The following is a 72089-nucleotide window of genomic DNA, read 5'->3' as shown; positions in this document are numbered from 1 at the left end:
TATTTTTATTGTACTAAATGATTTATCATTTAGAGGTTCCCTCAGTGTCACTTGAAAAATAGTCATTACCATGCTCACCTAAAGGAAATTCTTCACTACCAACATCTGCGCTTTTGAAATCCGCTTAGTTCACCCTTTTCATCTATAGCCTCACTGATCACATTTATGATGTGACCAACAGTCACCCTGCCAACATCTGTAAAGCATTTGAAAAAAATGTATGTGGTCCTAGAGGCATGGGAAAGACATATCTTGCATCTTGTGTCGCCTTCAACTACAAATTCAAGAGGCATTTCATTAGAGTGTGTTGGATCACCGATGGCTGCAAAACAGATGTTGTATTCACATTCGTGGAGAAAGGCATCATTGAACTCAAGAGGAAATACTCAGAGTCTTCTGTCTTCCCTCATTATTGTTGATGACATGTGGGAAGCTTCTCAAGTGGAAGGGATCCTCTGTTTTGATTGTAAGGAGCGTGGAAGAATTCTTGTGGTCACAAACCACCCACAAATTCTTTCATCCATAGAGGCATGTATTTATACACTCAATTGTCTAAAATAAGAAGATGCTAAACACTTATTCCAAAGGTTGTAGGATGGAATGGCCCTTTGACCATAAAACAACATGGTTTGGTCACTAAGTTAGCAAGGAAGTGCAATGGATCACCCTTATTCATTCAGTCCATTCAAGTGCATATGATGGAACCAGGGCCTTTAAAAAGTTGATTATGGAAATATTACTGAATGAAGGTGATGAAATTCCACATGAACACAGTTGATCAAAGCACTATAAATCAAGTGACAGGATAGAAATGCAACTAGGAAGAGATTATGGTCATTCTTAGTATTTTAGTCTTCATATTGATGGTAGACGCGGGACTAGATGTATTGGGTACTTGGGACTTTGATAATCAACTATATATATATATATATATATATATATATATATTTATCTATATATATATATATATATATATATATATATATATATATATATATATATATATATATATATATATTTGAGTTGGTCAATTTGTTAATATGTTTTTTCCCCATTTCTCTTTACTGTGAACTAAAATTGAACTTGTCTTATATTCGCTTGATGTGAGCCATTATGTGGTTTGTGTGTATCTCACATGTAGTTGAAAGGGTTGTAAATATATTAAGGTGTAGATAATAGAACACAAGTCTTTGGCCTGCTTCTGGTGAACCTTTTCTGTAACAGTAAACACATCCTTATTACTTACCAAAGAAGGCAAAAGGCATGTGGAGCTAAACTTCACATACCTATGGAGTGTATTCCATAATGGATATTAGAAAATGAAGCACTCCTAAGAAATGGTGTGGTCTTGAGATTGTGTATTCTACTCGATAATATTTTCTGTTCATATCATCATTTCTAGGATTTTTATCTCTAAAATAGATTTTTTCCTTTTGTCAATGTAGTGTACTAGAAATGATATCATTTGAAGTTAGGTTCTATTCCTACTTCTGTTAATCCGTCGTCTGAATAGGGAAAGACTAATCAATGTTATTTCATTAGCACACACCCATAATTGAATAATTGAGGGGAAGAATTGGCAAGATGCTTCTTGCATCCACCACATATTAAGATGTGGGAAATTCTCTCCTTAAAATTCCAACTACTTCCGAGTACAATATGAATGTTAACATGTGTGATTTCATTAGCATACACCCATAATTGATAGAGAAAATATAGGTTATATTGGTAGCAAAAATTAAATTGATCCACTAGTTTAATGATTTAATCTAAATTTGAGATTGTGGTTTTGTCCTTGATCCATGGGATCAATTAGATTGTTTTGTTAGGTGTCTGGATTCTAATTTAGTCAAAAGAAACTTTTAGGTTGTAGAATTATAGTTTTGCATGGGGCACCCATAATTGATAGAGAAAATATAGGTTGTATTGGTAGCACAAATTAAATTGATCCACTAGTTTATTGATTTAATATAAATTTGAGATTGTGGTTTTGTCCTTGATCCATGGGATCAATTATACTATTTTGTTATGTGTCTGGATTCTAATTTAGTCAAACACAACTTTTAGGTTGTAGAATTATAGTTTTGCATGGGGTAGATTGAAGTGATGCACAAGATGAGTCCGATTTTCACCAGTTGTTGGCAGAATGGGTATAATGTTTATATGAAATCCTATTGACATTGTTGGTCTACTTTGTAATAGTTTTGTAGGTTTGGTCACATAAGTCATTTATCACTTTAATTTTATTGATGTGTTTCAGGAACTTCAACACGTTTTGATGTAGTGCATATACCATCTCTGAGCCATCGATGCAGGCTTCACCAAATGACAATGGTTCCTCCTATTGTGCCAATAAATATCTCTGATGATGGTGACGAAGAAGTTCAAAGACCTGTTAAGGTAATTTAATGCCATATATTATTCTTTTTCTTATGAAATCATGGATTTGGGAATGTGATGCTCATCAATTCCAACTTTTTGATATCTTTGAGTTTCATTGCTGCAGTACACAGTTGATTCCTCCCTTCCATGCAGTGTTGCAGGGGAGTGCCCCCCCCCAATCTCGCTCCCAATCCACGCTCCAGGCGGGAGTGACTCAAGAGCGAGCTCCTGTAAAAAAATTTGTGCTCCCTGCCTATTTCCGGAGCAAAGTAGGGAGTGTCGCTCCCGTCGCTTTTGGAGTAGTCAGGGAACGATCGCTCCCGATAGCTCCCAGGTTATAAAAATCGCTCCTGGAGTGACGTGAGCGACCGACGAGAGCGAAACACGCGGAAAACAAAATGGTTTGGTGGTAAAAAAAAATTGTGGAAAATATGTGAGGGAGGGAGGGAGGGAGGGTTAAATAGACCCTCCCTCATTTCATTTCATCATTTGGAGAGTGAGAATGAGATTGATATTGAGAGAAGGAGATTGAGAGAGGGTGAGAGTGAGGAGCAAGGAGAGAGTGAGAGAGAGCAAAGAGAGAGTGAGGAGCAAGGAGAGAGCAAGGAGCAAGGAGAAAGAGAGTGAGAGAGCAAGAGAAAGCAAGGAGCAAGGGGAGATTGGATACCAAAGGGGTAGGCTTTACAATATTGAATAGAGTGTCTAGCAATTTTTTTTTAATGTTTATTCCTAAATAAATAAATAAAATTTTCTCTATTTCCCATTCCCATTCCCATTCCACTTTTTAAAAATTTTCAGATTCAAAACTTCAATTTTCAAACGTCATGGCTATTTTTCTTGGCATTTTCTTCTTCTTGGTTCCTTTTTTGGTTATTATGGTGCTGGAGTAGAAAAAGGAGGGTTGAAATTGAAAATGAAGAAGGGGATGAAGAAGGAGGACATAATGGATTTGATGAAAACCCCGATGAGGAGGAGCTGGAGGAGAGTGAACATGAGTTAGCTCAAAAAAAATAAACAAGACCAAACCCCATTGTGGAAATATGTTAATAGGCCTAAAGCCGGGAAAGGCGGTGGAACCACTAAATTTCATTGCCCCCATTGCAACAATAATTACACAGGTTCATACAACCGTGCCAAAAAACACCTCTGTAGGAAAATGCCATGGGATGGAGATAAACAAATAGGAATGAAAACTTGTATAGGAGTGTCAGCAGTAGATAGAGCAAAATACATAAGGGAAGAGGAGGAAGCCCAATAAAAATCTAAAAAATCAAAGGGTTTCTTTGAACCAAGCTCACAATCACATGCACAAAGAAATATTTCAACATACTCCCAAGGCAGTGGATATGGAGGCATAGGGTCACCAGGTTTAAGGCGTAGAACCATATCAGATTTCCTTGATGAAGGGTGTAGGAATGATGTGGATTCAAAAGTTTATAGGTTTCTCTATGCATGTGGGATACCATTCAATGTTCTTCGCTCACCTTATGGCACGAAATGATTTCTGCCATAAATGATGCCCCTAGAGGGTACAAGAGCCCTGGGTATGACAAGGCAAGAACCATTGGACTTGATCATGAAAAAGAAAAAATATCACATTCTTTGAATAGAATGACAAGTTCTTGGACTGACCATGGGGTGTCCATTGTATCTGATGGATGGACAAATGTAAAAGGCAAGCCATTGATAAATGTTCTTGCTATGTCTATTAGTGGTGCCATCTTTCTTTCAGCATATGATTACTCAGACAAGTTCAAGACCACCATCAACATTGTAGAACCATTACTTGAAGCAATTGACCATATTGGGCCATACAATGTCATCCAAGTCATCACTCGTAATGCTCCTAATTGTAAGGCTGCAATGGGAGCAATTATTGAGGATAAATACCCCAACATATTTTGGTCTAGGTGTTTGGTTCACATAATGAACCTTTTGATGCATGATATTGTTAAGAACAAAAACGAACAATACAAATGGATTGGCGAATTGTACAAGAAAGGCAAACAAATGATAAAATTTATTACAAATCATAGCAATACCCATGGCCTTTTCCGTAGTCACTAAAAATTGGTGTTGTTGAAGATTGCAAGGACTAGATTTGGTAGCTATTAACTCACCTTCAGGTGCCTTTTGAAGGTAAGAGAGTCATTGGCTAGCATCATATCAAGTCCATGCTAGAAGGTATTAAAGGAAATGGCTACAAATGTAGCTGACAGGCAAGGTTTTGAACAGGTGGAGGAGGCCGCTCTTGATGGTATGTTTTGGGCACGTGTGAGGCAAGTATTGGATTTCACCAAGCCCATTTATCACATGATTCGGTTTGCAGATAAATATAAACCAATGATTGGCGAGGTGTATGAGCAGATGGATACCATGCTGGGGCAAATAAAATATATTGTTCATAACAATGATCCCAACTTGTACAAACTGATTCAAAATTGTGTGTGTATACGGTGGGATAAAGTTAATGTTCCACTACATTTCTTGGTGTATATCCTTACGCCAAAATACTATTCTACATCTTGGTTGGGCCAACCTGCACCAGGGGGTGGGTTTAGGGCCAAACCCCATATAGAAGAAGAGGTATCTACAGGATATTTGCAAGCATTAGAAAAGTTGATACATGATAGAGAGGAATGTGCTAGTGTGCGTCTTGAAATAGGTAGATACTTCAGTTGCATTGGTTTGTTTGGCACCTTTCATATAATGGAAGATAGAGACAGATTTGATGCTCTCACATGGTGGGAATCATATGACAGCCAAGGAAATTTCCCAAAATTGGAAAAAAAAGTTCTCTCGCATGTTGTAAATACTTCTTCTGCAGAGAGGTGTTGGAGCACCTACAACTTCATACATAATGTGAAAAGAAACAGACTCAATGAAAACCAAGCAGAAAGTTTGGTTTATGTGCACTACAACTTAAGGTTTTTGAGTCATTACTGTGATCGGGCTTATGAGGATCCAACATATAAAATTTGGGACAACCACCAAGAGGATGATAATTTGGAGGATGACACTATGCATCTTGAAGAACTGGAAGCAGAACTTAGAAGAGAGGAAGATGAAGCAACAATCATGCCACCTCCACCATCCAGTAGCAGTGCTCAAGTTCTGAGTCTTGTTCCTTTGCTGTCGCTGCCTCCATCTACACCCTCACATGGAGGGCATGTGCCTTCTGGTTCTGGTCGTTGGTTTGTGCGGGAGACTCCTAGAAGACCACCACAACTTCCTCATACATTATACACTTCTCGTGGCAAGGGCCACATGTAGTAGCAGATAATAGATTTACAATTTACTTGTCTTTTCTAGTTCCTATTAGTTTTCATAACTGTTGAGTCTTGAATCTTTCATATCATAATGATTTTTTTTGTAAACAATATATGACTATGAAAATTTAAGTTTGAAGTTGGCAATTATAACTCATTGGTAATGATTCTGAATTATGAATATGATGCTTCGTGAAAGTCGTTTCATTTCATTTCATAATTCATGTTATAACATTTCATTTCATGTTAGATATTATTTCTTGTAATGGTTAAAGTTTAAAGTTTAAACTTGGCTTACAAGTACGACTTTGGTGATCAATGATGATAAATGCTATATATAGAATTTTCAATTTTGAAAGCTTGAAGTTGAAACTTTAAGATTGATGAATCATGATTCACGAGACTCAATATGTTGTATGTTACTAACTTGTGGATGTGGTGGACGTGGTTGATGAAGATTATAACTTCTATATGATTGATGTTATATGGTTGATGGTTCAATGATCAATCTATGTCTTTTTATGTTTCTATATCTAATTCATCAAATTACATGTTTTTGTTGACATATATGTATCAAAATATAAAAAATATATATATTATATAAAAATCGCTCCGGGATTCGCTCCCAAACAGGGAGCTTTTGAAAATTTCGCTCCCGCTCCTGTTTTCACTCCCGCTCCCCGCTTTCGCTCCCGCTCCCAAGTAACACTGCTTCCATGGATTTCCTTGAAACTTTCTGTAGGAATTGGAATTCTACCTTTCCTTATCAAGGCAAATATTGTAACTTCATATTTAAAAGGAGAAAAAAGTTACATTTTGCAAGTACAACAAGGTACACAAAGAAACCATTTGTCCTAAAATTCAAAAACAACTCCTATCCACTGTAAAATCTCATTGCCTACTGTATAAGGTCATGGAAGAGGGTCCACTTGCACCAGGGTTTCTTCAGCAGCTTCTAAACCTTTTTTTTGATAGACTGTATGCCTTTGTCTGATCAAGAATTGATTGAAGGGAGTCTGTCAGGGTAGTATACTGAGCTGTTTGTTCATTAAATCTGCAAAGAACACAAAATCTTGGCCTTTGCTAACCAAAAGAATAATCTAGATTTTAGGGGTGCATTCCATTCCACAGTTGCTTTGATTCCACCACCAACATGCTTCATTTTTCTCATTTCCCAAGAAATTGGCTGTTAACCCAGACTTGCCTTACGATTTTCACTCCTAGTGTTGTTTTATCACATCATAACTCTTCTTCCATACTCAGCCTTATTGAATAGGTTTGCAATTTTTGAATAAAGGAGGTCCACTATTCTGCTTATGACTATTTAATCCAAAAAATTGCACATCTTTCTGACCATGTTGTCACATTGAGTTTTGTTCTGGTGCATTTGCATTAGCTAATGTCAAGATCTCCTGTTGTCTTGTGTCCCCAAGTCAAGTCATCTGATAAGCTGTGTGGGCCGCTGGACATCAGAGTCCACTCATTTACCAATACCTAGTATTGTGCTCCGTCATTTTTCACTTTTCAAAATAGCCAGGTTTAAATGATAAGAAAGGCTGAGACTGGAGTCCTCCAAATAATTGAAGCATTTGCTGTGGGTTTGATGGACATTTTGTCTTCCAAAGAAATAAAGAAAATATATTTGGTCCTCATTACTTGCTGCCAGGGACCTTGAGTTAATCATTCTTAGAACTCTTATTTGCATAAGTGAGGGATGTTTTTTTGATATCTTTGAGTTTCATTGTTGTGGTACATAGTTGATTCCTCCCATACATGGATTTCCTTGAAACTTTATGTAGGAATTGGAATGCTACCTTTCCTTATCAAGGCAAATATTGTAACTTCATATTTAAAAGGAAAAAATGGTTACATTTTTCAAGTACAACAATGTACACAAAGAAACCATTTGTCCTAAAATTCAAAAACAACTCCTATCCACTGTAAAATATCATTGCCTACTATATATGGTCATGTAAGAGGGTCCACTGGCACTAGGGTTTCTTCAGCAACTTCTAAACCTTTTTTTTGACAAACTGTATGCCTTTGTCTGGGTTAACAGTTGCTTTGATTCCACCACCAGCATGCTTCATTTTTCTGATTTCCCAAGAAATTGGTTGTTAACCCAGACTTGCCTTACGATTTGCACTCCTAGTGTTCTTTTAGCACATCAGAACTCTTCTTCCATACTTAGCCTTATTGAACAGGTTTGCAATTTTTGAATAAAGGAGGTCCACTTTCTCCTTATGACTATTTAATCCAAAAAATTGCACATCTTTCTGACCATGTTGTCACATTGAGTTTTGTTCTGGTGCATTTGCATCAGCTAATGTCAAGATCTCATCAATACCTAGTTTTGTGCTTCGTCTTTCACTTTTCAAAACATCCAGGTTTAAATGATAAGAAAGGCTAGGATTGGAGTCTTCCAAATAATTGAAGCATTTGCTGTGAGTTTGATGGACATTTTCTCTTCCAAAACAAATAGGGAAAATATATTTGGTCCTCATTACTTGTTGCCAGAGACCTTGAGTTAATCATTCTTATAAACTCTTAGCTGCATACGTGAGGGATGTTTTTAGTCCCCTGGCCTCCAAGGGCATTATATTTTGCTTATCTTTTCCATTTGACTAGAGGATATTCCTCCCTTCGCCCAACCCCCAAATAAAACTAGAGCATTTTCCTCTGATTTTCTCCTATATCCATACTGGCACATAAGGTATCCTCCTAATCTCGTCTTGATATCCATGGTCATTAGATTTAACCATGAAATCTCTTTCTGTTGCCAAACCATATAGATCCAATGCAACTCTAAGCTCTTCATCATCTCTTTCTGAGCCATCCCTATCAACCATACATCATTAGCCTTGGTCCCAAAGAGTTTGTTGTCGCCTTCAGCCACAAAACGAAAAAATTGGGGGATGATGGCGGGCTCCACAGCCTTGGTCCCCTGGTGAGCCTGAAGAATTGACAGGCAGACCTATTCATCAAGACCAAGAAAGAGGAATAAAAGAAATGTCTCTCAACAAACAACAATCTAACTTGATTACTATGGCAGCTAGATTTTTCACTTTTATAGGATGCAGACTTTTATGGGAGCTATACCATTAGCATCAGTGGTATTCTTGTCTACAAGAAACCAAAACTGCTCAGGAGAGGGGAATTCAGCTGTAGTAGGCTTTAATCTTCTGACATTTGGAGATGATCTTATATGATTGCATAACAAAATGGCTCTGAAATCATCAAAGTAATCTGGTGTCAGATTTAGGGATTCAAGCCAAAATATTAATAGTTGTGTTTTCACTTCCAAGATTCTTTTTAAAGACCTTGATTCTTCAACCACAACTAAAATATTATTTTCCAAGGTATCACAAGTTTCTGTAAGATTTCCTAGGCTTGTGCTAGATGCTTATGGGGCCTGCCCTTTTTTATATTAAAGTGATATACATAATATTTTTATTAATAGTCAAAGGAAGAGATGTTAACTTCTGTGATACATTTTCCAATATGTTTGCAATGCATATTTCAAATGATTTTGTTTTGACCGTTTGGGGTTTCTTTCTAAATTTTACACAATTCGATTCTATGTCATTCTGATTGTAATAATGGTATATTAAACTTTATATTAAATGTGGTGCAGTTGTCTACTTTTTTACCAGCTTATGTCTTGACATTATATAGACCGTCAAGCTCATTTTCTGCCCCCAAATTTTTATCAACTGTACAACCTTTTTTTGCTGCTTTCCTGCCTGGTACTTTTACCTTTTAATAAATCGTCAAGGTCATGTTTTCAATGCATCAGACATTTAAAAAGGTAAGATCCAATCTAGTAGCACATTGCTTTTCCTTTAACCAGGAAATGATGTATCGGTTGCAACATGGACAGGTATAGCAGTTTTAATTGTTGCATAAACCACAAATTACAACGGTTTTGTTTTATGCATGTGAAGCATATTGTGTTTCCTAAGTACTTTTTGCTCATGATGGGACTTCTGCAAGTAGCTTTTTTATTTATGATTAGGAAAATTCCTAATGCAGAGTGTATTGATAATGTATCGACAATCTTTGAAATATGTATCATTTGATCCCATAGAATAACAAAATTCTTTGCTTGCTAAATATGACATCTTCTATGTCCCTTGTGACATTCTTCTTGCACCCAAATCTGGGGTAGCAATGCTCCCACCATTGCAGAACATGGCCTTCAAGCTTCAATCAGGCAAAATCAATCTCTTGCTTCCCGGTTAGAGTAGGTTAAAAATTGCTTAATATTGCTTTGAACATCCACATAGGGTAGGGACTAGCTGCCCCGCAACCCCTCTTGTTTTAAATATGAGTCAGATATGATGGACTTTGTTTCATTTTAAATATGAAGATTGATTTCTAAATAGACAGATATGACATTTTACCTTTTAATGTTGTTATAAATGTTGAATAGTGAGGTATAATAATAGACTTTGTTCTATTTTAAATATAGATATTAAATAGTTAGATATAATGATAGATTATGTTCTATTTTAAATATAAAAATCATTGAGATAGATTGAGTATTAACATATGATAAATTAATATGTAATTAAAGTATTTTATACTTTAATGTTGTTATAGATGTTGAATAGTTAAGCTTAATATATTTTTCCCTATGATAAATTAGAGAGATTTGTATCAGTATGATAAATTAATATGTAGTTAAAGTGTTTTATTAAAATATATTTTAATGTTGTTTTTTAATGATTCATTTTAATTTGATAAAAGGAAAGTTTTAATTTTATAATTGGTATAATGTAACAAATTAAAACAATTCAAAAATTAAATTCATTTATATATTTAAAAAAATTACAATCTTAAATTATAAAAATGGAAAAGTAAAGAGAAATGTTATATTAAAGTATGTGAATTTTTGAAGGAGTTATTTAACTGTTATATAATTGGGAGTTTTTCGTTTAAATCCAATAAAATGATTATTGGTTAAATTCTATTTTTGTATTATTTAAAATGTTTTTGTTTTTGTTTTTACATATGAATTTATCTCTTTAATAAATCCTTAAAGAACTTATAGTGAAGACTCTTTAATAAATCCTTAAAGAACTTATAGTGAAGAGTTCACACTTAAAAGTTATGATTTTAACAAATCTCAACCAAATTTCATTAAAAATATATATATCCAAAAGAAACTCCAAAACTTATAGCAGGTAAACTATCACATTTCTCACTTTCTAGTCCTGCTACAAATGATGGTTTAATAGGCAAGGAAAATACAAGGTTCTCTCTCTATATGTATATTGGGAAATATGGCGTGCAAGGAATTTTCTAAAATTTGAAAACAGACTTTTCAATCTCTATAGGATTTGTACTTGCATACACGGGTGATTGGTGACTGGGAAGGGTTCCAATAATTCTGAAAACATGCCCAGATTGATAAAACTTCTGTTGTAATTTAGTTTCCTCGCAGACTTTTGGGATGGTGCAACCCAGGCTGGTAGTTGTTGTTTTGGAGCTTGGTTGAGAATCAATTCTTGTTAACTAATCCTTCGAGATATAATGTAACATTAGTAGGTTAGAATTGATAGTTTAAGTAGTTTTCTGATTGCAGTTAGGAAAACCACCAACAATTAAGATTTGGTAACTCTATTTGCTTGTATAAATAATTTATGATTACACTCAATAAAATATATGTTTCATTGTGGATTTCATAGGGCCTGTAACAGTGGTATAAGAGTGGCAAGGTTTAGAAGTAGTGAGAGCCTGGTTTGAACTTCATTGACGATTTACAGTGGTGGAAGAGTGGTGCAGCAGAAGCATGGTGGATGTGTTTCCTATTGTGATCAAGGTGAAAAACTTTGTGTAGTTAGTAGAACCCGCAACAAGAGTGCATGGTGAACAATGACTAGTCGAGAGTGTGCGGGACTAGTAGTTTTCAAAACCACCCTGAGACCACATGATGTGGTATAAGAAACCGGTTTGGGTGCCCCTGTAATGATACCATTCCTCGGGATCACTCTTCTCGTTAAACATCGGCAATTTTTGTGCCTCTGTATGTCATTGGATCTGTGAGAGCGATCCAAACCATCATTTCAATTGGCACATGTGGTCCTCTCATACATTGTCAACACCAATTGTGAGTTGTCCCCAGCAATTGTGACATTCATTATATGTTGAAAAACTTTTAACGATTGTTTCATTGTCAATTGACGTTTGGTAATTTGTTAACCTCAATTGGATTTTGTTAAAAAAAAATGTTGTGAGGGCCTTGCCACAGGACCAATGATCACATACCAAGGTACTTTCATTTTTTTACAAACAGTGACATATTTTTCTACAATTCATCCAAATTATTAAAAAAAAATATTTCATTTAAAGATGAAATCCATAATTTCGTCAGTTGGCATTGTCCTTTCTGGGAAAGAAAATTACCCAGAATGGATAAGAAAACTCAAAAGTACATTGATTTTTGATGACTTGTGGCAAGATGTTTTCCACGGGAAAAAGGACAAAGACTATAAAGAAATTGCACCAGAAGCTACAAAAGATGAAAATCAACGTGCTATCTCGGAAGTCAAGAACAATAAATCCTATGCTATGATTACAATATCAGTCTCAGAAGAGGTAAGAAGATACATTCATTCCTATAAGACAACATATCCATCATTAGAAAATTTAAAGGAACTCTATGATTAACATTCAGAATTAGAGATTATTCAGTTGTTATTGAAGTTATTTAATTTGGAGATGAAGGACCTTGATTCAATGAGATTGGCTTTTGAAATAAAGGCTATTTTCCATTATATAAAATTCACAGGTGTTAAAGTATACCTACAATTAACTGCCTTCATCAAGGCCCTACACCCTACATACTCACACTACTTGGAATCTCTCCAAGCTAGTGGACAATTAACGAACATTACTTTTGATAAATTAGTGAATAAAATTGCATAAACAGAAAAGGTTTTTGGGAAGAAAGAGTCTGTTTCTCTTTCTAATATACAAACCTTGTGCCATGCACAAAAGGAACATAAATCACAAAATGAGTCTGCCAAAGGTGGCAAGAATCCCAGAGGCTGAGGTAGAAGGAACTTTAGAGGAAGGGGGGGAACAATAACAATAATCAGGGTGATAGACAAAAAAATGACCAAATGAAAATAATTTTGCTTCTAAAGCACATATAAGATGTTATAGGTGTGGGAACATTGGTCATAGTTCAGTTAATTGCAGGGTTCCTTGGGAGAAGACTACTAATGAAAATAAAGGTCCATTTAATGACAAGATAGAGCAACCACCTTCTGACAAAAGTAAAACAAATGAATCTACTCATTATATAGTTGCTCACAATAATTTTCAATATTTATAATGTTTTTAATACTGCATTTTCTTCATGGGAGGACAGTTGGATCTTAGATTCAGGAGCTACTTGTCATATGACATTCTCAAAATATCTTTTCGAAAATTATAGTGGTAATGTTGATGGTGTTGTTTATTTTGGTGATAAGTTTGAAGTTAAACCATCAGGAATTGGATCAATTAGATAAAAAAATACACATTTAGCATATTACATATTGAAGGATGTTCTTTATATTCCCCAATTTCAAAGGAACCTAACGTCCCTCATTCATATCAGAAAACAAGAAAATTCAATCCATATTTTTGATGACATAAGTGAAATTCATAGAGCAAGTGATAATTCAATAATTATGACTAGTGTTGAAGAAGGTACACTGTTGAAATTGAATAGTAATTCATCTATTACACAGTCTATTACAAATTCATCTCTATTAGTGCAGCAAGATAATGTTGTCTTCCAATTTATTATGGCATGCTAGATTTAGTCACATCAACTATAACAACATTGGAATTATGAAACAACAGGGCATTAAAGGTTTCCCCAATATTCCAAGAAAGATCGAACCATGTGATGCTTGCATCTCGAGGAAACACAGTAAACAACCATTTCATAGTTTTGTTTCTCGATCTTCTAGAAAATTAAGTCTCATACATTCTGATTTATGTGGACCCATGTTTGTACTAACTGAAAATGGAAATAAATATATAATCACCTTTATTAATGATTATTCAAGGATGTGTTGGGTTTATCTTTTGAAGGAAAATTCACAAGTTTTGATATGTTCAAAACATTTCATGCTATGGTTAAAAATGAAATTCAATAGAATATTGGTATCTTAAGGACTAATAATGGAGGTGAATATACTTCAAAATATTTTGAAAAATATTTAACAAATAATGGCATCAAACACCAAACTACTATTCCATATAATCCACAAAAAAACAGTGTTGTAGAAAGGATGAATAGGACTTTTCTTAACATGGTTAGATCAATGATGTTTTTCAAAAATGTCAAATTAATGTTTTGGGGAGAAGCAATACTCTATGCAACATATATTAAAAATAGATGTCCTTCTTCTGTCCTCAACAACAAATCACCATATGAAGTTTGGTACAACAGGTTACCAACAGTTCAACATTTTAAGGTTTTTGGATCTACTTGTTATGCACTTATTCCTAAGCATCAAAGAAACAAATTAAATACGAGAAGTCAAAAAATGTATTTTTATGGGATATGGAAGTACTTCAGAAGCATATAGATTATATGATAAAGAAAACTTAAAATTTATTCTTTCTAGAGATGTCATTTTTTTAGAATCTGCAAAAATATTCTCTCCTATTGACAGACAACTTGCTCATTTAGAGAAATTTGCATCCAATAAATGTTATTTTGAATTTGAAAATATTGTTCCACATACTGAGGGGGGATTCCCATTCTATATCATTCTGCGGGTTTCCATCTTTAATTCATAAAGATGTTTATGTTGAGGAAAATTTGGAAGATAATATTGTTTTTGCAGAATTAGAAAGTGTTCCTGAAGAACCTGCACTTCAGGATGAGTAGCCTTCACAACCACCTCAACAATATTTGAGAAGATCCATTTGTATTCACAAACTTCCAATAAAATATGATGATTATGAGACAACTACTTCTTCTACAAGTAATGTTTCTCATGAATGTAATTATACCACAATTAGTGAACCTAGTTTTTTTGAAGAAGCTACTAATTGTGATGAATGGAAGGATACAATGTATAAAGAATATGATTCCTTTATTAAAAATAGCACATGGAGGTTGGTGGATCCTCCTACTGGCATCAAACCTATTGGTTGTAAATGGGTCTATAAAGTCAATTATAAAGTAGATGGTTCACTTGACAAATACAGGGCTAAACTTGTAGTAAAGGTTATGTTCAGAAGGAATGTGTTGATTATACATAGACTTTTGCTCCTGCAATGAAATGGGGCACAATCAGAACTATGTTTTCTCTTGCAACACAAAAAGGATGGAAGATACATCATATGGATGTGAAAACAACCTTTTTGATTGGAGATTTGAAAGAGGATGTCTACATGTTTTAGCCTTTGGTTTTTGTTGTCAAAGGTAAAGATGTATGTTGATGTATAAGCCATTGATGATTTTTTGCATCTTTATTTATTATTGTTACATAAATGACATCGCGTAATTTTTCCGCTTAAGTTGTAGGAGATATTTGCTTCTTTTGGTAATATTAATTTATTAACAATATATATGTGTGTGTGTGGGTGTGTGTGTGACATCTTTTTCACCTTAAATTTTAGAAACGTTAATCTTATCAATATCAATTAAAAAAAAGATTAGATTTATCAAATGAAACTTATATCCCTATTTCACTCCTTATTAACATATTAGTAAATTGGATGTGAAATTAATATTTTTTATACTTAACCTCACTAATAATCCAACTTTCGTGCATAATGTATTCCAAATTGATACATGAGTTTGATTTTCCATTATTTAAAAGTTCCTATATCCCATAAAATTTATGCTCTTTTTACGTTGATAAAATATTCTTGTCTTTTTCTTTTTCTCTATATAAATATTTGGAAATAATGCTTACATTAGTAAATTGATAGATTAGGTTGGTTGGTTTTTGGCAATTGTTGATATATTTTTTCAACAAGCAATTCCTTGTTTGGAATCTGTTGGACCTCATGGGCATTATTTATTTAGCTTGTAATTTGGCTTTGATGGTAATATACAAATTACTTTTGTGTGTAATTTGTCCAACATGTCTACTCTACCAATTTCTTTTTTGGTATCAGAGCCTATAGGGGCTGACTCCCTCTGAGAGAGCCCAGAAAGATGAAAGAGATCTAAGGTTTTTTTCTCTGTATATAGATTATCGAGTATGTAAAAACTGTTTTATTTTTTCGTGTTTGGAGGTGCTCTCTAAGTGATTAAGTGATGTCTGATTGAGTGCTCACTGCTATTTTTTTTCTGAGTGTGATTGAGCGCTTTGTAAAAGAATTGTTATATCGTGTAGCTTGTTACAAGATCAGTGCATTGTCATTGTGCTGGAAGGAGAATGTTTTGCATTATTTTGGCAATCAGAGGTTTGAACTGAAGCGTACTAGCACTATTTTAATCCCATTGGAGTCTGCAGTTGCTATGATGATAGTAAGAGAACAACATTTGGTTTGCAATATCACCAGTTGCAGACACGGAGTGTGCTAATCAGCAAACTGTTGAATTTGGCCTCCATCTAGCCCTCTAATAGATCATGTTTATTTTTGCCTTTAATGACTTCTCACTGAAGAAAGATCAAGTTCATTGGGTACGCTATTCAATTTTCTCAATGTGTTGGTTAGGATTCTTCTGTCGATGAGCCATATAATGCTTGTCGTGGGTTTTGTGGTTTATGGAGGACCAACCATTATGCTTAATTTTGAAAACATGTGAGAATTTTCTATATCAAGTTGCAAAAAAATTTGAAGGACTGACGGTTCGTGCAGATGCAACAGATTCATTGATAGATTTAGAGTGTCTAGCTCCTAATGCATGTGACATTTTAGTAAGAATATTACTTCAGTGTCTGGGAAGTACCAAAGATTCTTCTTTTAAAGGAATTCAAGAATTAGCAGAGTGTGCTCTTCATTCGCTGCCAAAATACCACTTGGACTCTACAGCTTGGCATAAATATACAATTTTATTGACAGGAATCGACTTGGCATAACACGAGACATCTGTTGTTCCTCCAAATCTAGTTGCAGAACATGTGCTTCATTCCTGCTTCGTGTTGATTCTTAAGGGCATAAATCCACTAGAAATCCACATCGTCGCTTGGAATTTCATCCATATCTCAAACACGGTGTCTAGAATGAATTGCAAAGGCGGTATCTTATGTGCATCGTTTAGAATGAGCAACTTAGTTGAATTTCTGTTATGGAGAGTAGTTATTGGTCTCGTTGTCATGGGTTATGTTGTTTTCTTTGTTAAATAGTTTGTTGCTGAATTTTGTAAGTTTGTTTGTAATTATAAAGGTGTAGAATCAATTGATGAATATAAAAATATAATTAAATTAGTGGTTCTCAACGTTCTTAGGTGGTGAGAGAACATATCACTAATTTGATTGTATGAGTATGTTATATATTGATCGATTTTGTTTTTCTTCGAGCTTTAAGAGAACCAGTGACAGGTTATGATATGAGATCCATGTGTGTAGAAAGGTTAGTTGCATAATTAGCTGTTGAATATGCATAGTACTTAATACTCAGACAACTCACCTATATAACTATCAAAAAGTGTAGTACGTTGGACTTAGATAAATGGGAGTTTGTCCATAGGGTGGCCCAATATCGAGATTTTCCTTCGGAATATAGAGAAGTGTCAATTATACAAAATTCATCAAAGATGGTTAGAGGCGATTATGTCTTAAATGAGTTGAATGGGAAGCTCAATGATTGTGGTAGTGAAAAGAGCATTGTTTGGGAGACTTCAGAGTGGATATAAGTGCCAAGGAAGACCAGTGAGACATATGTAACTATATGTGAACTATAATTTTTATAACAATCTTTGTAATGGTGTAATGTAAGCATTTAAGGGGGCACTTGGAAACAATGATTACAATAGTAAATTGATAGATTAGTTTGATTAGTTATTGGAATTTGTTGAGAGATTCTCTCAAAAAGCAATTCCTTGTTTGGAATCTGTTGGATCTCATGAGCATTATTTATGTGGCTTACAATTTTTTTTTTGTAAGCTACGGCGTGACCTTTTCTATTATATACAACAATAGTAAAACTATACAAACGTACAAGACCTCAACCCGCCCCGTAGGGAAACCGGGTCTGTTGGTCTCTCATAAAACATTGTTTGAGAATGTTCACTTGTCCACTTTGAGAAACAACATATCAAAAAGCATAATAGTTACCTATCTACATTTTGTCTCTTAAAGACTAGTCTCAGATACATAACAAAACTACCATAGAGACTGGTTCACTACAACTTATCACAAAATTCAAAAAAAGCTAGGTAAGACATTCAGTCTACCATGATTTCTCGGTTGATTTCCACCTCATGCTTCACTTTGGTAAGCTCCTTCAGCATGCTGCGAATTTCCTCTATTTTGTTGTCCTGCTTCTGTATCATGAGCTGCAGACTGGTCATCTCTTTCCTCATGTCCGGCAAACCTTGGGCTATCTCTGTTATCTCAACAGCGACCTGCTCCATTGCTCTGGCTAACAAATGTTTCATCACCCAATACATGTGTAATGCCTGTTTATATAGTGTTAGTCGCCCTCTCGTATTCCCGGGATCTGGAAGCAAGGTGTTCCATTCCTCCATTTCTGGATCGGAGGGTTCGTACAGAACTCTGTTTTCCAGCATGTATATAATACTCCTGATGTCTTCATTGGTCTCTTTGTTGTAAGCTCTCTCCACCTCCCGCGCAGCCTGCCCAATGCAGCGACGACCCCTCTTCTGCTGGTTCGAGGCCGGAGTCTTCAGCTCATAGTGGTCTACATACCAAGATATTCCATGCCCCCTACGCCTCCTTCCTTTTCCTCTTTTTGCCAGTCTGCCCATGTTATTGCTTCTGCTGCTTTGGCCTACTTCAAAGGTCACCCTTGCCCTGCATTCCTCCTCCCCTATCTCCATTTCCCTTTCTCTGGAATTATCAGTTTCCTCCGCTGTTTGCTCCTTCTCTCTCCTGGTATTCCTCCTTTCTCCCTCCTTCACCTGCCTGTCCCTTCTTCCTCCCTCTACCATATTTTTTTAACGTCGTTTAAGTCTATGATCCGAGTCTCTCTGCCAAACTCCTCTATCCTTCGCCACCTTCCTAGGTTTCCAATTATCTATCGTTCTACCTGCTTCGGTTCTTAAATGAATACCGCCACCTAGCCCCTGTTGCAGCAGATGATCGCCGCCGATCCTTTCACCTGCCATTTCCATGATTTGATTTGCTCCTCATCTTGGTATGCGTACTCCTCTGCAAGCCGCCGCCGTTAACCTGATAATGATATCCTTGATGTGTGGCGTGTGCTAGCCAAGTCCATATCTCATTACTGCCTTGAACTGGCCGTATTTCTCCACCCCGATCGGGGAAAGAGTGTTATCATAATCACAGCTACATTGCTTCATTATTGTCCTGTTTGGTGATTCGGTTTAAGTGTTCCCATCTTGTCGTGGCCAGCTGAGGTGTCCATATGGTATCCACTTTTCCTTCCGGTTCGTTGCACCCCCAATTTGCCAGATAATCTGCTGGTCTGTTACCTTCTCTTCTTACATGATGAATGACCTTATACTCGATACGTTTCAATGATTCTTCTAGGTCCTGGATGAGGCCCGCCATCCTCCAGCTCTTTGCCACCTGTTCCCATGACTTACCATGATTTAGTTTTCTGATTGTCTCTATTACCAAATTTGAGTCCCCTTCTATTTCTAATTTCATGTATCCATTTCTTATTGCGATCCTGATTCCTTGATATGCCGCCATGAATTCGGCTTTGTTGTTACTCATTATACCTCCTCTGTCTGCATAGATCCATCTAGTTTGACCTTGGCTGTCTCTGAAGATCCCTCCATATCCAGCCGGTCCTGGATTTCCTTTCGATGCTCCGTCAAAGTTAAGTTTGATGAAGCCTTCCTGGGGGCGAATGAAAACAGCTGGGCTTTGGTTTTTTATTCCCTGAATCTTTTGATGATGAGGGATAACCATCTCGGGTTCCAGGTTTAGCTTTCTTAGGATATGGCTCTCTTCCTCCATAGTTTTCCAGTCTTCCTGGTCCCACGTTTCCGATAGTATTGTTTCTCTTATTTGGTTCTGGGTTCTTTTCCATAAATCCTCAGGTGTAGATATCTTACCTTGAAAAATCCTTCTATTTCTCTCTTTCCAAATGTTCCATATATTGAACCCCACTACCAGGTTCCATGCTCTCCTGATCACCGGGCTTTGAAATTGTCCCTTCCCCCATTGAAAGAGAGTTTGAATTATATCCATGGGATTTCGGTTTGACTTTCCAAAGAGGCCTCTAGTTTCATCCCATTGAAGCTGAGCTACCATGCAACCATTTAGGATGTGTTCCTGATCTTCTACATTTTGATTACATAAGCTACATCTTGGTGGTCCTAAGAACCCTCTTTTCTGTATTTGATCCCATGTAAGTATGCGTCTTCTGCCTACTAGCCATGCAAACATAGTGACCTTTGGCCACCACTTATTCTTCCATAATTGTTTCCAGTCTTGTGCTCGGGCTTCCTGTGCTTGCTTGGATTTTATGGTGTAAGCTTCTTTGATTGAGAAAGTGCCTTTTGTGTTTTCGCCCCATCTGAGGATATCTGGTCCATCTCTGTTTTTAATCCTTCGTGATTCCAACTCCTTTATTATCCTGGCTTTTAGTTCCTCCTCGATGTTATTGTCCCATTCTTCAGGTCCTTTCCATTCTCTCCACACCTCATTTTCTCCTCCTTCCTTCCAGTAGTCTTTGACTAGGGTTAAGCCTTTAGCCCTGGCTTCCCTGTAGATATTTTGCAACTCCTGGATTTCCATCATTCTTCCCCTCTGTTGCCAGGCTTCCTCCCAGAATTTTGATGTCCTTCCATTTCTTATTTCCCAAAAAGCATGTCCATTTATGATATCTTTGTTCTGACATGCCAGCTCCCATATCGCAGATCCTCTTGGCATTTCTTCCTTTCTCATAATTTCTTCAGCTGCTGTGGGCATGTTATATTTTGATGTCCATATTTCCTTCCAAAGATCTTTGCCTCCTTTCATCCACCTCCACCAAAGTTTTGCCGCTAGGACTTGGTTTAAGGTATAAGGATCTCTTAGCCCTAACCCCCCTTCCTCCTTTGTTTTTGTTAAGCTGTTCCATGAACTTAGGGCCCATTTCTTCTGCTGTTTTGGGCCTCCCCATAGGAATTTCCTGTAAATTTCAATCATTTTAGTGCAAACTCCTTTCGGCATTGCCATAACCGATAAGGGATAGATAGGGATTGATTGCAATGTCGATTTAAGAAGCACCACCCTAGCTGCTATATTCAGGGTCTGGAAAGACCAGTTTTCTAGTCTGCTCTTAAGTTTCTCTATAATGGGTTGCCAGTTGGCTATCCTTAGCGAGCTTATATCGAGCATGGTTCCTAGGTATTTGGTGGGCAGTTCTCCCTTTCTGAACCCCAAGATTCTTGTTAGGTGGGTTTTAACTGTTTCTGGTGAATTGAAAATAAAGGCGCTCGATTTATCCTTATTTATTTCAGTTCCTGAAGCTTCCATGAATACCTCTAGGATCTCCTTTACCTTTTTGACTTCTCTCAGTGATACCTTGCAGAATATCATGATATCATCTACGAACTGTTGGTGCGTAACTGGGATGTTGTTTCCCCATAGGCGCAACCCTTTAATTTTCCTTTCTCTTAGCTCTTTCTTAAAATACCTTCCCAACCCTTCAGCTGCTATTATGAACAAGAAAGGAGACAGAGGGTCTCCTTGGCGTAGACCTCTTGAAGCATTAAAGGTTGCAGTTGGTGTACCGTTTAGAAGTATGGAGAAGTTCGGCATGGATATCATGCTAAGTATCCAATTCACCCATCTGTTACAAAACCCATAGGCTTGAAGAATGGCTTCCAGATACTTCCAGTTCAGTCTATCGTATGCTTTTGACAGGTCCAGCTTGATCATCATGCCTGGTTCCTTTTTTTGTTTTAAGGTGTGTATAACTTCTTGAGAAACTACCAAGCCATCTAAGATTTGCCTCCCTTCCACGAACCCTGTCTGTTCTGGGGATATTATGTTAGGCAAGATTGGTTTGAGTCTTTTGACCATTAAGGTGGCTATAATCTTATAAATAACGTTACAAAGGGCAATCGGCCGGAAGCCTTCTGCTGATTCTGAATGGGCTGTTTTGGGGATGAGAGTTAATAGAGTGGAGTTTAATCCTGGCCATACCTTTTGATGTATGCGCGCTTCCTCCACCACTTCTAGGATTTCTTCTCCTATGAAATGCCAGCAAGCTTGGTAAAACTCCGTTGTATATCCATCAGGACCTGGGGCTTTGTTTCTTTTCAAGCCCTTCACTATTTCCTCCACTTCCTCTATGGTTGCCCTCCTCATCAAGGCTAAATTTTGGTCTCTGGTTACAAGCTTGGGAATTTCCTTACTAATCCTGTCTATGGCCTCTGTTCTATTTCTCTGGGGTTCAGTGAGTAAATCTTTGAAGTGATTTACCAAATCCTGTTCCATTTCCTCGTGCTGGATTATGCATTGGCCTTCCTTATTTTTAATTGAGAAGATCCTATTCCTCTGTCTGTGCTGGATCATAGCCTTGTGAAAGAACTTTGTGTTTCTCTCTCCTTCTCTGAGCCACTGAACTCTGGACTTTTGTTTCCATAAAATTTCTTCCTGTTTCCTTCGCTCTTCTAATTGGCCTATTACTATGCCTTCTTCTCTGCTTCTCTCCTCATTTCTGCCCTCCAGTATATCCTGCTGTTGCAGTTCACTCAATTTCTGTTCTAAGCGCTGCTGCTCCTTGAGGATGTCCCCGAATTCCTCTTTGTTCCATTTTTTTATTCTCCCTTTAAGCTCTTTCAATTTGAGTTGAAAGGTTTGCATCTTGCTTCTTCCACTTTGTCTGCTTTTAGTCCACCATTCTTCTATTTTAGGTAGAAACTTCTGGTCTCTAAGCCAAAAGGCTTCAAACCTAAACGGCCTTCTTTTGGGGCTCTGCTTGAGGTCTATCTCCAACTTTATTGGCCAGTGGTCTGAGCCTACTACTGGTAGGATCATGGCTTCTATGAACACATCTTTCATCATGATTTGTTCTGAGATAAGGAATCTATCCAATCTTGAGGCTATTTGATTTGTCCCTCCTCTACGATTATTCCATGTATGGGTACCATTTATTGTCTGGATATCCACCAGTCTTTGTTCTGTTATCATTTCTTTGAACGCTTCCATATCTGAATCTATCCTTCTCAGTCCTCCCCTCTTTTCTTCTAAGGTCTTAATCATATTAAAATCGCCCCCTATAATCCATGGCTTCTCTGGGATAAGTCTTCTCATTGCTTTTAGATTTTGAAGGAATCCTTTTCGTTCTGTTGGTGTATGTGGTCCATACACTCCTGTTAAAACTGCGCATTCCGATGATCCTATTACCCTGAATGTTCCTGAGAGGATTCGTGGGAGGCTTATCCAATTTTCAAATTGTATTTCCTCCGGGTTCCATATGATTGCCAATCCTCCTGCGCTGCCTGTTGCATCCTGTCCCATTAATTCATATCTGGTATTGCCCCTGCTCATTATTTCTTTCATTCTTTCTGTACTAATCTTTGTTTCTTGGACTATCATTATACTTGGTTTATCTCTTTTTAATCTATCTTTCAGGTATCTTTGTTTACCTCTACTGTTAAGGCCTCTGATGTTCCAACTTGTAATAATCATTTTAATAATTTTGGTGGTAGTTGGAATACCTCTGATAGAGGTATGACCCTTCCGGAGTTCACCAGCATCTCTCCTACCTCCTGAATTGTCTCGCTCATTGTTCGTCTGCCCCTCTTTCTTCCTCCTTTGCCAGAGCTGCTCATTCCTATGTTCTGATTTCCTTGTAGTTCTATCGGTTCCATTCTATTTGTTGTTGTTACCCCTACTTTTTCTTTATATTTTTGGAAGGCTTCTTTATATATTTGCTTCTGCTCCTCCGGGATGAATCTTTCATCTAGCAGTCTCCATTCATGTAACAGCTTCCTCATTATGTGTTCCTCTTCCCCTCCTTTATCTTTTTGTGAGTCTATCTCCATTTGTATTTGTTCATTTGGCTGTTCCCCTTTTTCCTCTGCCTTCCCATGCTCTGTACCCTTCTGTTCTAATATTTTTTCCCCAGATTCTTTTGAGTTTTCCATAGTCTCTTCCTCACTGTCTTCTTTTTCCCCCATCTCAATCTCTTCTTCCTGGAGGACTTTGAATTTGTTTTGTGTTTCCAGGGTAATATTCTCCTTTGGCTGTTGTCGTTGTGGTTTACTAAACCCTGCTTTCTTTTTCTGCTATACTTCTTTAAAACCCTCTTCCCCCTGTTCCAGTTCCTCTGTTATTATTCTCTCCTCTTCTCTCTTCTCCTTAACATCCTCTGTTCTGTTTAATGGACATTGTCTGAAAAGATGCCCATATTCATGACATCGCCTGCATCGAAAAGGTATGTGTTCATAATCCACTGGTTGTTGCCAGATCTCGTCATGATATTCCAACTCAATGAAGTCTGGGAGAGGTTCAGTTATATTCATATACGCGCATATTCTGGCATATGATGTGTATCTTCCTCTTTTTGTGGATTCTGCGACTTTCACAAATGACCCTATTGTATTCCCTATGCCTTCTAAAATCTCTGGGTCCCAAAACTCCATTGGAAGCCCGAAGAGTCTTATCCAGACCGGGGCTGCTAGCATTTTCTCTTTGTCTGGGTTGTAGCAATCTACCCAGTGCCGCATAAATAGGCCTGCATTATTCATGAAATAGGGTCCTCCCTCGAAAATCCTTTCCTTGTCTTCTATGTTAGAGAATATCACGGTAAAAAAACCTTTCGCTCCTAGTTTTAGTTCCACATGCCCCTTAGGTTTCCATCTCTGTTGTATCCATTTAGATAAGTCTTTCTCTGACGGCCAGAACCCTACAAATTTACATATTAATGCATAGTCTTTCATGTAACTCCTATATTCTTCAAGTTTGTTGCTTGGTATTACGAACCTGGGTTTCTTCGAAGCTCTGGGAAGACATTTACCTCGCAGTCCCGTCTGCCAGTTTGCTCCGCCAGCTGAGTTTTCTCCGTTGTTTAGCTTCATTCCATTCCGCATACGCTCCTTACTTGCCTCCCCCGTTGCCATGCTCTTGTAGGAGGGGATCTCTCCCCTCCCCCCGTTTGTTTCCATTAGGCCCCTCAGCGCTTACTCTTCCTTTCGTTTCCTCTTGCTACGTTCTGGGAATCCCTGATTTGAGCTTTCTCAGTTAAAACTGCACTCCCTGCTCGCCTTCCTTGCTTCAGGATCGCATGCAGGACGATTTGTTCAGTTCTTCGCCGTCTCTGAAACCCTCATCCACCAAAACCCTCGCTTCGTCTCATGGAACCAATAGTTTTTTTGTTTTTAAACTTGAGTCTATGTAGCTTACAATTTAACTTTAATAGTAATATACGAATTATTTTTATGTATAATTTATCCACCATATCTACTCTACCAATTTTTTTGTTGAAGTAAAAATAGAAATCATTACGTTATTATCATTATTAACCCATACAATAAAAGTGACATTATTAATAATAAATAAAATAAAAATTATATTATTATTTTATAATATTTTCATTATTATAATTTTTTAAGGGAAAAAATAAATCTTTAAGATTATTCGAAATCCAAATGTATAACAACATCATTTCTATAAATAAAATTTAGTTACTTACAATAATGTATTTATAATTTGTAAAATAGTTGAAGTCTTATACTATTCACATATTTTCGTCCCATACAAGAAAATAATTATTAGTTAATGAAAATAATAATAAATCCTAATCTAGTAGTGGAAAATCATTTCAAGTTAAGTATATACCCAAGAAAGAAAAGATCTTTATAACAATGAAATCATCTTTATTACTAATTATTAATCATCGTTATCATTAGGTATTTCCACTTTTTTATTAGTAATTTTGGAAATTCCGCGAAAGTGATTACTATTATTATAATTATAATTTAGCCATGGTAGGGTCGTAAGCGTTAGATATGTGTAGTGAGTGACAGTCCCTGTGCGATGTATGTACAATTCTTTGGCTTTTAGAAGTAAAAGCCATATAAAATTAAGTGGTCCCCTCTTATTGATCTACCTCTGACATATTCCCCACAATCTTTATTGTCCTGGAACAGGACTGGTCATAACTAAAAGAAGATACCCAAGTGGGTGCAAGTTCATCTGGCTTGACTTCCTTTGCCCTTGGTTGTTAGTTTGGTGATATAAAAAATTAATTTTTCATTAGGGTGTAAAAGATAAAAAATTTTAATTTTTTTATTTTCATATAGAGTAAGTCAATATCACGGTTTGACACCTGATAGGTTTTGCCCAAAAAACAATATCACGGCGAGCTTTCTCTCTTTTAATGAGATTTTGTGGTTGCTAAAGAAAAGTTCATGGAGTTTCCTCAGGGCAACTTTCTGTGTTACCACACCCGAAATATAAAATAGAGTGTCGGTAGACTATAAGCACAAGTTACGGCAGTCGATGCAGATCACGTTTTCCACACAAAAGCACATTGGGTGACAATGAATTCCAATGCCCGACTAGGGCATCACGCTTGCGAACATCGGGTGATAACAAATTTCGCTGGTCAAATAAAGCTATATAATCGAGGCAGGCTCCGAGTTCATGCAGTCCCATAGATTTGAATTTATCAATGGCGCAGCCCAGGAAGGTGAATAATGGGTGGGTATTCCTTCTTATGAATTTATTGCGTGCCTATGCCTATGCTGCATGCCCGCCACCACCTGTTCAATGCGCTTCCAAGGACTGCCATCTCACAAACTATCGCGGCCTCTGGGAGGGTGAAAATTCCTGCAAGGTCGCAAATGCCGTTTTCCCCAAAACTGAGGATGAGCTTCTCCAGGCAGTTGCCGATGCAGTAAAGAAAGGGAGGAACATGAAAGTTATAAGTGCTGGATCTCATTCCCTCAATCGCTTCGCCTGCCCCCGAGGAGATGGAGGGGTTGTTATCAGTACTCGAGATTACAATTCGCGTATCATGGTGGACGAGAAATCTCTGACTGTTACCGTTGATGCCGGGGTCGAGGTGAGGAAACTGCTTGATACGCTTGCGTCAAAGGGTCTTGCGTTGCCTCAAACAACCGACTGGGATTTTATTTCCATGGCCGGCATCATCAGTACGGCAGCCCACGGGAGTGGACTGCACGGTAAGGGCGGTGGAGTCCACGAGTATGTGGTGGCGATGAGCCTCGTTGTTCCTGCGCCTGCAAATGAAGGATATGCAAAGATCCTCCATTTGACAAACAACGACGAGGATCTGAAGGCCACGAGAGTGTCTCTGGGAGTACTGGGGGCCATCTCACAGTTGACGTTTAAAGTGGAGAAAATGTTCAAGCGGTCGGTCACTCTGGATCTGAAAGACGACTCGGATCTGGAAGAATCGTTCGTGAGCTTCGCTAAAGCCCATGAATTTGGGGATGTAAGTTGGTATCCTTCTCTCCATCAAACCGTGTACGGTATCCGGGATAGAGTACCTGTTGACGTCTCAGGAAACGGGAAAATTTCCAACCCAGGCTTTCAACCGATGACAGTGCAATCTGTTGTGCAGAGTAGGAAAATCGGTGAGAGGTTTCATACATATTTTGAATGCAATCTTTCCTTTTCTTTTTTTTAATTAAAAAACATGTGAGAAGAAGAATTCTCTCGATCCAACCTGATAAATCTCAACGCTGGTTCGTTATGGTTGCAGTAGTGTTGAAATTCATTTATTGATTTAGTTATAATAGCTTTTGCCCGTTTTCTAATGGAGATCAAGAACAATGTGTGTGATGTGCAGAAGAAGAGATCTATGCGAGGAGAGACAACGGTAAGCTCTGCAACATATCCAAAATCCAAGTAACCCAAGGCGTGCAGACCGGAAATGGATATCTGAATGACGGGCTAACGTTCAAGGGATACCCGGTGATTGGCTACAACCATCTCATGCAGGCTTCATCTGGATGCCAGGACAATCCCGGCAATGTTTCATGCCCATGGAAGGCAAAACAGTTGAGAAGTAACGACACCATTTGTAATTGGGACACGCGAGTGCACGGTAGCTCTTTCTTCCATACGTCCATCGCCATTCCTTTGTCGAGAACAGCAGAAGCCATTCGGGACATCAAGCGCCTGCGAGACATTGACGGGAGCTTAATGTGCGGGGTCGACTATTATATCGGAGTGCACCTGCGGTATTTTAAGAAATCTGAGGATTATTTGTCACACAAAGAAGACAGCGTGGACTTTGAATTTATGTACTTCCGCTATCGTGAGCCCGGCACGCCACGGTGGAATGAGCACGTAATGGAAGAAATGGAACAGATTCTTCTCTACAAATATGAAGGGGTGCCTCACTGGGGGAAGAACCGGGTCTACACGTTCCAGGGAGCAGCAAGACAGACGGTGAATTTGGATAAATTCTTGGAAGTAAAGAAGCGGTTGGATCCACACAGTTTTTTCTCCAGCGAGTGGTCGGATGGAGTTTTGGGTATCGGAAACCATGGAGTAGAGATATGGAGAGATGGATGTGCTATCGATGGGCTGTGCCTCTGCAGAAAGAATCGTCACTGTGCTCCCGAGAAAGGATTCTTATGCAGACCAGGAAGGGTTTGGAAGAAGGCCCGCGTTTGTTTGCAGCACTGAGAATAAAATATCTTCGCGAAAGAGCAATTTTTAAAAATACGATGCGCTTCAGAATAATGCTTTTCCAACAAAATCCACCGTTACTCGTAATAAAACAATGTTCCAAATCTGATTGGATGACTGTTTATGAAGCCACCGACCATGTTGTATTAGTCTATTAGATATTTAGTAACCTGATCTCTTTAGGCGAGTAGGGAGGTCGCAAAGGGAAGTCATAATGAAAACCAGTTTGTGGTATCTGGATCGAACAGTGCCCCTCGGGCTAACAGTGCAAGAAATCATGTTTCATTTACATTATATTAAACTGTCTTTTAAAAAAATATAGTTGGATATCGCACACGACAATTCATGTTAGTTTATTTTATATTGAACTTCCATAGAAAATAGGAGGACGGGTTTTTATGGATATGCCGTGGAACAGACAAAATTTTTTGACGAGTTTTATCTCTGCTAACCACCCAGTAGAGATGCAAAAAAACAAAATTGTTAAAGGCCTTGGTCATTGATCAACATAATCCTGAAACACCACAGAGCTTTCACATTACTATTGTATCTTCCATTACTGTTGAAATTGTAATTTCAACTGCAGCCACAGTTGAACCGCTGCAGCGTACACTTTTTTCAAAACCGCCAGTACTCCCATCGCACCGCTTTTCACCGAGCGGTGGTTTTCCTCCGGAGGGCAGCGATTACAATCAGTTGCTGACACGTGCCCTGAGCCACTGTTCCAAAACACCCATTCCCCGGAGCATAAAGAGCATAAAGATCAATGAGAAAAGTCCGCGCGATATTGATTGCAACCCTCTCATTGATAACAGTGCTGTCCACCATTGATTGAAACTAAAGTTGCTGCGTACAGTTCTGCACCATGACGTGAAGTGAAATTCCTTTATCAGTATAGTAATTAATGAAATTTTTACTCCGGTTGTTGAAAGTAGATGAAGAATTTATGTCATGTTTTTGTGTTAGTTGCATATGTGAAATGCAATATACTTAGCAGTGTGTATTGTAATTGTTTTTTTTGAGAAAACAAACAAGGTATGGGCAGCAGTGCAAGCGTAATGCCTTTTGTTGAAAAATTGAAATGAAACACGGAGTAGCGTGAATGTTTTAGTTTGTTGAGAGCATGAAATGCAAGAGAGGGGCAGCAGCGCGATAGCAAGAAGGAAAAGCACAACCGTGCAAATGTAAGCAATGTAATGAAACACATAGAAGTGTAAGTTTTTGTTTTGTTATTTTCGTTGAGTGAAAACGAAAAGGAATGAACGCAGCAACGAATCCCCTGTTTTTTTGTTAGGTGAATATGCAACATGCGCAGCAGCGCGAGAAGAATTTTTTTTGTTGTTGAAATGAAATTTGCAGCAGCGTAAATGCAAAAGAATTTTTTTTTTACAGCACTAAATGTAAGAAATTTTTACACACAGCAGTGTAAAATTTCAAAGGAGAAACAGAGTAATTTTTTTTCTTGTGTGGAATTGAATCGTTCCTGGTTGTAATCCCTCTGAGAGAGGAAGATGTTTTTGTAATAGCAGTTTATAAATGAATACAAGTTAGTTTTTTATGTGTGTGAAAAACTCTGTTCTTCAATAAACAACATTAGCTTCCCTGTGCAAAACAGAGCATTATTCTCTGTACATTTTTGTTTTGGAATTAAACAGAAAATTCCCAACATTGGTATCAGAGCTTGTCCAGGCTCTTTGAAGGTGTCAAAGAAGTTGAAGGAAGGTTTCTCACTGTAGCAGCTTCTCCAGCAGAGTGAAGACTCAGTCAAGGTATTTCTAAAAATTAGTTTCTGTGTTACTGTTGAAGACAGTCAGTTATTTTAGATACACAAATGGCGAGGTCAAGAAAGAAAGCCTCCAATCCTCCTAAGGATGTGTCTCCCTCTACTACTAAAATAGAAGACAATCAATTTGAAAGCATTCTATTTGAGGCTCCAAGGCTCAATGGGAACTTTAATATATGGGAAGCAAAAATGAGGACTTTCTTACAGTCTCAAGGGATTGAAATTTGGGAAGCAGTGATTGATGATAGCAGGATGGATAGAGAATCCAAGGAGTACAATGCAAAAGCAGCAAAGACAATCTTGAATGGGCTACCTGATTCTGTAAAGAAGAATCTAGGAAAACATTCATCAACAAAGGATATATGGGACAAACTTCATGACCTTCACTCAAAAGAATCACTGACCATGACCATCAATCAAAAAGGAGATCTTGAACCCATCATAGAAGTTGAAAATGAGAATGATGACATCAAGGCTGAAGCAGACCTAGAAGATGAAAAGAATGAAAAGGACTTTGTAGAAGAACTCCTCGCTCAACTTATGACTCCCATGGAAGAGATCAACAATTTGAAAAAGGAAAATGAGGCACTTAACAAGATAGCTCTAGTTGGTAACCAGGATCAAACAAGGAAGAAATTTGACCTCATTAAGCTTCAAGTACAGGAAAGGAATGAAGAGCTTGCCAAACTTAAGAAAGAATTTCATCAAAGCAAAAGGAAGCATCATGAAGAAGTCATATCCATGACAAATCAATTGAATAAAGCAAAGAAGCGGGAAAATACCTTGTCAAGTCAACTTGAACAAAGGCACAAGAGCATGAACAAACTTGAAGAAGAAATTGATCAGTACAAGGTAGAGGTCTCCTCCCTTAAGTCTCAATTACAAGAAGCCAGGAAACAGGCACAAGAAGCTGAGAAGAAAATGGAGAGCAGTCAAGCAAAGAATGAAGAAATCTTCAAAATGAAGTCAGAGATCATCTCCCTTAAAATAGTAGCAGCTGAAGCTACTCGTAGCAAGGAAGAAACTGAGGAACAACTTGCAAAGAAGAATAATGAGTGTGAAAGATTGGAAGAAGAGATTGTCCTCCTCAGAAAAAAGGTTGAAGGGATGAACAAAATCTTGAAGAGCTCTCAAGCCTTGGATGACATGCTCAGCTATCACAGATGTCCATTTGATAAATCAGGACTCGGGTATGCAGGTGAACCCTCAAATAAGAATGAAAATGCTTTAAGCAAAAGAGATGTAAAGGAGCCAGAAAAAAATTGTGATGCTCCTAGTTCCAGCAAAGGCAAGGAGAAAAATCAAGGCTATAATAGAAGAAATCCTATTCCAAAAATAAATCTTGCTCCAAGTAGAAAACCAGCTCCAAAAAGAAATGTAGATGATGTCAAAGAGACAAGAGGCAATGGTTATCATCAAAGGATCTCAAGGCAGAAAGGCTTCAGAAGTACATCAAGGAAACCTCCATCTCCCAGGTACCAAAGTTTATTTTTTGGTTATTGTTATTCTTGTTCAAACTTTGGTCATATGGCAAAATACTGTAAAGCATCTCATAGAGATAGATGTTATAGTCTCCGACAACCTCCAAGAAACAATTTTACAGGAAGAAATCATGAAATCTTATTCATGAACAATGTAGAATGCTTCAAGTGTCATAACATTGGTCATATGGCACGTGATTGTAACTTAACATGGGCTCTTACACAAGCTAGAACCATGCAAAAGAAGAAAGTTACACAAGTATGGAGAAGGAAGGAAATACAGTCCGAAAGTCCTTTGAGCTCTCGAGCCAATCTAAGCTTTTTTTGAGAAGACTCTGCCAAAAGGAGACGATGCATACAGTTAGGGGGAGCCTGTAATTCTTGATCATTATCGCTGAAGCTATTAGTGAACAGGTTCTTATGAAATCCTTGCTGACCTATATTAACAGTCATTCCTTGTTGAAGATCTTCTTATAGGGGAGAGATATGGAATTAAATCTGCCATAAGAGCAGAGAATAAAAGGTTGTAGGATAGCTTGGAGATGCAAAGATTGGAAATCTTGCCTGAGGCAGAGAGAAAGAGGATATTACTTTATTAGAGTGCCTGAGCACAACAGTGAGAGCGATGAAAGGAAAGCTGATACGAATAGGCAGAAAAGTTTTGAATTTTTTGATGAAATGTCTAGGTATGACTGATAACCCAGTAGTTGAAATTAAAGGGGAGTGTTGAAATTGTAATTTCAATTGCAACGACAGTTGAACAGCGGCAACGTACAGTTTTTGAAAAACCGCCAGTACTCCCATCGCACCGCTTTTCACCGAGCGGTGGTTTTCCTCCGGAGGGCAACGATTACAATTAGTTGTTGATGCGTGCCTGGAGCCACTGTTCCAAAACAGTCGTTCCCCCGAGCATAAAGATCAATCAGAAAAGTCCGCGCGATATCGATTGCAACCGTCCGATTGATAACAGTGCTGTCCACCATTGATTGAAACTAAAGTTGCTGCATACAGGTCTCCACCATGACGTGACGTGAAGTGAAATTCTCCATTGACGGCCATCCTTTATCAGTACAATAATTAATGAAATTTTTACTCCGGTTGTTGAAAGTAGATGAAGAATTTATGTCATGTTTTTGTGTTAGTTGCATATGTGAAATGCAATATACGCAGCAGTGTGTATTGTAATTGTTTTTTTTTTTGTTGAGAAAACAAATAGGGTATGCGCAGCAGCGCAAGCGTAATGCATTTTGTTGAAAGATTGAAATGAAACACTCAACAGCGTGAATGTTTTAGTTTGTTGAGAGCACGAAATGCAAGAGAGGGGCAGCAGCGCGATAGCAAGAAGGAGAAGCACAACAGTGCGAATGTAAGCAATGTAATGAAACACATAGAAGTGTAAGTTTTTGTTTTGTTATCTTCGTTGAGTGAAAACGAAAGGGAATGAACACAGCAACAAATCCCCTGTTTTTTTGTTAGCTGAATATTCAATATGCGCAGTAGTGCGAGAAGAATTTTTTTTGTTGTTGAAATGAAATTTGCAGCAACGTAAATGTAAAAGAAGTTTTTTTTTACAGTAGTAAATGTATAAATTTTTACACACAGCAGTGTAAAATTTCAAAGGAGAAACATAGTAATTTTTTTTTCTTGTGTGGAACTGAATCATTCCTAGTTGTAATCCCTCTGAGAGAGGAAGATGTTTTTGTAATAGCAATTTATAAATGAATACAAGTTAGTTTTTTTATATGTGTGTGAAAAACTCTGTTCTTCAGCAAACAATATTAGCTTCCCTGTGCAAAACAAAACATTATTCTCTGTACATTTTTGTTTTGGAATTAAACAGAAAATTTCCAACAATTACTAATGCCTACGTTCGTAGGTTATATTTATTTCGGAATTTGGATTAAATTCTTTAATTTGTCAATAGGCTTATATATTTTAACTTAGGATGGATATCTATAGCACAAATCTCATTTTTTTTATGAGGGTTAGGATCGATTGTGTTCTGAATATTTTTCATCTAATAAGTTAATCTAAAGTTGCGATGAGAGGGAGTGCAAAGACTGTGGCAATGTGGCAGTGGAGGTCGAAGGGTTGGCCACCAATTATTTGGGGGTGTGAAATGGCGTAGGTTTAGCGCTGTAATGAGAGGAAGTGTAAAGACAATGACAACGTGGTGGTGGAGATCGAAGGGTTGGCCACCTGTTACTTGGGTGAAATGGGGTGGGTTTTAGTTGGACATTAAATGTGTTTCACTTCATCTCTCCGTTACATTTTCTTTCTGAAACCTTGATCCCTCTGTTTCAATGTGGTGAGGTTCAACGAAAGCAGAGATGTTGGAGGCACACATTCAATGTTTCCACGTTCAACCACAGGTCCAATGTCATGAGGTTCGATGTACACTTTCAACCATTTTACATTGCCTCGACAATTCATATTTAGATTTCGGTTTCAATGTAATGAGTCCATGGGATTTAACTGTGCTGAGAGGATAGGTGTTGCAGATTTTTTGCAGGAGGTATGCTATTTTTTTATCTTACAAAAATTATTATTGGTTAGCTTTGACATTAAAGATCAAGGTATCAAATGAATGTCATGATCATCGAATTATATTGAAACGATTTAACAGGTAACTTCTTTGAATGATCAAGGGTAGTATTGGGTGAACAGAAGGAAAACATAACGTTATGCCCAAGTGAAGAGTTCGCAGATGCATCATAGTATTTTCACATTGGGGTTGCATTGAAGTTAGAGTTATTGGTTTCACGATTTTATTTTTTTGGGTTTATAATATTAATCATGGTCAACCATTTTATATCATGTTTTATAAATTCAATCATGGTCAATCATGGTCCAATGTCGCATTGTGACAAATATTGTATCAATATGAGAATCAACCATGGTCCAATGTCGCATTGTGACAAATATTCGCTTGATTTGAAAATCATTCATGGTCAAGCGTGGTGAGCCACGATTCAACGTCACATCACAAGGATTATCTCAATATGAAAATCAACCATGGTCAACCATGTTTATTTTAGTGTTTATAATATTTATCTTAGGGTTTATATACCTTGGATTTATAATATTAGTCCCTTGGGTGTAATATTATTCAACCATTGTCAACCATGGTTAAGCATGTTTTATAAAGTCAACCATGGCCAACCATGTTTTATAAAGTCAAACATGGTCTTCCGTGGCCAACCATGGTTGAACATCGCATTGTGACAAAGATTGTCTTGATATGAAAATCAATCATGGTTAACCATGGTCAACCATGGTCCAACGTCGCATTGTAACAAGGATTGTCTCTATATGAAAATCAACCATGGTCAAGCATGTTTTTTTAGTGTTTACAATAATTATCTTAGGGTTTATATACCTTGGGTTTATAATGTTAGTCCCTTTGGTTTTATGTTATTCCCTTGGGTTCATAATCCATTAGGTTTATTGTTCCATTGGGTTTATAATATCAATCCCTTGGGTTTATTAATCTAAGGGTTCATATTTCTAAGGTTTAATATTATTCCCTTAAGTTTATAATGTCTTGGCTTTTTAGTATTAATCCCTAAGGTTTATTATTCCCTTGGGTTTATAATATGAATCATGGTCAACGATGTTCAAACATCGCATTGTAAAAAAGATTGTCTCAATTGAAAATCAATAATCGTGGTGAACCATGGTCCAACATTGCATTATGACAAAGATTGTCTCAATATGAAATTAAACCATGATCAACTGTGTTTTTTTAGTGTTTATAATATTTATCTTAGTGTTTATATACCTTGAGTTTATAATATTAATGCCTTGAGTCTAATATCATTCCATTGGGTTCATAATCCCTTGGTGTTTTAGTATTAATCCCTTGGGTTTATAATATCAACTATTGTCAACCATGATGAATTATAGTCAACCATGCTCAAATGTCACTTTGTGACAAAGATTGTATCAATATGAAAATCAACCATGGTTAGCCATGACCTAATGTCAAATAGTGACAAAAAAATTATTATTATTATTAATAAATTAATTGATTGACTAAGTATTATTTATTAATTATTATTAACAATATTCTGAGTAACAATTATAATTATAATAATTATTATTATTAGCCTAAATTAATATAAATTATAAAATAAAAATATTTATATTTTTTCAAATAAATATTAAAAATTAATTATTGTTTTTAATAAAATAAGTTATTATTTTATATTGTATGTGAATCAATTGCGTGGATTGTCTTCAATGAACACAATTCGCACTGAAGTGATGAACATGAAGGAATGTGAGTACATGCAATAAGTATCGCTGATATCTCGTGGTGGAGAGATCAACGAGATATTGAAGGGAAGTACATATACAGAAGACCATTTATGGATTTCCAAATACAAAATGAGAAGAGCACGTGGAAGGGAGAAGTAACCAAAATGATTTTTTTTATTTTTTAGATCATAGGTTTTGCTAAAGGTGCTTGTCAAAGACATGCACCTTTTGTAATTAAAAAAAAGAAAAAGAAAAGTAAAGTTAATTATCAAATTAAGTATAGTAATCCATCCATGGTCAACTAGATCTGCCGGAGGGAAAAAATATACAATCAAAGTGCATGGACTATATCAAGCATAGCATATAATAACATGGTGAGTTGGAATTCCCTTAAAAGGCATAAGTGATTTCCCTGCAAGTGAGTCTGCTTGAATATAAATACAAATACAAATAAATACAAATACAAATAGACACGCACTTTTGACACTCTTGATTCATAAATGGAACTCAAATGAACAATTTACCTTCTTCACATTATTTTTAGTTTTAGTTTATTATATAACGAGTTACTTCATTTGCAAAGCCCGTGAACTCTGAATTCGTGGAAAACACTTGTACACAAAGTGCAATGGTACATTCTATGAACTTCATTGCAATATTATGGACATCTCCATAATCTATGTTCAACATTAATAGACATTCAAATATTGAAAATTAGTGCTGAGACAATCTTTTTTAATCCACCGGTGGTAAAAGTAATAGTATTAATTTAATTTTAATTAATTAATAGTGATTAATAGAAATTAATTTAATCTTAATCTATAGTGATATTAATTTAATTCATTGGTTTGATTTTTATAGCATGCAAACATCACAATACAAAGCCCTATTGTAGCGTTGCAATGCCACGTTCAAACAATTGCAATGTAATGTAAGATACCAACAATGGTTGTCATATTGCTTGTGACATTGTGACAATGTTTGTCACAATGTAACATTGGATAGATTTCTACACCATTCAAACGTCAAAACATTAAACCCTAATGTTATTATAACTAAAGCCTGCTCATTAAACCGAAGGGATTAATATATAAACTCTAGGGATTAAAAACCCAAGGGATTAATATTATAAACCCTAGGCATTATAAACCTAAGGGATTAATGTTAAAAACCCAAGGAATTAATAAATCCAAGAGATTAATATTATAAACCCAAGGGATTTATAAACCTTAATTTTGTAATGTTGAGAGGCGACATTAAATAAATTGTGATGTAATGTAACATTGCAACAATGTGTATGAACTAAATTGTAATCTTGCGGCAATGTTTGTCATAATCAAACGTTGGTTTGATTTTTGTAGCATGCAAACATCATGATACGAAGCCCTATTATAGTGTTGCAATGTCACGTTCAAAAAAATTCAATTTAATCTAAGGTACCAACAATGATTGTCATATTCACATTGTGACTATATTTGTGAGAATGCAACATTGGAAGGATTTCTACATCATTCAAACATCAAAACATTAAACCCTAATGCTATTATAAACTAAAGGGATCAGTAAATGAAAGAGATTAATATTATAAACCCTAAGGATTAAAAACCCAAGGGATTAATATTATAAACCTTAGGAATTAATAAACCCTAATTTTGTAATGTTGAGAGACAACATTCAATAATTTCGAATGTAATGTAACATTGTTTCCTTGCAACTATGCTTGTCTCCTTGCAACAATATTTGTCACAGTGTAACGTTGGCTTGATTTTTGTACAATGGTTGTCACAATGTTTATCAACTCGAGGGATTAATAATATAAACCCAAGGGATTAATAGATCCAATGGTTGTCATCTTGTGACAATGTTTGTCACAATCCAATGGTTGTCATCTTGCAACAATGTTCGTCACAATCCAATGTTGGTTCAATTTTTGTAGCATGCAAACATCACAATACGAAGCCCTATTGTAGCATTGCAATGTCACATTAAAAAAATTACAATGTAATGTAAGGTACCAACAATGATTGGAGGGATTATAATATTAATTATTTGGATTTATAATATTAATTGCTTAGGTTTATAATAATAATCCATTGGGTTTGTAATTTAATCCCATAGGTTTGTAATATTAATTCTTTGAGTTTATAAAATTAATCTCTTGGGTTTATAACATTAGGGTTTAATGTTGTGATGTTTGAATGGTGAAGAAATCTATCCAATGTTGCATTATGACAAACATTGTCTCAATTTGACAAGCAATATGACAATCATTGTTGGAAACTTACAATACATGGCAATTTTTCAACATCATATTGTGAAACTACAAAAGGCCTTCATATTGTGACATTTGCATGGTACAAAAATAAATCCAACATTGCATTGTGGCAAAATCAATCCAATGTCGCCTCTAAACATTACAAAATTAGGGTTTAATGATCACTTGGGTTCATAGTATTAATCTCTTTGGTTTATTAATCCCTTGGGTTGATAATATTATTAATTTATTTGGTTCATTAATCACTCAAGTTTATAATATCGATCATATCTTGGTTTTGTTAATTGGTTTAGTTTAGAATAGTAATCCCTTTGGTTTTTAATCCCTATCATTTATAATATTGCTCCCTTCAGTTTATTAATCCCTTGGGTTTATAATTTTAATCTTTTGGGTTTATTAATTCCTTGGGTTTATAATCCCTAAGGTTTATAATGTTAATTTCTTTGGTTTATTAATTCCTTGTCTTTACAATTTTAATCCCTTGGGTTTATAATCCCTAGGGTTTAGAATATTAATCCATTGGATTTATAATGTTAATCCCTTGTGTTTTTAATCCTTGGGATTTATAATATTAATCTGTTGGGTTTACTAATCCCTTTGGTTTATCATATTATTAATTTGTTGGGTTCATTAATCCCTTGTGTTTATAATATTAATCCCTTTGGTTTTTAATCTTGACGATTTATAATATTAATCTCTTTGGTTTATTAATCTCTTGGGCTTATAATATTAAAATTCCTTGAATTTAATAATCCCTTAGGTATATAATATCAATAATTTGTTGGGTTCATTAATCTCTTGGGTTTATAATATTGAACCCTTGAGTTTGTTAAACCCTTGGGTTTATAATACTAATCCCTTCGATGTTTAAACCCGAGGGTTTACAGTATTAATCCCTTCAGTTTATTGATATTATTATTGTTAATAAATATTATTGCTAGTATTAATTAATAATAATATTAATCTCTTAGATTTAAAATATTAATCTTTTGGGTTTATTAATAATAATAATAATAATAATAATAATAATAATGTTATTATTATTATTAAATAATCCATGTGTTTTAATAAGTAGGGTTTATAATACACATCCCTTGATTTTATTAATCCCTTAGGTTTTATTATTAATATTATTAATTGATATTTTTTAATATAATAATTATTTTTTAAGATTATTTTTATTTTTATATATTTATCAATATTCATATTAAATCTATAACATTAATGTCTATTAACATTTTTCAACCACATTTACTAATTTGGTTGTGCATGTGATTGATATACGCCTATCTGCATATATCAACCACATTTATTTAAATAAATGTAGTTGTGCTAGTTACGTTATTTAAATAAATGTAACTATACTAGTTTTTGTGAGGGCGAAATTTATTGCACTTGGTCTCGTAATTTTGATAAATTATATTACATTTCTTCCTCTTCTTCGTGCGTCATAGAAGATCTTTCTGGTTTCTGACAAGATGTGTCCTTTTTTTTGTTTCAAGGCATTGTGGAATCAAACAATGATATTTATGCTCCACTATGCCTTTTGAATAACTTTAAACTGATTTTTCAAACAAAAGTTATGCAAATTTTAAAAAAATACATACATTTTTCTTTCTTTTTAGGAGCTCGATATTGAAACTATTGTATCTCTATAATTTTGGATCTCCATGATCTAAAATTTTATCTTGTGGTAGCTCTTTGAATCTTCTTTCCAACCCCACAAGTAATGCCGAGATTAGATTATTCAAGAAAGATTTATGCCAAATCTCCCATGATGACCCAATTATGTTATGAAACCAGCGCACAAAAAGATAGAAAAGATAGATCAACGCCTTATAAATAAGCCTCTTTGAGGGGGCAAACTCCTTTACATTAAAAAAATGAACAATTCTTGGATGATACACATGACAAGACGTCCTTTCTATATATATGAGTCTAAGGGGTCATAATATAATCAAAGCCGACATAACAATAATAATGTTAAGAGCACAACAATAACAATAATGGGCTTCTATGGGGCACAATAATAACAATATGGGTACTACATGGGCACAACAATATAATAAGGGGGTTGCACTAATAATAATAAGAGGTTACACTAGTAGTATAGGGATCTAACATGCCCCTCTCCTTCAAAAAGTGTTTTCCTCAACTCTTGAGTAGTTTTGGATACTTCTGTATAAAATTATCATCCTTCCATGTGGAATCTTCAGCGAGTAAGTTCTTCCACTTCATGAGATACTCTGAAATTGATCGATTTTGTAGCTGTCAACTTCTCGATTCTGTGAACGCTTCAGGTTCCAATATGATTTTTCCTTCCTTGTCAAGTTCCGGCAATATTGTTGGAACGGGATCTTTGACAGCTTTTAAATGAATTCCCGCCCTACTTTGCCATTCTTCCATTCATCCCTTGCTTTTTTTATCAAATTTGGTTGGATAATTATACCAACCTCTACCATTTCTGCAACCATATGTTCAATTTCACTCCTTTGGGCATATGGATATCTATAAGGCCTAATGTTTGGAGGAACACTTCCTGGAATCAAATGAATAGCATGATCATGATCACGAATACGTGGGATACCTTTGGGAGTCTCAAATACCTTGGAATGATTGTCCAAGACTTTTTGGAGATCTGGAGAAATAGATGATTTCAATGTGGGAACCATTAGCAAACATAATTGTGCAATTATGTGTCATTGTTCTTTCTTTAGAAGCTTTGTCATTCCGTTAGAGCTGATTATCTTTCCTGGTTTCCCTGTGATACCCCTTAATTCAACTTCCTTTCCTTTCGAAGAAAATTTCATGAAAAATTCTTGAAAATTAAAATCTATTGTACCCAAGGATTGTAGCCATTGGACTCTTAGTACAACAACAACACCGTCCATTGGAATGGAAAGCATTGGGCTATTCAATACATATTCTCCCATGGATAGCTTGATATTATGGCACTTTCCAGAGCAATTTATGGTTCCTCCACTTACAACTATCACTTGACACTCTAGTGTTGGATATAGGAAGCAATTCAATTCCTTGGATATCTTACAATGAATAAAATTATGGGTACTACCTGAATAAATCAACATTATTACCTTTTTATTCTTGATATGTCCTTCTATTTTTATAGTTTGAGGAGTGGTAATTCCGACCAATACATTACAAGATATGGTCAGATTCATTTCTTCTTTCTCTGGGGTTGGTTCTTTGTGAGTATCCTTTCCTTTTGATGTTTCTTGATACTTTTCTTCCTGATATTTCACTGCTTGAACCTTCTTCTTCTTATATTTCCTTCTATCTTGAGAGTTTGAGGAGTGGTAATTCCTGCCATTGTAATACAAGATATGGTCGGATTCATTTTTTCTTTCTCTAGGGTTTGTTCCCGGTGTATTTCGCTTCTTTTGACGTTTCGTGATCCTTTTTGTCATTAGGAGACCTTTCTTGTAGCAGCTTTGTCCCACCTTCCTTCAAACCTTTCATTTCTTTCTTCAAATCTTCTATGCCTTTCTTCCAATATGATTTCATACCATCGATATCAGCTTCCATGGCATAGATAAAACTATTTATCTTTTGCTTCTCTAGAATATCATTTACCCTTATATTCAATCTTTGGAAGTCCTCAATGTGTTCTGCCATTGAATCCTTTTGTTTGAGATTTATCAATTGGCTAAAGAAGGTGTTGCTCTTTGTATCCTCATAATGTGCTATCATTTCCTCTATGAAAATTGACCATATGACAAGTGATTTATGAGAACAAATCCCTTTACACCATAAAAATTGATTCAGTTCTAAATAATTATATGCAATACGTACCTTTTGCAACAGTGGTACACCATGTAGATCAAAATATTTCTCCATCTGTAGTATCCAATTTACCGGATCCTTGCCATCAAACTTTCTCATCTCGCTTTTTCTTGATTTTAGGAGATCAATCTTGAAATGACTGTAACTCTGTAATTTTGGATCTTTAAGTTCAGAAATTTTGGCCTGTAATATCCCTTTGAGTCCTCTTTCTAAATCGCAAGTCTGATCGTAATTGGATTCCCAAAGAAAGATTTATTCCCAATCTCCTGCAATGACCTAATTATAGACTAGTTTAGTAGAGTGAATTTGTACGACATTCCACGTGTCATTTTTTCAACCTTAGGTTCTGAAAATTATACCCAAACAAAATACATTCTGTCTTCTTTTTGTAACTTCTTACAGAATTTCAATCTGATGCTCAGAGAGAAAGTTATGACAATTTTCCCAAGGTCACCTGTTTAGGATGTAATTCGGGAGTCTGCAAAAACCCTAACTTCTTCAAATCATATATCCGAAAATATAGTGAGACAAGATCTGAAATTATGACCCAAGGTTTAGATAGATTTCTTCTCAAATGGTTTTTTTAGCTTCTGAAACTTCGTGGCGAAAACTTTATAGCGAAAATTCCACGATGACATGTTTTAGATGAAATTCTGGAGCTTGCAAAAACCCTAACTTCCTCATATCATATCTCCAAAAATGTAATGAGACAAGATCGGAAATTTGTACCCAAGGTTCAACAAGATTTCGCCTCAAATGGTTTTTTTTTAACTTCTGAAACATCAGAGAAAACAAGTTATAGCGAAAATGCCACGATGACCTGTTTGGAGCAGCGAAACCATAGAATCCAAAGCTTTGATACCAAATGTTATGAAACCAGCTCACAAAAATATAGAAAATATAGATCAACGCCTTAGAAATAAGCCTCTTCGAGGGGGAAACCTCCTTTACATTACAAAAATGAACAATTCTTGGATGATACAAATGACAAGACCTCCTTTCTATATATAGGAGTCTAAGGGGTCATAATATAATCTGAGCCAACATAACAATAATAATGTAAGGGCACAACAATAACAATAGTGGGCTTCTATGGGGCATAATAATAACAATATGGGTACTACATGGGCACAAAAATATAATAAGGGGGTTGCACTAATAATAATAATGGGTAACACTAGTGGTATAGGGACCTAACAGATTATGAATTGGTTAAGTAGAGCGAAGTTTTACGAGATGCCACGTGTTATGCAACTGGCTCACAAAATAGAAGAAAAGATAGAGCAACAACTTCAAAATCAGCCTCTTCGAGGAGCCGACCTCTTTTGCATTACACAAATGAACAATTCTTGGATGATACAAATGACAAAACCTCATTTCTATATATAAGAGTCTAAGGGGTCACAATATAATCAAAGTAGGCATAACAATAATAATATAAGGGCACAACAATAACAATAGTGGGCTTCTATGGGGCACAATAATGACAATGTGGGGACAATAGGGTCACAACAATAACAATAAGGGCTACAATGAAATAGTAATGGGGGAATCACTAGCATTATAGGGACCTAGCATGCTCCTCTCCTTCAAAAAAGGTGTTTTCCTCAACGCTTGAGTAGTTCTAGATTATTCTGTATAAAAGTTTCATCCTCCCATGTGGAATCTTTAGGGGGTAAGTTATTACACTTGAAGAGATACTCCAAAATTGATCGATTTCGTAGCTGTCGAGTTCTTGTTTCTGTGACTACTTCAGGTTCCAATATGATTTTTCCTTCCTCGTCAAGTTCTGGGAGCTTGTCACCTATAACCTTTTTTAAGCATGAAACATGGAAAACTAGGTGCACTCGGGAAGCTGTAGGAAGCTACAATTTGTATGCCATTGTACCAATCTTTTGCAACACCTTGTACGGACCGTAATACTTTAGTGATAATTATATTATCATTCTTAGCTTGCTTGAGAGACATTTGTTTATATGGTTGTAGTCGTAGGAATACCTAGTCACATACATCAAAACTTCTTTCATTGAGATGTTGATCTGCTTATTGTTTCATCCTATTATGTGCCAAAGTGAGGTTATCCTTTAAGAGTTGGAGAACTTATTGTTGATGCTCGATGTGATCTTCCACTGCTTGAACCTTAGAATTTTCTCTTAAATATGATGTGATAGATGGTGGATGATATCCATAAAGTGCCATAAATGGGGTCATTTTTGTTGCAGTATGGAAGGAAGTGTTATACCACCATTGAGCCAGAGGCAACCATTTGACCCATTGTGTCTGTTTATCAGATACAAAGCAATGAATATATCCTTCCAAACATTTGTTTATTATCTCAGTTTGCCGATCAGATTGAGGATGATAAGATGAGCTATGAGCTAACTAAGTACCAAGACAAGAAAATAATGTTGTCCAAAAATTTCTAGTGAAAATGGGATCTCTGTCGCTTACAATAATCTTTGGGTTTCCATGTAGCTTTTGAATTGTTTCCATAAATGTAGTAGAAACTTTATTGGTTTAAATGGATGAGATAATGCACAAAAGCATGCATACTTGGTAAGTCTATCAACTACCATCATGATGACACTCTTTCCTTTGTACTTGGGTAAACCTGTGATAAAATCCATTGAAACCTCTTCCCAACATTAGCTTGGAATAGATAAAGGTTGTAATAGACCTGGGATCTTAATTGTTTCAACTTTATTTTATTAGAAAACCAAACATTCTGCCACAAACTTTTGAATATCCGATTTAAGACCATCCAAAAAAAATCATTCTTAACCCTGTGGTAAGTTTTTAAAAATCCTTAGTGCCCTCCTAAGGGAGAGGCGTGGAATTCCATAAGAATCTTTTGTTTGAGTTGGGAATTCTTACATAAGTATAAGCGATATTTATACCATAACAAATCATTTTTCCAGCTAAATGTATCAGATGTACTGGTATCTTGTTGTAACTTTTGAATGAGTGCCCACACTTCTTCATCATTCTTCCATTCATCCCTTGCTTCATTTATGCAATCTGGTTGGATAATAGAAATGGCGCAAAGCAATGCTTTCACATCCTCATCCTTTCTTGAGAGTGCATCTGCCACAACATTTTGCTTCCCTCTTTTGTAAATGATTTCAAAGTCATAACCCAACATCTTTGTGACCCATTTTTGCTGCTCTTCTGAAGATAATCTTTGTTCTAAAAAGTATTTAAGACTATCATGATCCGTTTTTACCTTGAAGTGTCTTCCCATTATGTAGGGTCGCCATTTCTTAAGTGCATGTAGTATTTTCAACATTTCCTTCTCATAAATAGCTTTGTGTAAATACTTTCCTTTGATTGGACGATTTTTGAAAGCAATGGGTATTTCTTCTTGCATTAAAACAACACCAATTCCATTTCCTAAGGCATCACATTCCACAATAAAGGTTTTTGTGAAGTCCGGTGTAGCTAAAACCAGTGCTTGGCACATTGCCTCTTTAATATGTTCAAAGGCCTTCATTGCTTCCAGAGTCCATGAAAATGAATCTTTCTTCAATAATTTTGTTAGAGGTGCTGATATTCTCCCATAATTCGTAACAAACTTGCGATAATACCCTGTCAAACCCGAGAAATACTCACAGATTCTTTATGGATGTGGGGATTTTCCATTCCTTAATGGCTTTAATTTTTCTAGGGTCTACTTTAACACCTTTATGAGATACAATATGACCCAGATATTCCACCTCTTGTACTCCAAAGAAACATTTGGAGCTTTTTGCATGTAATTGTTTCTCCTCCAATAGTTTGAGAACCCTGTCAACATGTCAAACAAGATTTTTCGAAGAGTTGTTGTAGATTAGTATATCATCAAAAAATACTAACAAAAATTTTCTAAGGAAGGGTTTGAAAATGGAATTCATCAAACCTTGAAATGTATAAGGTGCATTGGTAAGGCCAAAATGCATGACCAAAAATTCATAACGACCCTCATGAGTTCTAAAAGTTGTTTTTGGAATGTCTTCAGTCTTCATTATGATTTGAAGATATCCTGAACGAAGATCCAACTTGGTGAAGTAATTTGATCCATTCAATTCATCCAATAATTCATCAATGACAGGAATGGGAAATTTATCTTTAATAGTGAGCTTGTTGAGCTCCCTATAATCCAGACACATGTGCCATGATCTATCCTTCTTATCCACCAATACTACTGGAGTAGAGAAAAAACTTTGATTAGGTTGAATTATACCAGCCTCTAGCATTTCTGCAACCATATGTTCAATTTCACTCTTTTGGGCATAAGGATATCTGTAAGGCCTGATGTTATAGACATTTTTGTGCCTAACAGCATGGAGCATGAAATGTCAATAATCTGAGGGATCCAAAGTCCCTAAACATGTTGTTCTTACCCTTAGAGGAACAAGGTCTGCAAACCACAGCACTGAAAATCAGTTCTCCACTCAAAAACACTCAAAAACAGGCCATTTTTGGATCATGTCAGCTGCTCCACTGAGCATCTTCGCTGAATGTCAAATGCTCCTCCTTGTACCTGCGCTGAAGGTCAAAATCAATGAAGGCTACCTGCGCTGGGCGAGATTGGCCAAGTGGCACAGTCATTCTGCAAGGTGTCAACTGCCCAAGAAGCTTCCAAACTGACACTTGGTTCAAGGAATTCGCCCTATGATGAGTAAGAGGGTCTTGATCTCCAAGTGGAAGCAAGACTCTCCAAGTGGACTCAATAACTGAAGATTAACTAAAGTGGGAGAGGACACAAGTCAGCTTCAGGCCAGTCTCAAGATGACTCATCCTTTCTCCAAATCTCCTATATATAGAGCTCTCTCATGAGGTCTAAAGGGGTTGGAATTTTGTGCAAGTAAGGAAGTGCTGTTGGTTTGTGATTAGAGCTATTGGGTGTTTGCTTGAAGGAGGTGAAGAGGAGATTTCATTCAGCTGGGAGGTGTTGCTGGATTGGGCCCATTGTGGTTGTAACTCTCTCAGAACTTTACTTCTATTATCAATAAAGTATTCAAGATTCTTCTATATGCATGTATCTTTATGATGAATAGATGTTTGTACATTTGATTTATGCTAATCCTATAATCGATTATGGATGTATGCTTCTTGTAGTTTCCTTTTCTTGTGCTTTTACAGGATCTGTGTGTAGCTGGGCCGGTGAAAGGGCAAGGAGCTAGGAGAAAGCAACAAGGAGTGAAGACTGGATCGACTATAAGCGCAAGATAACGGTTAGTAGATCATCCTTTTCTTCCCTCTCTCATCCCATAAAGAAGAAACTTTGAATAGCTTTGCATTCAGTTGTTGCTGGAGTACTATCACCTTCAAAGTAGGGATAGAGGCATTCTGCATTAGATACTTTTCCCCCCAACAAAATGGCGACTCCACTGGGGAGAGGATCTTGGTAGTTTGTTGTGTTTCTTGCTATTCATTTCATAAACAAGGAGAGTACCAAATCAAACTCTGTTTGAATCTATCAAACACAAAGTAGAGGGCAGCTACTCTGGCTCAGTTTTTGAGCAAGTTTATGAGTTGAAGAGCTGATCCAAAAGAACTCTAATAAGCTCTTAGTGATAGCTTTTCATCCTCCTTTACATCCCTTAGTGTGTCCTTGACTGATAGCTTCTGATTTGAGCAAAAACTGTGAATTTTTGAGCAATCTGTGACCCAGAAACCAAGACGGACGAAAGTCTCGTTCTTCATTGTAGGATGTACACTAGCAGTCTGCATTTCAGCGCAGTTCCCGAAGGGGCTACCTACGCTGAAGGTCAAACAGGCAGTGTTACACCTGTGCTGGACCAGTCTTGGCTTGAGTTCCTGTGGTTTCTTGCTGTGTCTTGATCTGTTTTCACTGTTGTTTTTGCAGTTTGCTGCCAGTTAGTAGGCCTATCTGAACCATCTTCCTTTGTCATTATTCTGCCTCACTTGTATAAAGAAACTGTATTTGTTCTTTTGTATTTCTTGCGTCATTTACAGTTTCCCATAACAAAAGTGAACCAGTCATGCATTGACCTCTTAGATCTAGACCTGTGATTAAGTGTCGTTCTGATCTCAAGAGTTAGTTTATTTGTTGTTCATAGCTGATTGAGTTTGTCGCTTTCGTTATATGGTTTGAATTTATATATTTCTAGTGTCGAAACAAGTAGATCGTAAGGTGTCTTTCGATTTTTGGACGAACTTGTTTGCTTTCGCTTGAAATTGAATTCGAAATTATACAACAACTTTCTTTCTGTATTTCATCAAGCATTAAGGAAGTGAAAAGAAATACTTGCATTTGTGCATTTTGCATTAAGTTTGTATGTTGATTTAGGAAAAAGTGCATTAGCGAGTGCTCTTTTATCTGTGTGAAAAGGATACTATCTCTCTTTTCCCTCAGTAGTTAAGATTTTCACAAGTCGAAAAGATTGGAAAAGCTTGCTTCTCATCTTAGACTGCATTTAGGAATTTGTATCAATACATCTCGTGGTGAACCTTGAAAGGCAAACTTTAAAAAGATCAACTTAAAATATATTGAATGAACCTAACAACGCTTTGAAACATAACGCAAACATCTAGAGGTCTAAGCTAGAGACGTGTTCCGGCGTCGTTAAACATAGTGACTGTCGATCTCGACGAAGGTGGGTGATTCCTCCTGAGAGTCAGTGGCACTAATACGGACTTGTGCTCCCACGTACCGTCGCGTATATATTGGGAGACCCCTATAGGATCAAAGCCTTTATCCATAGGAAACCATGTCGGCCGCCCTACTGATCGCAATGCAGTGAACACAGCATTCACGAAGATCGACCACTCGTACCGTAAAACGTATTCTGTGGTTTTGCGAAAGGTTTGGCACACCCTCTGCCTAGATCTCCAGAGCAGTTTCTTTTGGCCTTTTTCAAACTCTATAACTGAAAAAGTCCAACCGAGCATTTGTCACTTCGGGCTCGTTAATACATCGAAGGAGACTAGAGTCATCTTTAGCTTTTTCTCGACTCTTAAAAAGTGAAAAAGCAAGTTGTGTCTAAAAGCGTCTAATAAAATTCATTCAATTCGGAAACACAATTTCCCCTTTTAATATTTTGGTTGATCGAGTAATCCGCAATCGTGGAAGAAAGTCAATTGAAAATCCGTCGTTCGCGGAGGCTTGCGAGTCAACCGTCTTTGTCCCTGGAATCGAAAATAGTACGGGCAAAGCGAACTCGTTTAACCGGTTCAAAATCTCCTTTGAAAGTTAGAACAAGTGTTCCTACTACATCCGAGGTTCCGGTTACTCCTAACATTTCTGGAAACCCTGCCTCTATAGAGGAAGTTCAACAGCCACAGAAGGACAGTAATACTGATCCTAGTATGGGGGAAAATACTTGTGTAACTGAACCAGTTCCATCTGTAACCGGTCCAGAAAGTTTTGTTCCCCAAACAACTGTCACTGTCGAAACAACCGCTTCTTCGGCACCAGAAATATTTTACGGACCTGACGGTCTGCCTCTTCCACTAGGTTTGATTGCGATAGAGGAAATTGCAGAGGATCCGCAAGCAAGTACTCCAACTCATTTTGGAGTCGGGGTCACTCTATTTCCTTCATCAGAAGTTAATCCACCACAAGTGGAAGTTCCTGTAGAATCGCTAGGCAATCTATTGGATAGACTTAAAATGTCTGAACAACCGTCATCATCTAGGACTGTGTCAAATGACACAGCGACAGCAGAACCCCCTGCCGTCACTCCGACAATGTTTGCCGGCATACCAGCTGTCCCAACTAGCTCTCAACTGCTAGAAGGAGTCCACCAAGGGACTATGTCGACAGTATGGTATGTTCCAGTTTGTTCATCCGGAGTAATACCCGGTAATTCTTATGTTGAAACTCGACAGATTGATCCTCATGGAGGTCAATTTGGGCCATCTAGTCCTCAAGGATTAACAATCCCTCTGAGTTCCGGATTGCTACCATATGGGGGGCAGTATGCCTTTTCATTACCTCCTCTGGGAGGATATCCATATGGCAGTTCTCAACAGTATTCAGGTTATAGTGGAATTGCGTCAAGTAGTTGGGTACCTATGCTACATCAACAACCAAGGATTGTATATTCTATGTAACAGTGTGTACCTGTGACGAACATCCCAACCACCCCGGCTATTGTAACCGTGTCGCAAGTTCAAGCAATACTTGTTACATGTCAACCTCAGGTTGTAATGCAACAGTCGCTTGACCATGGGTCACAACCACAATCGCCGACTGGTGGGGCGACACAAGTACAAGCGGGTACCATTACCCCACACCTTGGTCCAATGGTTAGCATGGCGCAAAAAAACATGGCGTCACAACCATGGCTTGTACAATACCAACAACCGCAGTTCTAGCAAGTATACCAAGGGTCTGAGCAGCAGATTTTTGCGAATAGTGGACAACCGTATATCCAAAACGGTCAAAACCAACTACTTTATAGTGGTCAAGTCCACCAGTCGTATCAATAATACCAACATCAATTACATTATGCTGGTATGCAAAGACCCACTGCTCAGGCGATTCCATCATACCCTGGTTATGCTTCGCCTAACCTGAATCAACAATTACCATTCGTGGCAACTTTAGAGTTACCTGACTTACACCGTTTAACCAACGATCCGGTTGCTTATGCCCCTTGGTGGCCAGCGATTCCTCATAAACTTCCATCTGACATTCCTAAATTCAATGGAAATCCAGGTGAAGACCCGTCGAATCACGTGATGACTTTCCATCTGTGGTGTTCGTCGAACACCCTTAACGACGATTCGATAAGACTTCGCCTTTTCCAGAGGACATTGACAGGTCCAGCGGCTAAATGGTATATTGAATTGCCAAGAGCCTCTTTCGACAACTTTAGTTCCCTAGCCACGACTTTCTTAACCCATTTTCAATTACCGATAAGGTATGAAACGGGAACAGAAATATTAACCAACTTCAAACAGACAACTGCTACCCATATATCTGATCATATACATGAGTGGCGTCATCGTCGTAGGATGGTAAAAACATATGTTCCCGATCAGCTATTAGCTGAATGGTTTATAAAGTCGTTACTTCCGGCTATTACGGAAGATGTGGCCAAGGGGGGAGTCGTAACAGAGGAGCAAGTAATTGCTCGTGCACAGTATTTGGACTTGGTGTATACCCAGTCCGGCACGCTCTATGACAAAATTCCTGACGCCCCTAGACCGAAATTTTCAATTCCTCCCCCTCCTAAATCAAATAGTGACTCTCATGCCGGTGATGGCGTGATTGGCACCGCAAACACGAAATCGATAAAGGCTTCCGCAAAGAAAGCCCGTAAGAATTCAGATCAAAATGCGAAAGCAGAAATTCTTGCTTCGGAAGTAAATGCCGTATCGGAAGATAAAGGCAAAGAAACCAATCAACCAGGAAGCAAGAAGAAAAAGCAAAACAAAGGGAAGAAGAAGAAACAAGGTGAGTCATCCCCTGGAAAAAATTCTTCAAACCCTCCTGGCAAAGGGAAACCACCTTTTGGGTGTCAGATATGCGATGAGGATCACTGGACAAGAGAATGTCCATACAAAGCTGAGATAAAAAGATTCTTTAAGAGTCCGAAAAATCCAGCTGTGTTGACTGATCCGTTTCCCAATCAAAGTCAAAATCTGGTTGATAGTGGAAATACTTCCGGGGGCCAGGTGCTAATGGTGTCGAACTCTAAGCAACAGGATGATACTTCGATTTCGACAAGGAATAGAAATCCACAGTTGTCGAACGACAAAGGAAGAGATCAACCAAGAAGTCCGGTGACAACTTCGTCAGAAGTTGTGCCACCATTCATTACAAGAAGTATTCCAATGATCCATGGAGGCAATCGTTCTCTCCAAAACATCGGAGTAATTTTCCTAAGAGACCCCAAGTTAATGGGTACTGTTGCCCTACCGCCTACAAGTGATCTGGCGGAAATGGCCACAATGGAATATGAAACCTTCTATTTCTAATGGATCTAAAGCTTCGAGGATAGTTCCTATGTCAGGTCAACCTCGTTAAAAAATGAAATAAAGAGACAAGAGGATAGTTCTTTACGGTGTCAACCTCATTAAAAAATGAAGTGCCCCCCTTAAAGACTAGGGGGCATATGCCTCGTTTGCATTATTATGCTGGGGGCATACAAAATTATCGAGCAGTTTTAGCATAAAGTTCATGCTCGTTAAAAAATAAACGCAAGATCCGAGCAGTTTTATCGCGGTCTTCATGCTCGTTAAAAAATAAATATAAGCAGTGAGCAATGTTTCCCCCAGAGTTTAAGCTCATTTTTAAATAAAAAATGAACCTATTCCGGTAAATAACCATTGTGATCGTAAATTTATTAGCCATAAAAGCCTTGGTCGTGTTTGCACCTGCCACCTCCATTTCATTTGGCCTATCGTTCACCTCCATATGATTGTTTACCCATTTTGAGGAACAGCTGCGAAGAGTGATTTCACTTAGCCATCCTTGTGACACTGCCGTGATTGGAAAATTCCAACTTGTACCTGGAATTTGCAGCTATCCCTGTTTATCACTCCTTCCTCAAAAGACGAGTCTTCTTTGAGCTCTTTTCATCTGACTCGTAAAATATGAAAAGTTTGCCGAGTTTTGGCCTTCCAGCTCGTTAAAAGGACCGGAAGAGCTATCCCTCCTCTAGATTTTAATCTTTTTGGACCTGAGGGATTATTGCACAAAAAGGTCGAGCGCTTGTTTTATTCGGCTCGTTAAAAGTTATCGAAAATTCATCCCTTCTGTATTGTTTTATACTTTTTCGGACTTAAGGGATTAGATGACGAAAAAGGAAATTTGGAGTTAACTTTCTGTACCTTTTCAGACTCTCTAAAAATGAAAAGGACCGAGTCGTCTTTCTCGCTAGACTCGTTAAAATGATTAAATAGCGACAAACTTGTCTTTAGACGAGAACGAGTTTCCCTATCGCTAGGCACGTTAAAATATAGCGATGGGCTTGCCCGAAGGGCAGGTTATAGAACAAGCATATGTTATCCTCCTCAAGCTTGACAAAAATAAAGAGGTACTGGTCAGAAATGACTGGGGAAAAATTGGGAGAATCTCGAAAAGCTTTGATGGTAGCAAGTCGCTCTTGAACATGACACTTTGTCCTCCGTACCACATCGGGTTGGGTTGTTTCATTCACCGGTCTCATCACCATGGTCCTCGCCAAACCATCCGTATTTGGGGTAATGCTACCGATCCATCACATTAGTGTCGTTATATGTTCAAGAGATGTGTTCAGAAAGAGTCAACCGTGTCCCATCCACTGCCATACATTATCCTTCATCCACCCATGATCGCCACCCTGAATCATATCTCACAGTTTGTTTTCACCTCCACTAAAGTCATTAGCTCCGTTTCGTGTCACTGATGTGGGATTCATTAAGGCCCTCCTTTGACGGATCGCTTCTTGTCGACTTCAGCTCATTATCCAAGAAGTGGATTTAGGAACACCCCCCCAGTACTTTGAAGCTTGCATGCCTCAATGGCAAGTTTCTCACTTCCGGCGACAGGTATACATCAATGACCTTCGACCAGAAGATTTTGCGTGGTGTTCGACGCCAAGTCCTTTATTCACACCACGTGAATTGTACTGCAGTACCTTGAGGGTCATTGTCATTATTGGTGATTCCTCTTGCGCTTGTTAACGGTTTACATTATTGACCGGTAATCAAGCGATGTCTTTCCATGTTCGACTTCAGCGTAATTCTCACATGGATCGACTTGTACTTAGAGTGAAGATCGAACGAGATTGAAGACCCCGGATCTAGTTTCATCCATCCGGGCTGCAATATATATTCAGGATATAAAGACATTTAATATGTACATCATTGCAGCAGATGATCATCCTACTCAAAGGATGATAATTTCAGCAGAGAATTATCAGTCTATCATCAGACGGTCGTCTGTTATATGTACCAAAATGAATTTATAAAGCTGAGCATGGGAATGCCCGCCTCAGCTAGATCATGAAAGCAGAATGAAAAATAATGTATTGTATTGTATTTTATTGCAGGGCACCCCTCAGCCGATTGAATGAACTTCGGATCCTCCTAATAAAGCATTTCACTCGATAAACGACCTCATACTTTAGGGGGCAACTGTTATAGACATTTTTGTGCCTAACAGCATGGATCATGAAATGTCAATAATATGAGGGATCCAAAGTCCCTAAACATGTTGTTCTTACCCTTAGAGGAACAAGGTCTGCAAACCACAGCACTGAAAATCAGTTCTCCACTCAAAAACAGGCCATTTCTGGATCATGTCAGCTGCTCCACGGAGCATCTGCGCTGAATGTCCACTGCTCCTCCTTTTACCTGCGCTGAAGGTCAAAATCAATGAAGGCTACCTGCGTTGGGCGAGATTGGCCAAGTGGCACAGTCATTCTGCAAGGTGTCAACTGCCCAGGAAGCTTCCAAACTGACACTTGGTTTAAGGAATTCGCCCTATGATGAGTAAGAGGGTCTTGATCTCCGAGTGGAAGCAAGACTCTCCAAGTGGACTCAAGAACTGAAGATTAACTAAAGTGGGAGAGGACACAAGTCAGCTTCAGGCCAGTCTCAAGATGACTCATCGTTTCTCCAAATCTCCTATATATAGAGCTCTCTCATGAGGTCTAAAGGGGCTGGAATTTTGTGCAAGTAAGGAAGTGCTGTTGGTTTGTGATTAGAGCTATTGGGTGTTTGCTTGAAGGAGGTGAAGAGGAGATTTCATTCAGCTGGGAGGTGTTGCTGGATTGGGCCCATTGTGGTTGTAACTCTCTCAGAACTTTACTTCTGTTATCAATAAAGTATTCAAGATTCTTCTATGTGCATGTATCTTTATGATGAATAGATGTTTGTACATTTGATTTATGCTAATCCTATAATCGATTATGGATGTATGCTTCTTGTAGTTTCCTTTTCTTGTGCTTTTACAGGATCTGTGTGTAGCTGGGCCGGTGAAAGGGCAAGGAGCTAGGAGCAAGCAGCAAGGAGTGAAGACAGGATCGACTATAAGCGCAAGATAACGGTTAGTAGATCATCCTTTTCTTCCCTCTCTCATCCCATAAAGAAGAAACTTTGAATAACTTTGCATTCAGTTGTTGCTGGAGTACTATCACCTTCAGAGTAGGGATAGAGGCATTCTGCATTAGATACTTTTCCCCCCAACACCTGATGTTTCGAGGAACACTTCCTGGAATCAAATGAATAGCATGATCATGACCACGAATAGGTGGGAGGCCTTTGGGAGTCTCAAATACCTTGGAATGAATGTCCAAGACATTTTGGAGATCTGGAGAAATAGATGATTTTGATGTGGGAACCTCTAGCAAAAATAATTGTATAATTACGCCTCGTTGTTCTTTCTTTAGAAGCTTTGTCATTTTGTTAGAGCTGATTATCTTTTCTGGTTTTCCTGTGATACCTCTTAATTCAACTTCCTTTCCTTCCGAAACAAATTTCATGAAATATTCTTCAAAATTAAAAACTATTGTACCCAAAGATTATAGCCATTGGACTCTTAGTACAACATCAACACCACCCATTGAAATGGAAAGCATTGATTTATTCAATACATATTCTCCCATGAATTTTGAGTCCATTATATATTCCTATGTCATTCTCAAAACATTTCCTCATACATTCACTTATTTCTACCCAATGCATTTATAAACCATCTTCGTAGAAATATTATATATGCCACCCTCACAAATGCGTCTCGAAAACTTAATTTCTACGAAACGCATTTTTAAAACATATTCGTAGAAATATAATAATATATCACGTCCTTACAAATGCATTTCTAAAACATCTTCGTTGAAATATAATATATAACACGTCACATAGAGACGCTGCATTCTTTAAAAAAATGCCATGAAGATCGCTAATAATTAATATTAAAATTAAAATAATAGAGTAAGAGTAGTTGAAATGATGTGTAAAGGAATAAAATAAACGTGGTTGGAATTTGTAGATGGAGTGTCAACATCTTCTGTTATAGATGTGGAATAGTAGGATAGGATGGACATTGTTTTATTTTAAATATGAGTCAGATATGATGGGCATTGTTTTATTTTAAATATGAAAGATTGATTTCTACGTAGACTGAGTATTAAGATATGATATTTTATATTTTAATGTTGTTATAGATGTTGAATAGTTAAGTATAATGATAGACTTTGTTCTATTTTAAATATAGACGTTGAATAGTTAGTATCATGATAAACTTTGTTCTATTTTAAATATAAAGGTCGATTAGATAAATTGTGTCAAAATATGATAAATTAATATGTAATTAAAGTATTTTATATTTTAACGTTTATAGATGTTGAATAGTTAAGTACAATATATTTTGCCATATTATAAATATGATAAATTAGAGAGATTTGTATCAGTATGATAAATTAGTATGTAGTTAAAGTGTTTTATAATTAATGTTGTTTTTATAATAATTTATTTTGTTTGAAATTTGATAAAGTTTTATAAAAGGAAAAAATTAAATTTTATAATGGTATAATTTAAGATGTTAAAATCATTCAAAACTTAAATTCATTTATATATTTTAAAAAATTGCAATTTAAAATTATAAAAATGAAAAGTAAAAAGATGTCATATTAAAAATGTGCGTTAAATTTTTTATGGAGTTATCTAAGAATTATATAGTTTAGAGTTTGTCACTCGAGTTCAATAAAATAATTATGGATTAAATGATAATTTTTTATTATTTATAATATATATTTTTGTGTCTATATAGATGAATTTAGCTCACTAATAAATCCTTAAAACACTTATGGTGGAGATTTCACAACTGAAAATTATGATTATAACAAATGCCAACCAAATTTCACCAAAAAAATATATCCAAAAGAAACTCCAAAACTTATCGCACGTAAAATACCACATTTCTCACCTTTGAGTCCTGCTACAAATCATGGTTTAATAGGCAAGGAAAATACAAGGTTCTCCCTCTATATGTATCTTGGTAAATATGGCATGCAAGGAATTTTGTAAACTTTGAAAATAGGATTTTCAATCTCTACAGGATTTGTACTTGCATACAAGGGTGCTTGGTGACTCGGAAGCACTCCAATAATTCTGAAAACATGCCCAGATTGATAAATCTTCACTTGCAGATCAATTTCATCATGAGTGTTTGGGATGGTACACCGTGGGCTGGTAGTTCTGGTTATGGAGCTTGGTTGAGAATCAATTCTTGTTAACTAATCCTTCGGGATATTATAATTGATAATTTAGGTAGTTTTCTAATTACAGTAAGGAAAACCACCACCAATTAAGATTTGGTAACTATATTTTCTTGTATAAATATTTTATGATTACACTGAATAAAATATATGTTTCACTGTGGAGTTCATCAGGCCTATAATAGTGGTATGAGAGAGGTGAGGTTTAGAAGTGGTGACAACCTAGTTTGAACTCCATTGATGATTTATAGTTGTGGAAGAGTGGCACAAGGGAAGCGTGGTGGACGTGTTTCCTATTGTGATTGAGGTGGGAAATGTTGTGTGGTCAACAGAACCCACAATAGGAGCGCGTGGTGAATAGTGACCAGTCGAAAGTGGGCAGGACTAGTGGTTTTTCAAACCACCCGGATACCATACGTCGTGGTATAAGAAACAAGTTTGGGTACCCTCGTAATGAATGTGTACCATCGATTAAAGTGATAATCAGTTTTCATGATACCCTTCCTCGGGATCACCCGTCTCGTCAAACTTCGGCAAGTTTTGTGCCTCTGTGCATTGTTGGATCTGTTGGAGCAATCCAGACCATTATTTGAATTAGCACCTGTGGTCCTCTCATACGCTATCCCCACCAATTGGGACGTTCGTTATATGTCAAAAACTTTGAACGATTGTTTCACTATAAATTGATCTTCGGTAATTTGTTAACCTCAATTGGATTTCGTTAAAAAAAAATTGCTGCAAAGGCCATGCCATGAGGGCACCAATTGCATACCAAGGTACTTTTAGTTTTTTACAGATAGTGACATATTTTTCTACAGTTCATCCAAATTATTAAAAAAAAATATATTTCATTTAAAGATGACATCCATAATTTCGTTAGTTGGCATTGTCCTTTCTAGGAAAGAAAATTACCTAGAATGAATAAGAAAACTAAAAATTGCATTGATTTTTAATGATTTGTGGCAAGATGTTTTCCAAGGAAAAAAGGACAAAAATGATAAATAAATTGCACCAGAAGCTCTAGAAGATGAAAAACAACATGTTATATGGGAATTCAAGAACAAGAAAGGTTATGCTATGATTACAACATCAGTCTCATAAGAGGGAAGCATAAACATTCATTCATGTAAGACAACATATGCAACATTAGAAATTTTAAAGGAACTCTATGATTCACATTTAGAATCAGAGATTATTGAAGTTATTTAATTCAGACACGAACGACAATGATCCAATGAGATTGGCTTCTGAAGTAAAGGCTCCATGATATAGAAGCCATAGGTGTTAAAGTAGACCTATAATTAACTGCCTTCATCAAGGCCCTACACCCTGCATACTCACACTACTTGGAATCTCTCCAAGTTAGTGGAAAATTAAAGCACATTACTTTTGATAAATTAGTGAATAAAAATGCAAAAAGAGAAAAGGCTTTTGGGAAGAAAGAGTCTGTTTACATTACTAATACAGAAACCTTGTGTCATGCACAAAAGGAACATATATCACAAAATGAGTCTAACATAGATGGCAAGAATCCTAGAGGTCGAGCTAGGAGGAACTTTAAAGGCAGGGGGGGAACAATAATAAAAATCAGGGTGATAGACAACAAAATTACCAAAAATATAAGAATTTCCTGTCTAAATTAGATATCAGATGCTATAGGTGTGGAAACATTGGTCATAGTCTAGTTAATTGCAGGGTTCGTAGGGAGAAGATTACTAATGAAAAGAAAGAGCCAGTTAATGACAAGACAGAGAAACTATCTTCTGACAAAAGTAAAACAAATGAATCTTATCACTATACAGTTGTGCACTGTAATTTCAATATTGATAATGTTTTTAACACTGCATTTTCTTCATGGGAGGATAGTTGGATCTTAGATTCAGGTGCTAGTTGTCATATGACACTCCAGAAATATCTTTTTGAAATTTTTGGTGGTAATGTTGATGGTGTTGTTTAATTTTCTGATAAGTTTGAAGTTAAACCATCAGGAATTGGATCAATTAGATTAAAAATGACACATTTCGAAGATTACATATTGAATGATGTTCTTTATATTCCCCAATTTTAGAGGAACTTAATGTCTTTCATTCATATAAGACACTAAGGACATTCAATCCATATTTTTGATGACATAATTAAAATTCGCAGAGCAAGTGATAATTCAGTAATTATGACTGGTGTTGAAGAAGGTACATTGTTGAAATTTGATAGTAATTCATCTACTACACAATCTACTACAAATACAACTCCATTAGTGCAACAAGATAATGTTTTGTCTTCAAGTTTATTATGGCATGCTAGATTTAGTCACATCAACTATAACAACATTAGAATTATGAAAGAGCATGGAATTAAAGGTATCCCCACTATTCCAGAAAATATCACACCATGTGATGCTTGCATCTTGAGGAAACACAATAAACAACCATTTCATAGTTTTGTTACTAGATCTTTCAGAAAATTAAGTCTCATACATTTTGATTTATATGGACCTATGAATGTACTCACTGCAAATTGAAATAAATATATACTCACCTTTATTGATGATTATTCGAGGATGTGTTGGGTTTATCTTTTGAGGGAAAAGTCACGCGTTTTTGATATATTCAAACATTTCATGCTATAGTTAAAAATAAAATTCAACAAAATATTGGTATCTTAAGGACTGATAATGGAGGTGAATATACTTCAAAATATTGAACAATAGTTAATAGATAATGGCATCAAACACCAAACTACTATTCCATATAATCCACAACAAAACGATGTTGCAGAAAGGATGAATAACACTTTGCTTAACATGGTTAGATTAATGATGCTTTTCAAAAATGTCAAATGAATGTTTTGGGGTGAAATAGTACTCTCTGCAACATATATTGAAAATAAATTTCCTTCTTCTGTCCTCAACAATAAATCACCATATGAAATTTGGTACAAGAGGTTACCAACAGTTCAACATTTTAAGGTTTTTGGATCTACTTGTTATGCACTTATTCCTAAGCATCAAAGAAAGAAATTAAATGTCAGAATTTGAAAGTGTATTTTTTTGGGATATTCCAGTACTTCAAAATAATATGGACTATATGATGAAGAAAATAGAAAATTTATTCTTTCCAAAGATGTCATTTATTTAGAATCGTAAAAAAATTCTCTATTATCGATAGACAACTTGCCCATTTAGAGAAATTTGCATCCAAGAAATTTTATTTTGAATCTGAAATTACATTGCCACATATTGAGGGGGGAATTCCCATTCTGGATCATTTTGCGGGTTTTCCATATTTAATTCACAAAGATGATTCTACTAAGGAAAATTTGGAAGATAATGTTGCTTCAGTAGAATCAGAAAGTGTTCCTGAAGAACGTGCACTTCAAGATGAACAACCTTCACAACCACCTCAACAATCTTTGAGAAGATCCACTCGTATTCGCAAACTTCCAAGCAAATATAATGATTATGAGATAGACATATCTTCTACATGTAATGTTTCTCATGATTGCAATTATACCACAATTAGTAAACCTATTTGCTTTGAAGAATCTACTAATTGTGATGAATGGAAGGATGCAATGAAGAAAGAATATGATGCCCTTATTAAAAATGACACATGGAGGTTGGTGGATCCTCCTACTAGCATCAAACCTATTGGTTGTAAATGGTTCTATAAAGTCAAGTATAAAGGAGATGGTTCACTTGAAAAATATAGGGCCAAACTTATAGCTAAAGGCTACGCTTAGAAGGAAGGCGTTGATTATACAAATACTTTTTCTCCTACAATGAAATGGGGCACAATCCGAACTCAACTTTTTTAAATGGATATTTGAAAGAGGATGTCTACATGTTTCAGCCTAAGGGTTTTGTTGTCATAGGTAGATAAAATAAGGTATGAAAATTGGTCAAGGCATTATATGGACCGAAAAAAGCATCCCATGCTTGGTATGAAAAATTAATTGAACACATCCTTAAGCTAAATTACAAAAAAATTGACCTAGATGATGCAACTATATTTGTCAAAAGAATTGGAAAATTTGTTGTATATCTAATTGTGTGTTGATGATTTGATGATTACAAGGAACAATGATAATTATATAGTATTTTTTAAAAGGGAGCTGCAAATTTTTTTTTTACATGACAGATTTGGGTCTGCTACATTATTATTTGGGAATTGAAGTTGCTCAACATCTCAAACACATTTTCATTTCTCAGAAGAATTGTGTTGGACAGATACTAAACAAATTTGGAATTTAGGATTGTAACCCTGTTTCTACTCATATGGAGCAGAATTTGAAACTTACTTCCACTGAAGGAAGTACTTTTGATGATCCAACAAAGTATAGGAAACTTGTTGGAAGTTTAATTTTTTTAACCACTACTAGACTTGACATTACTTTTGTTGTAGGGATACTTTCCAAGTTCATGCATCAGCCCTGTGAAGGTTATTGGAATGAATAAAAAAGAGTGTTGAAATACTTGAAGGGAACTTAGTTTGTTGGCATCAAATACTCCAAAGTTTCATATTTCCATCTCATTGGATATTCAGATTTTGAATTTGATGGTGATAAGGAGAATGGGGTCTCTACTTCTAGTTATTTGATGAATCTTGGATCAACAACCATTATTTGGAGGTCATGCAATAAATATGTACATATTTATTCTACCATCGAAGCCAAATATGTTGCAATAGCTCAAGCCACAAAAGAAATCATTTGGCTTAGCAGGATACTTGAAGACTTGCAGGAGAAGCAAAGAGATTCAACTCCTTTATTTGTCGATAATTCTTTTACAATTTAGTTGGCTAAGAATCCAAAGTTTCATGATCGAAGCAAGCACATTAACACCAAGTATCATTTGGTTCGAATTTATGTAGAGGCCAAAGTAATTCATCTGACACATTTTCCTACTTCAGAACAGATAGCAGATATATTCACCAAAGCACTAGGATGAGAAAAGTTTGAAATTTTTAGAATGTTACTCGACATGTTAGATGTCCTTTCAGATTAAGGGGGGAATGTTAACTAATCCTTAAAGATATATTGTAACATTAGTAGATTAGAATTGATAATTTAGGTAGTTTTCTTATTACAGTTAGGAAAACCACCAATAGTTAAGATTTGGTAACTGTATTTGCTTGTATAAAAACTTTATGATTGCATTGAATAAAATATACGTTTCATTGTGGAGTTCATCGGGTCTGTAACAAATCTCAGAAGATTTTTTTTCTTTTCTGGGATGGGGGAAGGGAACGAACATCAAAGCTGAGCTCATAACACTTTGGGGGTTGTTGTCCTTAACAAAGCAGCATTGGTTAGAGAATTTAGCTATATTTGGCTACTCAAGAGCCATTATAGAGATAATCAAATGGAGGGCTTCTCTCTTGATTCCAAATTTGATAATATGGTTGGATAGGATAGAGAATTTGAAAATGTCTCCTTCAAGCACATATATATAGGGAATTAAATTTTGTAGCTGACGAGCTATCAAAAGAGGGATTATTGGCTGCTCCAGGCTCACTATATTACAAACTTTGTGATGGAGACCGACAGGTCAATGAGGGTGAAATTTCACTATAATCTCCTAGTATTTTCTGGAGGCATATTTTCTTTTCATGCTCAACTTATTGGAATAATGGTTTATATCACTTTCTAGTTCCACAATTTTGAATATGCTACAAATCTACTTTTTGTTTCTGATTGTTGAAAATGGTCTGGAGGATAGGTTGTAGGTTACTTATATATTCAAGTTGGATCCTTGTTTTGTTGACATATTGCCTCCAAAAACCTTTTACAAATTTGGAAGAATATCTGGAATTTTTTTGTCTATACGTACTGAGATCTTTTTATTAATAAAAAAAACTTATTTTTCTTCTAAAATAAGTGATTTTTTGTTCTGTAAAGAAAAACACACACACACACACACATATAAACTGCATTTCTCACGTTCCAAAATTTATAATAATGAGTCTGCACCATAAATTAGGATAGGTTCTACGAGAATAAAATAAACCAGTATAAGATTCCACTTCGGGAAAAGGAAACCATAACATCAGTGCAATCTTGGTCTACGCTAAATGCCGGATTTTTCTCCTTATAAACTATCACAAGAAATTATGTGGTGGGTCCTCGCATATTCCATGGAAAATTGACGAGCCTCGGCAGACCCACGTTGTCAAAATTGGTGTGGTGAAGAATTTCACTACCCAACTAGAGTTGTATAATTGAGGTTCAGAGTTCATGCAGCCCCATAGTTTGGAGTCAATCAATGGCACAAATAATGGAGGTGAATGATAGGTGGGAATTCATTCTTATAGTTTTATTGTAGGCCAATATTTTCTCACTTGCATGCCTGCCACCACCTGTTCAATTTGTTTCCAAGGGCTACCATCTCGCAAACTATCACGGAATCGGGGAGGGTGAAATCCTCCGAGAAGTTTTAGATGGAGTGAAGAAAGGGAGAAAGATGAATGTTGTAAGTGTTGGATCTCATTACCTCAATCGTTTTTCCTGTCCAGGGGAAGATGGAGGGTTTGTTATCAATAATCGAGAGTCGAGACTACGATTCTTGTATATGTATATATATATATATATATACATATACAAGAATCGTAGTATCGAGAGTATATATATATATGTATATATATATATATATACATATACAAGAATCGTAGTCTCGACTCTCGATATATATATATATATATATATGTATATATATATATATATATATATATATATGTATATATATATATATATATATATATATGTATATATATATATATATATATATATATATATATATATATGTATATATATATATGTATGTATATATATATATATATATGTATATATATATATATATATATATATGTATATATATATATATATATATATATATATATGTATATATATATATTTATATATACATATACAAGAATCGTAGTCTCGACTCTCGATTATTGATAACAAACCCTCCATCTTCCCCTGGACAGGAAAAACGATTGAGGTAATGAGATCCAACACTTACAACATTCATCTTTCTCCCTTTCTTCACTCCATCTAAAACTTCTCGGAGGATTTCACCCTCCCCGATTCCGTGATAGTTTGCGAGATGGTAGCCCTTGGAAACAAATTGAACAGGTGGTGGCAGGCATGCAAGTGAGAAAATATTGGCCTACAATAAAACTATAAGAATGAATTCCCACCTATCATTCACCTCCATTATTTGTGCCATTGATTGACTCCAAACTATGGGGCTGCATGAACTCTGAACCTCAATTATACAACTCTAGTTGGGTAGTGAAATTCTTCACCACACCAATTTTGACAACGTGGGTCTGCCGAGGCTCGCCAATTTTCCATGGAATATGCGAGGACCCACCACATAATTTCTTGTGATAGTTTATAAGGAGAAAAATCCGGCATTTAGCGTAGACCAAGATTGCACTGATGTTATGGTTTCCTTTTCCCGAAGTGGAATCTTATACTGGTTTATTTTATTCTCGTAGAACCTATCCTAATTTATGGTGCAGACTCAAGAATCGTAGTCTCGACTCTCGATATATATATATATATATATATATATATATATATATATATATATATATATATATATATATATATATATATATGTATATATATATGTATATATATATATATATGTATATATATATATATATATTTATATATACATATATATATGTATATATAAATATATATGTATACACACACACACACACACACACACACACATATATGTGTGTGTGTGTGTGTGTGTGTGTGTGTATATTGAGATAATCCATCTTGGAAATTAGTGAAACCAAGTTGAAAGCTAATCTTCTCAATTAGTATGTCTACGACAGGTCCATCATGTAGCAATTCCACAGAGGAAGTGTGGTATGCATTCTCTTGTTAGGATCAATTACTTCCAGGCATGGAAACAATCCTCTAGTTCCTACACATGCTTACAAGCATATTATGGAGTTCTCAAGAACACCCCAAGGACATAAACCTATGTGCACTAGTATCTAGCACATCTCTAAGAAGGTGTTTCCTTGAAAGACTGTAGGTAGCAACTGGAATGAGGCTACATTGGTTTTTGGCATAAGCCTACTATGCTCTTTGATGGTGATATAGACTTGTGCTTCTATCAATTTTTGGACATCTTCTTCTCGATGGAGATGCAATGAGGTATTTATCTCTATTATGCTTCACTTTATACACGAATATATTGGTTGTGCAATTCTCTGGGTGAACTCTTGATGGAGTCACCAACATGTCACTTCTCAATGTCCACTCATATTGTGGTGGTGGAAAAATTCTTTGATATTGCTACATGGATTGTCTAACATACTCCTCCTCTCTTATGTGCCTTTGAGTTCATGGTTGGATTGGGGAAGTCTTCTTGCCATTCCTCCTCTAAAAGCAATCTAGCTTATGGCACGTGGCTTGTTTCTTACAACAAGATGTTGTCTAATCTCCTTCCTTCACATAGAATGAACATGCCTCTAAGTACCAACAACAAGTATATTTATGGTCTCTCTTCTTGAAATAGTGACAAACAAGGGATTCCTTGTTTGATGCAAAACCCTTTGTCTTCTTCTCTCTCTTTACTCAACTAATGATTTGTCACTTTCTCTAAGTGATAAAGTCGCATGTGCCTTCACTCTCTCTTCATATTTACCCTTTTTTAATTTTCAATAAGAAGGATGAGGCGATAGTGGGCTTCCAATTTCCTTCTTCATTTATCATTTCTCTTCATTCTAATCAGGAGGCCAAACCTACATGTCCTTTGCCTTCACAAATGCAATTATGTTGTTTGTGTCTTTTTCATTTCTACCATTAAAACCTAGGCCTTCATGCTTAAGCCTTTATTAAGCTACAATGGTGTTTAGGATGCCTTGGATACTCTTTCTTGTTCTTGTCTATCACACCCCATCTGTCTTAATAGTTGTGAGTTGATGCCCTTGGTATACTTTCCAAATTCACCAAAATGTTGTTAAGAAAATATTAGGAAGATTTGCTTACTAGAGTTGTCTTAGTCAGAATGTTGGCCTCAACAATGGAAATGGAAGGTGGTTTTTATTCTTGGTTCTCTTGGAAAATAACTTGCAGCTTCACCAATGCTTCTTCCTTCTCGTCTAACTCTTGTTGTGGTTGAGCCTTCATTCGAGTGAGCCTATCTTCTTGTCATCTATTCAACTAAATAACCTTTTCTCCTATGCATACAAGTTGAACTTTCTGCTTGTCCCAATCTGCTATGACCATGGAACAGAGGCTTCGCTAGGGTAGAAATACCATACCACGTGCATTCATATTGGGGGATATATACTAAGGAAAAAATGACATAATATATTGAGCATACAATAGGGGGTAAAATATTTTTGTATTGGAATTTATAAAAAATCGACCTTAATGTTAGTGAAGAAACAGAAATAGGTCTAAAAAATGTTAATGAAAAAATGGATACCTATAATATGTAGTGAAATTAGGGTTTTTTTAAATTGGGAAGGTTTATTGGGTTCATATTGGTAGGGGGTTAAATAATGTGATTTTTAGCGGTATTTTCCAATATGTAGTCAAATTAATGGTATTGTTTAGTATGCCGCGAACGCACGTGCTATGTCACAGGTTCACTGAGTGAAGCCCCCATTGGCCATGGTAAGGGAGTCTTGGAATTCAAAAATTACTTCTTTATAAATTACCATTGTATGATAGAGGTCTCTATTTTCTCCATCTTTTCCATCTTCTCATTCATCATCTAGACCTATTTCTTCATGTATTGGTTCACTTCGTGAAGATGAGCATTAATGGCTCATGGATATTCCAACCCCTATCTATTTTCTTCATCCATTTACATAACATTCTAGAAGTTGTGTCATGGTCTAAGATTCACTACTATATGCCTTATGATTTGTAAATGAGGGACTTACACAACCCACTCACTTCATCAGCACTGATATTATGTGGAAATAATGTTTTGGTCTCTATTCTTAGTCTTACATAGATAAATTTGTCTTCATAATGGCCTATTATTGAGTGTAACTTCGCACACACCAAACTTCTAGCCAGGCAATAGCAATTGGACCAATAAAAATCAAGACTTTGTTCTTACTAAAAACTTTGTATAGCCTACTTCAAAAAGGTAGTGGCTATGTATTATTGTTGCTTTAGGAGTGTTTCTCTCTATTCATGTTGTATGATATTGAGTTTTTATTTTATAATGGACCTTTGTGGCTTCTTTGATCAATGCAATTTCGATTTGTTATGAAAACAAGCCTATACACTCTATATAGCCAACACATAACAATTAACTGGAAATGTACTAGTAATTTGGTTTATGAGTTTCTTGTTTCTTTCTTCTTGATCCTCAACAAATAAAATGAGTGTCTTTTTTATTAAACACTATGCAAGTATACACCAAACAATTGTGCTTCTTGACTTGAACGCTTGTGTTACTTCGTGTTTACCATGCCTAGTCACTTTAATGTTGATTGAATGACACACACTCCAATACTATGTGAACATAACTCCATTAAGTATATAAACCAAGTATTCACAAATGTATTGGAGATATGAACATGCTTATTCAATCTCTAATAGTTTATATTATATATAACATTACTTAGACTAGGATCTAAGAGACTAAGTTCCTCTTACTTTGGTTTAAAATTTGATTAATGAGGCTAAGTTGTGTTAAATCAATTTAGCAATCTGACGCTCATTATTTGAATAATGAACAACTATGCTTTATGTTCCAACCTAAAGAGATGAAAATCTATGTAATAAAGAATATGCAAATGGGAAATATAAAAGTTTGTGAGAGATTAATTCATTGGATGTAAGATATGGGATCACTCTAATAGTATCCATTTTCCTTAAGTGGATCATGCCACTAACAACTTGGCCTAGGTGTAATTATGAGACCAAGTAATGGTAGGATAGATTGAATTAAACCATGTCTTTCAAAACGAAAAATTACAAAAGTTATACACATAGGTTAGATTATTTTATTTTTATTTTATTACGATTAATCCATTGTTCAATCCTTAATTAAATGAGTCAACAACTAAAACCACAACAAGGATACAACATGTGACAAGGAGAGAGGGTGTTTATAGCTATGTATGGCCTATGGGTATGTGCACAACCACCCTATGTCCATGTATATATCCTACTTTTCAATTAATGCCAATGTGCCCAAGAAAGTGGCAATGACTTGTTTAGGAAGTAAACATCCTAAGTAGGTAGGAATTTGACTGGGAAAGATCAATTGACTTATGAAAATTTGGAATCCATTCAAAGAGATAATATATGGTTTTGTGGAAAGATAAAAACACCAAGTTTGTTTGCCTAATATTCTTATTATAGAAAGAGAAATTCTAAAAATAGAAACTAGTTACATAATTGCTAGTGGAGTAATATCTCTTTGATCTCACCAATTTATCTCATTTTGGGAAAATAAATTGATGGATTGAATACATTAGCTATTGTAATCAATCAATTAATTTATCTCACAAATTAAATTATATCTTAAATCAAACCTAACAAGTTAAGAACTTTTAGATTACTATCTAGATACTACTTATTACATCTAGGATTAGGACCTCTAGGCCAAAAGAGGTTAGAGTTAATGATGAAAGTGAGGAGTTTTTAATTATTCTCATGAGGGTTAAGCTAGAGTCGTGCGACACCTTGAGATAATGCTTAAATGTATAATTGTGCCCAAACAACAACAACGCCTTTCATTTTTCATTTTTTTTTTCCTTTCTTATTATTTTTCAACTCATTTATTTATTTATTAACTTCTATATTTGTAGTATTTACAACAACAACGTATTTTTCAACTCATTTATTTATTTATTAACTTCTATATTTGTAGTATTTTTATAATCCATGAGGACTTTATTAATTATCAAATTAATTTATAAATATTAATTCTTACGATCATTTATTAGTTTTAAGTTCTAATTCATTTAGATTTACATTATTTTTCATAATTTACTTCTTTTATTAAATATCAAAGTAGTTTACATTCAGTTTTTTTTATCGTGTTGGAAATAGGTAAGTTAACATTTTTATATCATTTTTGATATTAAATGTTTATACATTTAAAAATTTATTTAATTGCTCTTCAGCCCATGAGATTGGTGTTATCGAATCCATATAAATGTATGTGCGGGAGGTTGTAATCTACGTAAATGTATTGGATGTCTATTTTATTTTTATTTTGAGAATAATTAAAATGGAGAAGGATAATGAAACGAAGGATATTGCTGGGAGGATTAAAAGTAGTTGGAATTTGAGAAAAAAAAATTAAAAATTCTTGCAATTACAATGTTTTTATCAAAACGTGGAAATAGATTTATTACTATCAAAAATTTTTAGACAATCAATATCTTGAAGTTTAATAAAATTTACAAAAATCCTGGATGGATTTTATCAAAATCTAGCCCAAAATCTGGCCCAAATTTTAAAAATAAAAAACCAATTTGTTTAGACTACAGCATTTAGGACTTGTTACACGAGAATAAAGACAAAGGATTGACTTATTGCCACGGTTTTGGAATAGTTCAGGACCAGTTGTCAGGACCCCATATGCAGCGATGTTTGTAGTTGATTGAAATGCAAATTAAATATGAGGAAATTTTTGTTGTTACAATATCGTTAACTTTCATTTTTTGGCTTTGTATTTCCCTTTCTTTCGATCTAGTTATTGCTGCTTGTCTTTTACTAATTATTTCGATCTGGTCGTTGCTACTCGTCTTTTACTGATGGAGATCAAGAAGAATGTGCATGTGTTGTGCAGAGGAAGAGATCTATGCGACGAAAGACGCAAGCAAGCTCTGCAACATATCTAAAACCCAAGTAAACCAAGGCGTGCAGACTTGAAATGGATATATGAATGACGGGCTAATGTTCGATAGATTCCCGATGATAGGTTACAACCATCTCATGCAGACTTCCTCTGGATGCCAGGGCAATCCCAGAAATGCTTCATGCCCATGCAGGAAGACAAAACAGTTGAGAAGTAACAACACTATCTGTGTGTGTGGGTGACGCAAGTAAACAGAAACTTTTATTTCCATACCTCCATCGCCTCCATGGCCATCAGGGTTGGAATTTGGAATTTTTTTTACTGTTCGGAGATTTTTTTTCACCTTTTGGGTTTATATACTTTCTATCAAGAAACATTTTGTTAAAGTTTTCCCCTTCCAAAATGATGTTTTGATAATAAATTAACTCATCACAAATAAAAAAATTGAGTTAAAAATGAAGCTTCTCAAATAATCACTTTCAGCCACCACAAGTTGCAAATTCAAAATCTAACAACAATGGAAATTATCTAATAGACACTAAGATAGTTTCTAAACAACTCAAGGGTAATTTTTATCAGATATCAAGTATGTTTATTTTTCTTTCATTTGTTGTTACACTTATTTTCTCACTGAACATCATCAAAGACTTCTACGCTCCCCTTTCAGGGGTTCTCATGTCCATAATGCAGATGAAGCAATTAGTATATATTAACATCCCCTTTCAAGGTTTCCGGATGAAGGACTTAGTACATATTGACATAAGCAATGTTCTATTCAAAAGTTTTCCTCAAGAACTATGTCATCCAAACTTCTTAAAAATACTTCTTGAAACACTGAGTGTTAAGAAATTGTTTACAAATGATTTTTCTCTCTGATTCACTTGGAAATCTAATAAACCTCAAAGAAATATATTTGACAAATGCTTCTAGTTTGCAAATTCTTCCAATTTCTTTTGGAAATCTAATTGCACTTGAATATTTATCATTGAAACATTGTCCCAATTTGACCATCTCCAACAAATCATTTGGAAATATTAATGCCCTAAACTACTTAGATCTTAAAGGTAATTGAAGATGAAAAAAAATAGTCCATCCTTGGAATTAATAGTTGGTTCATCAAAATTAAACAACTTTGTTTCAAAGAAAAACAAAACTCTCACAAACTTGAAATAATGATATGTTATTTGTTATAATATATAAAATAAATTGATTTTCTTCCTAAAATGAAAACAATATAAATTTTATTATTTACAATCCATTGTGTTTTTCTTCCTTGGTTTATTGTATTGAAATATCTTTTGGGAGCCAAAAATGATGAATGGGAAACTAACACAAAAAAGTTGAAGCAACAATGCAAAGAATGACTAGTCTTTTGACTCTATCCTAAAAAATGGATTACAATCTTAGAATAGGAGAAGAAAGGAACCAAACAGAGGCATAATTTGGCTCCAACAACATTTAATTAATTCTAATTGAGTTTCATAACAAAAAGCCTCTAGAAAGTAGGAATAGATAACTAAAGTAAAACTTAAGGCTATAGAAAACAGACTAAAACATGAACTCATCTCTATGGCTTTCTTGACTTGGGCATTTTTTTGACTATCCCCTCCCAGCTCCGATTGAGCACCAAAATCTACCTCTCGTGATAGAAGCAGTAGTGGTATGAGAAGATAGAAGCAATAGCAACATTTTTCCTAAAGCTAGAAAAACCTTCTTACACTTACTTTCTTAGTGTCTTTGCCCTAGGATGCCTAACTCATTGACTAAGCTAGCTATGGACTCAAAGGTGTCATGAGAATTAGTTGGCCAATCAATATACCATACGATTGATTGATTAACTCACCTAACGTAAGTATCACCAAACTGGAAACCATACCTCAATGGACAACATGATTTCTTTTTATTGGAAACTATGGAAAAAGTGGTGCCAATAGTCTCATACCAATAGTTAACCAACAATAGTTCTGAACTTCAATTATAATTATAAAAATGGCAATGGCATTTCAATGTTATATAAGTTTTCATTGGTGTTTTTAACTTAATTATCTAATCAATTTTTACAATATATATTTACTCTCTAAACATATATATAATTAATTGTGTTTGGTTCAAATAATAAAAACATATTATTATTTAATTTCATTC

At 36.0% G+C, this 72089-nt stretch overlaps 1 protein-coding gene and 1 pseudogene across 2 annotated transcripts; one reads left to right on the top strand and one right to left on the bottom strand.

Annotated features, from left to right (window-relative positions):
- Positions 1-23997: 23997 nt before the first annotated feature.
- On the bottom strand, positions 23998-24831 carry LOC149209157 (uncharacterized). Its single transcript, XM_089398528.1, has one exon. The coding sequence runs from the start codon at positions 24829-24831 to the stop codon at positions 23998-24000; it is 834 nt and encodes a 277-aa protein (XP_089254654.1).
- A 1359-nt stretch (positions 24832-26190) lies between these two features.
- On the top strand, positions 26191-28633 carry LOC149209156 (L-gulonolactone oxidase 3-like; annotated as a pseudogene). Its single transcript, XR_016252188.1, has 2 exons — positions 26191-27312; positions 27528-28633. The product of XR_016252188.1 is annotated as an L-gulonolactone oxidase 3-like (transcript).
- The last annotated feature ends 43456 nt before the right edge of the window (positions 28634-72089 follow it).

The sequence above is a fragment of the Pinus tabuliformis genome, chromosome 1_2, assembly GCF_031772625.1.
Source record: "Pinus tabuliformis cultivar Carrire ecotype Pingquan chromosome 1_2, CPIR1, whole genome shotgun sequence".
Taxonomy (NCBI): Eukaryota; Viridiplantae; Streptophyta; class Pinopsida; order Pinales; family Pinaceae; genus Pinus; species Pinus tabuliformis.
Note: the sequence above shows the minus strand (reverse complement) of the source record. Positions and strands in the feature narration are given on the sequence as shown.

Coding starts and splice junctions, on each gene's coding strand:
- LOC149209157 (XM_089398528.1), bottom strand. CDS start 24,831: ATGGCAACGGGGGAGGCAAGTAAGGAGCGTATGCGGAATGGAATGAAG.